This window comes from Euphorbia lathyris, chromosome 2 (assembly GCF_963576675.1).
Source record: "Euphorbia lathyris chromosome 2, ddEupLath1.1, whole genome shotgun sequence".
Taxonomy (NCBI): domain Eukaryota; kingdom Viridiplantae; phylum Streptophyta; class Magnoliopsida; order Malpighiales; family Euphorbiaceae; genus Euphorbia; species Euphorbia lathyris.
In genome coordinates this window covers 117,122,745-117,194,833 of record NC_088911.1, presented here as the reverse complement: position 1 = coordinate 117,194,833, position 72,089 = coordinate 117,122,745, and the positions used below count along the sequence as shown (strand labels likewise).

General features: G+C 35.3%; 5 protein-coding genes and 1 long non-coding RNA gene across 7 annotated transcripts in view; 3 read left to right on the top strand and 3 right to left on the bottom strand.

Annotated features, from left to right (window-relative positions):
- Positions 1 to 21,181: 21,181 nt before the first annotated feature.
- LOC136216551 (uncharacterized) lies at positions 21,182 to 22,707 on the bottom strand. Its single transcript, XR_010683335.1, has 2 exons — positions 21,888 to 22,707; positions 21,182 to 21,768 (listed from the first exon to the last, which is right to left on the bottom strand). It is a non-coding gene; the product is annotated as an uncharacterized lncRNA (long non-coding RNA).
- A 13,490-nt stretch (positions 22,708 to 36,197) lies between these two features.
- On the top strand, positions 36,198 to 37,737 carry LOC136219640 (CBL-interacting serine/threonine-protein kinase 7-like). Its single transcript, XM_066007117.1, has one exon. It carries the CDS (start codon positions 36,272 to 36,274, stop codon positions 37,565 to 37,567), a length of 1,296 nt encoding a protein of 431 aa, XP_065863189.1. The 5' UTR covers positions 36,198 to 36,271; the 3' UTR covers positions 37,568 to 37,737.
- A 568-nt stretch (positions 37,738 to 38,305) lies between these two features.
- Positions 38,306 to 41,913, bottom strand: LOC136219638 (pentatricopeptide repeat-containing protein At3g23020). The gene has a single exon (XM_066007114.1). It carries the CDS (start codon positions 41,375 to 41,377, stop codon positions 38,771 to 38,773), a length of 2,607 nt encoding a protein of 868 aa, XP_065863186.1. The 5' UTR covers positions 41,378 to 41,913; the 3' UTR covers positions 38,306 to 38,770.
- Positions 41,914 to 43,430: 1,517 nt separating this feature from the next.
- LOC136219639 (acylamino-acid-releasing enzyme) lies at positions 43,431 to 53,054 on the bottom strand. 2 transcript variants are annotated; one of them, XM_066007115.1, is made up of 18 exons: positions 52,893 to 53,054; positions 52,610 to 52,785; positions 52,216 to 52,525; positions 51,866 to 52,090; positions 51,567 to 51,773; positions 51,358 to 51,432; positions 47,965 to 48,103; positions 47,058 to 47,209; positions 46,882 to 46,964; positions 46,674 to 46,792; positions 46,506 to 46,584; positions 45,799 to 45,973; positions 44,907 to 44,967; positions 44,552 to 44,674; positions 44,248 to 44,445; positions 43,969 to 44,037; positions 43,796 to 43,872; positions 43,431 to 43,718 (listed from the first exon to the last, which is right to left on the bottom strand). In XM_066007115.1, exons 1-18 carry the CDS (start codon positions 53,045 to 53,047, stop codon positions 43,655 to 43,657), a joined length of 2,487 nt encoding a protein of 828 aa, XP_065863187.1. In that variant the 5' UTR covers positions 53,048 to 53,054; the 3' UTR covers positions 43,431 to 43,654. The 2 variants fall into 2 exon arrangements, with proteins under 2 accessions (XP_065863187.1, XP_065863188.1); XM_066007116.1 differs by having other exon boundaries at positions 52,610 to 52,762; positions 52,893 to 53,023.
- Positions 53,055 to 63,746: 10,692 nt separating this feature from the next.
- On the top strand, positions 63,747 to 65,896 carry LOC136219637 (photosynthetic NDH subunit of subcomplex B 5, chloroplastic). The gene is made up of 5 exons (XM_066007113.1): positions 63,747 to 64,020; positions 64,094 to 64,160; positions 65,098 to 65,160; positions 65,246 to 65,304; positions 65,393 to 65,896. The coding sequence occupies exons 1-5, from the start codon at positions 63,790 to 63,792 to the stop codon at positions 65,621 to 65,623; spliced, it is 651 nt and encodes a 216-aa protein (XP_065863185.1). The 5' UTR covers positions 63,747 to 63,789; the 3' UTR covers positions 65,624 to 65,896.
- A 3,741-nt stretch (positions 65,897 to 69,637) lies between these two features.
- LOC136219636 (serine/threonine receptor-like kinase NFP) overlaps positions 69,638 to 72,089 on the top strand; it is a 3,339-nt gene continuing 887 nt past the window's right edge. The window contains exon 1 of the mRNA XM_066007112.1: positions 69,638 to 71,225. Within this exon, the coding sequence (XP_065863184.1) occupies positions 70,104 to 71,225 (1,122 nt within the window). The 5' untranslated portion in view covers positions 69,638 to 70,103. The remainder of the gene's footprint in view (positions 71,226 to 72,089) is intronic.

The following is a 72,089-nucleotide window of genomic DNA, read 5'->3' as shown; positions in this document are numbered from 1 at the left end:
TGCTATACCAAGTCATGACGCTTGGTTGAGCCCATATACCGCCTTTTCAGCCCATATTCCTTTCCTTATTCTCCTTTCTTTATAAACTCCCCTCAAGTTGCTCAATATACACCTCCTCTTTTAGTTCTCCATGAAAGAATGTGCTTTTTACATCAAGTTGGAAGACATCCCAACTAGATTATGCAGTTATTGCAATAATTACATGGCCGGTATCGAGTCTTGACACTGGATCAAATACTTCAATGTAATCTACCCCATAGTATTGCGCATACCCTTTTGCTATCAACATCACTTTAAACTTCTCCACATCACCGTCTTCATTAAGCTTTGTTTCAAACACCCACTTGACTCTAATAGGTTTGGTTTCTTTGGGAGCCACATTAAGTTCCCAAATCTGGTTCCTCTCAATAGAATCAAATAACATTGCTTCCCTCAATTTTTTTTGCTTATTATTGCTTCTTCAAAGGACATTTCGAATTATTTCCAACCTGCATATACTTCCTTTTGCTACTACTGACATTCTCAAATTATTTCCAAGCTTCACTGTTCGATTGAAATTTTCTTCCAAATATGAGAACCATTCCTTGTTTCCTATCATGTGATTACTGCAATATGAATCAAGGAACCATATCTCTTCTCACTTTGCTTGATGAAAAACAATGTGGGACATCACCAGTAACTCATTTTCTTCTGCTTCTTCTTTTAATTCAACATAGTTATGTTTCATTTCCAATTTAGGAAATTTGTATTAAAAAATGTCCCAAGTTGTGACATTTGAAACATTTAATGAGTGCTTTGTTTATGGGCTTCCTCCCTCTAAACATGCCTCAACCCCTTCATCTTCTTAATCGGTCATCATAAGCCACTTTTAACACATGTTCCTCCTCTTGGTATCCTTGCATCCTTTGCTCACGAACTAGCAAACTTCCATGTAATTCATCAATGCTTAGAGTGTTGGTCCCGTGTAATGTGAGAATTAGTTCCAAGGGGGGGGGTTAGGATCTATTTAAAATTTTTCTCTTTAAACTGACTTTCTTTTTCGATCTAAGGTTTTCACTTAGTCGTTTAGCACAGTGGTACTGAGTAAGATTAGAGGAGCTTTAGTTAATTGGTAACTAAGGCTGCTTTTAACATTGAGTCAGGAAATAGCACTGAAGTCTATTCCTGAACTCAGTACTCAAGTCACACAACTCAGTATATATATATTTTAGCGTTTTACTAGGCACGGTTCAAAGCAAGCAGATAAGGAGTTAAGAGTTAGAAAATGTTACTCAGTAGATTTATCCTGGTTCGGCCTCCTGTCTACGTCAAGTCTCCGGAATCCTTCCGAGCTTTAATCCACTACTGAGCTCTTTCAGGTAGAGCAAACCTCTTACAATAGTCCGTGAGTATATAGAGTACCTTCCTCTATATCCTATACCCAATACTATTTCTACCACTGAGTGCTATAACCGAGCAACTCAGTATCTCCTTCTAATCTCTAGAAATGATAAAGATTTGTTCTAAATATAAAGAACACTTTAGATGATTTTACAATATAGACTTTTACACAAAATGAGAGTGAGTGTAAGATTTCTTTGCTTTGCTTTGGTACAGAACTTCAAGTAGCAATTTGTTCAGCGTTTCGACTTGGTGAAGATCTGCATCGAATGAAGCAAATGAGAGGCATATTTATAGTGACATCTGAAGCTCCAGTTATTTCAAATTTCAAAATAACCGTTGGAGGGAAACAACTTACTGTCGCTTTCATTCGTCAGTACTCAGTGTCTTCGGCTAATGAGAACGTTGTCGTTTCTGCCTGATTCAGGTATGAGGTACTTCTGGTTGGTAAGCGTCAGATTATCTCTCTACTTATGGTAAAGTCTTCTAGATAGCTTTCTGCGACATCTGAATATTTTCCAAAGTGGAATAGCTTTGTCTCGAAGGGTCATTGGGGATTCCTAGAGTTTTAGGATGTTAAGATGATCAAAGGATGGAGGTTTGGGTTTTATGATGTTCACATGATGGAAGGGTTGTTGGGGATTCTTATAATTTTGCGATTTAAAGATGCTCGGAGAAGGGGGGGATTTTTCTTAATAAGCTATTAATTCATGACATGGCAACCATATAAACTGAAATTATATAGAGTTAAAGAGAATTATTAGTTATGTCTAAAATTGGACCATGTTATTAATCTTAAGTCTTTAATTGTACTATTTTTAACGTTAAAGATAATATTGCTTCTGACTTTCAATGTTCGGGACATTTTCACACTTTATCTCGAAAAAAAATACATGTGAACTACAAAATTCGTGATCCAATCAGCTGCACGATTTCTTTCATGATAGGTATGGATAAATTGAGTCATCAAACATGTGTTATATTTATCTTCACAAGATATTGAATTGGTTGAATTCTTATCAACAAGTTTGTTATTGATCTTTGTCTAAAAAAAAAAAAAAAAGTTAGTTATTGATAATGGGTTTTATTACGACCAATGATAAATATCTAGTATAGTAAGTAGTGTTTGTGACACATAAAAATACAAGGGAAAGTTCAAATATATGATATTGACAAATTGATTTGGACCCCAATATCATATCTCAGCCTATTTTAGTGGCTAGAAATACAAAAAAGTGGGCCTATGTACAAGAATGTGTGTCGTAAAGAAGAGTCAATGAACCTTTCACTATTAAATGACTATACAACAATAAAATATACCAAATTAAGTAATATACCCACCATTTATAGATATGCTTTGTTTTTTATCCGCATGTTTTTTTAATTTACATTTCTCTCTCTTTTTTCCTTCAACAATTTGGATTTTTGTATTACAATTAATTTTAGTTATTTAATTGGTAATTGAACAGGAGTGTAATTAATTATTTAAAACATTCAATTTAATAATGGGGTCTGTTTTTTGGGTTTAGAGATGGCTTGGAAGAAAGTATTCAAGCAGATGCTGGTTCAATTCCAGTCTAGTAGTTCGGTTGGTTTCAGATCCGAGGCGAAAGCATCGTAGGCATTTCTAACTTATTGAAGGGTGCAAGCCTTCTTTACAAAAGGATTGCATCGTCAGTTTTGTCTATATGTTTCGCAATGGCAGCTGATTGGAGGATAAATTACACATGAACTTTTCTACTGGGACATCACGAGTGTGGTGGGTCGCCCGCAGGCCTCTTTGATCTTCTTCTTTCTGATATGGGTGGAGCGTCTTCCCATAGAGTTCGTTTGTAGGTTCTTTTATCTGTTTTTGTTTCCCTAAGGCTACTGACTTTCCTCTGTCAATTTTTTTTTCAATAAATCTTTTAAAATTTTAAAATTTATGTTGTTAATAATTATCTTGTTATTGATGTGTCAAATCACATGGAAATAATTAGATGAGTTAAACAATGGTGAAAATTATGGGTTCAAGTGTTAATCCATAAATAAATAAGTAAATTAAGATATTTAATAAATAATCTTTTTTTATAGAATGATAATCTTTTATTAGAAAAAGAAGTTTAAAGTTTAATACAAGATGAAAGAAAAGAAAAAAATGATTTGAAGAAATTTGAGGCCAAGATTCTACTTGGCTAACTCATTTTGATCAATGAACAAAAAATAATACTGATTTTTTTGGGGTAATACATAAATCCATCCTTATACTTGTCGTTTTTTATACATTTACACCCTAAACTTTTTAAGTGACCTTTCACAAACCTTAAGTTGTCCTTTATAGTACTCCCCAACTCCTAATTTCTGTTTTGGCTTTTCACTATTAGAGAGTCCAACACACATGACATTTGACAAGATTTTTTACATATCATTATTAATTAAAAAAAGATAATAAAAAAGATTTTTTTGTGATCTCAAAATAATAATAATAGTAATAAAAAAAAACTAACAATCCAATCAAGTGTTTGAATTGCAGTATAATGGATAAATTATTTACAAAATAAAGTGTTTCTGAAACAATTTAGCATTTATATATTAATGTACTTTTTTAATTTTAAAGTGTTGAAAAAGTAGTTATATATATATATAGCATGCATATATTCTTAAATTCAATTTTAGATTTTCAGCACTATGTCTGACCTTAAATTTGAAAGATGAGCATGTAATTTGTTCACAAAAGACATCAAAATCATCAATTCAACCATTTTCATGTATCCATTTAACCAATCAAAAAATTCCATATCCTAACCCAACCCATCACATACATAGAGGATGAACAATTTTATAACCAGAAGAGTTGAGGAAAATATGACTTATTTGGTAGATACTTGATTGATTGAAATTGGGAAAGATGAAACTGAATTATTAAATTGAAAAAATTGTTGTAGTTTTGGCCAATGGCCAAAGTAATTGAGGTTTTGGCCAAACGGTCGATCGACGTTGTTTTGGATCAGGTTAACAACAAGATTGACATATTGAATGAAAGCAAGAAGGATTATGTGGACTCAAGTTCCACCATTTCATCATCGAAGGGGATAGGAGGTTAATGAAAAACAATTTTGGAGAAAAGTATCCGCTTCCTCCATTAGGAGAGGAAAACGAAACAAAGAGTCCCATCAATTAGAGTTACTGTAACATCCGGAATTTTATAGACTGTATTTAAAATAAAATTTTAGTTATATAATTATATTATACATATATATAAGTTATTAAAATTTTTATTAATCACCCATCCATTATTTTAGATTATTATTATTATTATTATTATTAATATACATGATAATTGTTATTCTTTTGATTAATGTTAACAGTACTTATTCAATTTTTATATTATTAGTTTTAATAAGTTGTTAGTAGTTATTAAAGATGAGTATTATTATTATTATTAGTTTTGGAATCTTAAAGTGCCCCTAAAGTTAAGAACCTTCTTTGGCGGGTTCTGGCTAACTGTTTCCCTTCTAAAGTCGCGCTGAAAGTCCGAAGGGTTCCTATCTCTGATTTATGCGAGCTCTGTCATGGGGCGGTGGAAGATTCTTATCATATTTTTCTCAGATGTACTATGGCTCGAGCTATTTGGACTATTTCACCTATTGGGGATGTGGGAACCCAATTTCAAAACATTTTTTATTATTGGGGTTGGATCTTCTCTAAACCGGTGGAGCTTGTTGAGCTTGTAGCGGTTTTATGGTGGATTATTTGGGATTATAGAAATGACATTGTGTAGAATCGGAAGGATTCACAAGCTTCGATCCTGTACCATTCGGCCAGCTCATTTCTACAGGCCTGGAAAAAAGCGCAGACGTCGGTTTCTCCTTCAGGCAGTCCAGCTGTGCCAAGCCTGACGGTGTGGCAGCGTCCTCCAATTGGCTTCCTAAAATTGAATGTGGATGGTGCGTCTTTTGCAGACAAGAATGTGGTTGGTTTTGGATGTATTGTTCGGGATGAGTTGGGCCGTTTTGTTGCGGCTAAAAATGGATCCCTGCAGAATTATCAAGATGCATCATTCATTGAAGCGCTATCGGTCTGTGAAACTCTTAGTTGGATCAAAGACCGCGGATGGAAGGATGTAATCATTGAATCAGATTCTTTGATAGTGGTACAGTCTATGGCCCGCCCGTTAGAGGTTTCATCTCCTTTTAACGCCTTAGCCAATGATTGTCATTTTTCTTTGAACGAGTCTTCTAATTGCTCTATTTGTTTTGTCTGTCGTTTTGCAAACTCTGTTGCTCATTTGTTAGCTAGAAGTAGTATTTTACCTTTACATCGGGGTGAGTGGTTTTCTGTACCCCCTGATTTTATTTGTAATATGCTTCTTCTTGATTCTTAATATATGCTTATTTGGTTGTCAACAAAAAAGATGGGTATTATTATTATTATTATTATTATTATTATTATAATAGGATTAGCTTTTTTTTTTTTTTGAAAGAATAAATGGAATTATATTAAATCATCAGAAAGAATATTTGTTAGAAAAGGTGGAGGACATGCCCACTCACCTTGATCAGACTTAGAACTAACCGCTTTCGCTAAGCAATGAGCCGCTAGATTCGCTGACCGACTAATATATGAGATTGAAACTAAATCTAAATCTCTCAACAAAACACAACACTCTTGAACAACATCTGATAAATAGGACCGGTTTACTCTTTGATGTTGTATAGCATTTACTACCTCTAGGCAGTCGGATTGTACTTCCACTTGTGTAATATTGAGGCGCTTGATCCAGCTAAGCACTTCCCTTATTGCTATTGCTTCAGCTATCGCGGGATTGAGAAGTAGAGGAAGGCCCGCCATCCGTGCATTTAAGCAGACCCCAGCATGATCCCGGATTAGAAAACCGTATGAGCTGAACCCCGCTTCACTGTTCATTCCTGCATCAACATTACAAACCAATCTGTCCTGACCAGGCCTCCGCCAGCGCTTCGACTTTATCCTTGGCTCTGTCTGTAGGCTCTGCGTTCCTTTTTGGGCTGCCGACCAGTTCTGGTACTCGAAGTTTGCTGCTGACAAGACCGAACCTGGTAAGCTAAATTTATTGTCCCAGGCAGTCCGATTACGATTCTTCCATATATGCCATAAGATAACTGCTATAATTTCCAGCGACGGAAGGCGCAGCTCAAGCAGTTGTTTGAACCAGCTGACAAAATCATGGACTGCTTCCATTCGATTATCTGCAAAGAAAAGGCCCCATACCTGACGTGCAAGAGGACATGACAGGAATATGTGGCTCTCGTCTTCCCCTGATTCGCTGCATATTGGACATCTGTTAGGAAGCCCGCTGTGCCTCTGATTCAGATTAGCCATAGATGGTAAGCAATGTGCTAGTGTCCTCCACAAGAAGTTCTTGATCTTAGGCGCTACATTCAGGTTCCATAGAACTTTCCAGTTTACTGAATTTGTCTGCTGATGTATCCTTTCCCCTGCTTTAACTCCTATCAGGTACCCACTCTTCACTGAATACTCTCCATTATTAGTTTGTTGCCAAATCCATGAGTCATTTTTCCCCGGCCAGCCTCTCGGGATAGACAGTATCAGTCCCTCATCTCTGGCGTTGAACACCTCCTGAATCTTCTCTCTTCTCCAGTTGCCATGACAGTCTAATAAATCACTAACTCGTTCCACTATGACATTGCTCTCTCTTATGCTTGAGGGGAAAGGGTTAGCGTTGTCAGGAAGCCATGGGCTTTCCCAAACCTTGGTCGTGCTTCCGTCTCCAACTTTGCGTCTAAGCCCTCTGCTTAACAAATCTCTGCTTGCAAGGATACTTCTCCATGTGAAGGACGGGTTATGACCCAGTTGTGCCTGCAAGAATTCCCCTTGGGGAAAGTACCTCGCCTTCAGCGTTCTAGCTGCTAATGATGTCGGATTCTGTAGTAATCTCCACGCCTGCTTGGCTAACAAAGCCAGATTGAAATGGTGAATATCACGGAAGCCCATACCACCATCCGATTTCGGAATACTTAATTTCTCCTAACTCTTCCAATGGATGCCAGAGGGCGTCAAGCCATTTGATCTCCACCAGAAGCGGTTAAGTAATTTGTTCAATTCACTACACAAGTCTTTGGGCAAAAGGAATAAACTCATTACATATGTTGGAATGGCCTGTAGAACGGATTTGATCAGGATCTCCTTGCCTGCCCGGGATAAAAACTTTTCCTTCCAGTTGTTCAATCTAGCCCATATTCGATCTTTTAGGAATTGAAAGGCTTGTCCCTTGCTCCGTCCGACATCAATCGGGGCTCCTAAATAGCTATCAAGAGCCGAAACCTCCCTGACTCGTAATTCATTGAGGACATCTGCCTTATCTGATTGTTTGGAATTGGGGCTGAAGAATATGGATGATTTTTGGAAGTTGATGCACTGGCTCGAAGCTTTTGCATAGTGGTTCAGGCATTCTTGTATACTTTAGGCTTCGCTTCTGTTAGCTCTAAAGAATAGCAGACTGTCGTCTGCAAAGAATAGATGTGAGATCTGAGGAGCCTGTCTTGTAACTCTAGAACCATGAATTTTCCCCGCTCTTTCTCTACTTGATAAAATTGCCGAGAGGCCTTCTGCACAGATTAGAAATAAGAAGGGGGACAGCGGATCACCCTGCCTAAGACCTCGCTGAGGGATGATAGGCCCTACTTCCCTGCCATCATGAGCAATAGTATAGGATACAGAGGTTACACACATCATAATCCAACGGATCCAATTGAGAGGATATCCCAGCTTTACTAGCATATGCTCAAGAAAGCTCCATTCAACCCGATCGTATGCCTTGCTCATATCCAATTTCAAAGCTGCCGTACCCTTCTGACCATGTCTCAGCCCTTTAGCTTATGGACTACTTCGTATGCCACTAGAATGTTATCCGAGATCAATCTACCTGTCAAAAAAGCGCTTTGGTTAGCTGAAATAATTTTCGGGAGGGTCTGTTTAAAGCGGTTTGCCAACATTTTGGTGAGAATCTTGAGTAGCACGTTGCATAGGGCAGTAGGGCGGAGATCAGACACAGTTCTCGCTTCTTGTTTTTTTGGGATGAGGATAATCAGAGTTTCGTTCAGCTGCGAAGGAACTTGGTTTGTACTTAGATAAGCCAGACAAGCCGAACTGACCGCGGGGCCCACAATATTCCAAAACTTCTGGTAAAATGCTGGATTAAGCCCGTCAGGACCTGGGCTCTTGTCCGGTTGCATTGCAAAACATGCGTTTTTCACATCCTCTTCAGTGAACGGGAGGTTCAGGGCACTTCTGCTTTCATCTGATAGTTTGGACTTCACACAATCAAGGATCTGTGCATCTTCAACCCCTTGACTACTGAATATGTCTTTGAAATACCTTTCCAGCAGCTCCTCTAAACCGCCACCCCATGTACAACTTTCTCCTGCTTCATTTCTTAGCTCACTAATACTGTTTTGTCGTCTCCTCTCAGTTGCATATGCGTGAAAGTACTTGGTATTGGAGTCTCCGTCTCTAAGCCAGAAGAGTTTGGCCCGCTGCCTCTAAAATTCTTCTTGCTGTTTTAGAATTTTTTAGAACTCCGACGACGCATTTCTGTACTGTTCTGATCCGTATTCATCCCTTCTTCCCCTACAACTGTCCATTATTTTGCGCAGGCCGTCCAACCTCTTCCGGAAATTGGAATCAAGTCGACAGCTCCAAGCCTGAAGCGCCTTGCTGCAGTTCTGGATTTTAACATGTATTGGTTGTTCGGCCTCATTCTGCCAAGCACTGTTTACAACTGATCCGCATTGTTCTTCTTACAACCAACTATTTTCGAACCGGAACCTCCTTACTGCTGTTCTGCGTACCCACACTTTTAGTTCTAATAACAGCGCCGAATGATCTGACGCAACCGTTACTAGGTTCCGGAGTTTAGAATCAGCAAAAGCTTCTTTCCACGTGATGTTAACCATTGCCCTGTCAAGTTTCTCTTCCAACCATCTATTCGTGTACCTCCATGTTTCCCATATGAATTGGTGGCCTTCCATTGTAACCTCATGCAATTCGCTGTCTTCAACAGCCTTCTTAAACCCTTCTAATAGCCAATTCGGTTGTTGTCGGCCACCCCGCTTCTCACTTCCATGGAGAATGTCATTGAAATCTCCTATACAGCACCAGGCCATACCATCCTGTTCCTTGAGGGATTGCAGCAATTCCCAGGAGGCACGCCTTCTACTACGCTCGGGGTAACCATAGAATCCAGTAATACGAAACGGGGTAATATTTGGTAAAGTAATGGTTGCATTAATAAAGTTGAGTGAGGAGGACAGAATATCCACCTGAATGTTTTCTTTCCAGAAGAGAGCCAGTCCACCCCCATGCCCTGCACTGCTTACTGCAAAATTCCTCTTGAACCCAATCTTTCTACCCACTTCCTGCACTCTCTCCTCTTGAATCATAGTTTCCATTATAAAGCTCACCATAGGCTTATGAACCCGAATAAGGTCCGATAACACTTGAACTGTACGTGAGTTGCCCAGCCCACGACAGTTCCAACTGAGAAGACTCATTGCAAGTGGCGGTCCTGGTTCCCAGGACTCGCCAAATCGTCGTTTTTTGGAGAGGTTGATTCGTCGACATCCATCTCCCTTTCATCTGTTCTCGGTCTCTTCGGATCGTGAATTATACCTTGAGCAGGAAACTTACTTGTAGTCGGTTTGGTTAATCTTGTGACATGTGAGCCAAAGGTCCTGATTATGGAATCTATTTTTCCAGAATTGAGTACCGAGTTCCCAGCCTCAGGATCCTTTTGCTGTACTGCGCTATTATTCCCAGCTCTATTCACATCCTCCTCCTCCACCCCAGATTCTCGCAGCCATTCTTTTCCGGCTATGATTTCGTTCCGACGAACCGCCGCCCTGAGAAAGCTCCCATATTGCCGCTCTATCGGTGCTGCCGGATTATCGAAGAACTGCACACAAAACTTATCGGAGTGGCCGATAATCCCGCAATAAAAACAAAAACTGGGCAGCCTTTCATATCGGAAGTTAATCCAGAACCACTCTCCACCGCTGCGTTTCATCTTCTGACCCAGTTTTAGCGGAACCCTAACGTCGATAGCAACCTTGACTCTCAAGTAATTGCGTCTGAGCCCCGTGAAATTCTTCTCATCTGCTTCAATAAATACGCCAATGCTGTTTCCAAGGAGCGTACAGATCGCCTCAGTCTGGAAACCAACTGGCAAGTCCGCAAGCTGGACCCATATTATCAAGTTACTTAACTCCACCTGCACAGCCTGCTCCATAGTATTCAACCTTTTAATAATCAGAACATTCTGATTGAATGTCCATGGGCCGTCATTCAAAACACGCAGCACATCCAGTTCGTGATAGAACTGAAATAGGTATCGTCCCTCTCGGTCAGTTTCCGTGATCGTCACTCCTTTCACTGGTCTCCATATAGAAGCCAGTGTGCACTGCATGCTTTCAAGGTGAATTGGTTTCGCCGTTAGAAACTGCCCTACGATGAATAATGATTCATGCGCTACAATTGCAGGGATTTCTTCGCTCGGAACCACCAGGCCCTCATCATTCTCATCATCCAGGCGAAGCCTGGCATATTTTGAGGAGGAGGGGGTTATAGCAGGGACGTTTTTTTTTCTTTTCTTCCGGCTCCATCTCTGCTTCTTTTTCTATTTCCTTTCATTCTATTTTAATTCATAACTCCTTATTCCGATCACCGTTTGAAACAAAAATTATACCATTAAATTCCTTATTTTATAAGGAAGATTTTAAGATCACTATTGATATTTTTCTGAGCAAAAGATATAGTGACCGGAGTGAGGTATTTCTCACCAAAAAAGTGTTAGATCTCGACCTTTTAGACGATTTTAGTTATGTAAGGGGTGTACCTTCGGACTCCCCTGATCGTTGGCTATCTCGTGATAGTCTAGGTTCGTGATTCCGACATCTCCGGCGAACTTCCGGTGGCCGACCACCGCACTCCGGCGACACTCCGGGGAGCAAGCAATGAGTCCATTAAAACTCGAATAATTTGATTAGCTCTTTGAGATGAGAGGTAAACTTAATTGCTTATGTTTATATATATTTATCTATTTATGTGATTGTCTATTGATATGTTATCATAGAATAATAAAAATAAATGTTGAGTATTTAGTTATCATTTGATTTGTGTTTATTTATACATATAGTAATTTAAGGAGTGAAGTTTTAAATGTTCTCTGTATAGTTGAATTTATTAATATAAGGTTTTGTTTCTCTTAAATCGGGTTGCTCATGTATTTATCTATCAAAATAATTAGTTATGAAATTATACCATTGTAGAAAGGGGAACATATATGAGTTTAGATGAATTATGAAATTGTGTTGGATTATATGTGAGTTAGAAGAAAACACAAATAGCTAGCTTAAGTGGATAGGTACAATGGTCTGAAGGTTTGTTGATACTGTGATCGTATACACCTGTCTTGAAAGAGGAGACGATAGGGTGTTATTAAATTTTGGAGGTACTGTGTCTTGCAAGATTAGACGATAGCAGTACCGCTATAAAAGTACTTATATTATGAAGTCTCAAGGATGTGTGTCTTGCAAGAGTAGACGATAACGCATACCTATTTTGATGTTGAACACCATAATATCATTAGACATATTTCACTTAGGTCTAGTTGGACCCTTAAAATATAGAGATAATAAATTAAAATTTTGTTGTTTGAAGTAAATCGAGTCACATACGAGATGATGTTTTTATATCTTATTCTTGATTGATTGATGGTTGATTGTTTGAATTATCAAATGTTACGATGTATGGAATTAAATATATATATGTATTTATGTATATAAACATAGGTAATTATGTTTATTGAGTAGACAGCTCACCCCTTGCCACGTTGAAATTTTCAGGCTAGGTTCAGAGGTTCTCTTATTTGCTAGATTTTCAGATTTATCCTGCATTCAGACTGGTTAGTACAAGCGTCTCATTCTCGTTAGAAATTTTATGGACATTTATTAGGATTTAATGATTATTGAACTGAATTACTTTGTTTAGATTAAGTGAACTTTTATTGATCGATTGCATTGTTTTATTGGTTGCTGAATCGTTTGAATATGTATTTTTGATAGGCAATACTGAATAAGGACACTTTATTTAATTATATTGCTCTTTGTATGCAATTATGACAATTGATTGGATTTGTGTGTATTTTTAATGTGACCTGTGATGGGGGTTACAGTTACATTCCAATTCCACAGTGAAGCATGCCTAATCCTACTATTGCCCGTAATGTTCATTTGTAGGGTCATACCAATATGAAAGCTTACCCTAACCACTATGTGAGAGGGGAGATGGATCCATGGGGCATGGTGAGGAACAAGGGAAATTGAGGAATTCCTACAATTCTAATATGAGGTTTTCAAGTATAGACACACCATCTTCATCTGTGAACTACCCAATGAATATTTGATGATGTGAGAGACATTGTTCAAAAATTAAATGGCCCACAACCTAGGTAAGTGGGCGAGTTGAGTTTCATAAATGATATCCAGATGTTTCTTGACAGAAGGAAAACCTTATTTCCAAATGGGATACCTCATTTTAGATTTTAGTTTGTTCTTCATTGAAGATGTGCAGTCTACCTTGAAACGTGTGTCTAGGTTCACAATTAAGTGTTAGTTTGTTTCCATTTTCCAGAACTGCTTTTTGCCTTTAAATACTAAACAGAAAATAGAAATTGTTTGCTAAAATTTTAAAACAACTACTTTTTACGAAAAAAACAACAATTAATATCTATTGTCTAACAACAACAACAAACAGAAACATTTGAAACAAACGGACACTAAGTACATAAAATTGGATACTTTTACAAACTTCAACGACTACAAGCTTAAGCTATTTCCCAACTAACTATGTAATTCAATATTTACATGATAAGGTATTCCGAACTTGATTTTTTCGAGCTGGTGAGTACATTACTCACGTCATATATATGAGGAGAAACACGTAAAGTATCTCTATCAGAGCAAAAATTCGTGAGAATGGCACAACGCGGGCCGAACGAGAAATAAATGCCCTTGAAATAATAGAGAAGGATGAGTGCAATATATTTTGATTGTAAAGAATGAAATTGAAAATAGGAGTTCACGTTATATGGCATGAAGATACTTTGTATAAGTCAAAATGGCGGAGGCCCCGGGGCATATACCTTGCCTCTATTTCTTTCTTCTTGCCCCCTTTCTGAGCAGAATTACAATAAGGCCCCCCTCATTCTTCTTATATACATTTTTAACCTTTTTCACCTTTATTTTATATCTTTGCTCTTTTTTCTCAAATTTTCCGTCGTTGCCGACATCGTCCCCATCACTTTCTCGGTTCTTGCTTTCTATTAAGGTCCCTTTAGAGGAGGAAGAATAAAGTTTGTTCTCTCATTTATCCTTTAGTCTTTGTTTTTTTTAGCTTCAGATTTACATTTTCTTGTTAGTTTGAAGTCTATATACTTTCTCGAATTTCTTTTCCGTCAGATCTACACTTGTTAGCTATACTTTTATCTTTTATTCTTTTTTCGGTCTTATTAAAAGTGGAAAAGATTTACCTTGTCCGCAGATCTATAGATCTGCGTGAAGGACCCAGATCCGAATGTCCCGAAGAGGCTAAATGATGAATAATGTATTACAACTGTTTTTCAATGGGATTCGACTTACGATGAGTATATAATTTCTCTTTTTGTTGTATATGTACCTTTTATAATTTTTATTGTTCTCTCTAGTCATTTTATTACTCTTTGTAGTCTATTTTCTTCCTTTTGTGGATTTTATACTGGTTGTAACCCGTATGAGTGGAAGATTTTATCGTACTATATTTGTACTTTGTGATTTAATGAAATGATATATAACATTTTTATATAAAAAAAAACTTTGACCTATTAAATTTCAAATGAAATTCTTCAAAGCTAAATTAGAATTCTTCATCCAAAATTGGAATTGTCCATCCTAAATTGAGATAACGATATGTTTACTCCTTTATTCAAATATAGATGTTTTATATAATTGTAGATAAGAGTATGAGTATGAATGTGTGGTTGTCTATTAAAATCATAAAGCTATTAGACAATTAAATAAAATGGTTTTCACATGTTTTATTTTGGTGACTGCAGCCAACCGTGGACTAGTTCATGAATCAGCACGCACAATTTCAAAATTATCAACCAATTTCACTCCACCGATATTTTAATTCTTCTCCCTTATCATCCTTCCTACTTGATAACAATTCCTTTAATTAATTATAAATGGATATTTCCATTCACATGCATGAAATAGAAAGTCCTTTTCTCTGAATTTCAAAATTTAATATTATGCTTCTTAAATTTTTCATTTTACTAATATAATAATCCTTTTAACATTGATGAATACGATCAATCCAATAACAGATAACCTTCTATAATAGAATGATATTCTGAGCAACTTTAATTTTTAAATTTTTTAATTTTAAAATCATTTAAATACTGATATTTTAGAAGAGAGACAAGTGGTTGTTTATAATTAAATATTCTAAATTTATGGTTTGAAAATTAAAAAATAGTGATTCTATTAGAAATATCGTTCTAAACCATTTAAATTCTTGGGCTATATGGCTGAATTAAGAGCTGCAATTTTCGCAATTGAATTAGTTTGGGAGAATAATTGGCATCACCTTTGGATTGAGTCTGACTCGATGTATGTGGTTAATCTAATTAAACATCGTTCCTTGGAGGTCCCCTGGGCTATTCGTCAAGATTGGTTGCATTGTCTCAACATTTGTTCAAGGATGACCATTTTCTCTTCACACATTTTGAGGGAAGGAAACAGAATTGCAGACACTCTTGCAAAGTTTGGGGTTTCCTCTTCGGCAATTATTTGGTGGCCTTCACCTCTTACTTTTTGCCACTTGATGATTGATGATGGCATTTGTAATATTAATCATCTAAGATTCTCCTAACTCTCTCTTTTTTTTTTGTCCTCCTTCCCCTCTTCTTGTTTAACTCAAACCTTTCTCTTTTTTTTTAATATATTGGGGTTTTTCAGTTCTTGGGCGCGGACGCTCGCCTTGCCCAAGCTCTGTCTCGTCCCAATTTCTATCAAAAAAAATTTCTTGGATTTATTTTGAGATTATTATTGGATTTTTTTTATTTTGATATTATTATTGGTCATCCTTGGATTAAAAATAACTATTTAATTAATTCTTTTATAAAATTTTATATAAATGACAATTTTATTCTTATATCATTAATTAAAAAATTTCTATTTATATAGTCAAAGCTAATAAAAACTCTTGATTTAAAAAAAAATAAAGAGAAAGTATACCAAAACTTTTAAGCACAAGCTTACAAAAAAAAATGGAAATTTATTTGGATTCTATATTGTTAACATTATTTAGGTTAAGCTTTTCCATTAATTAAAGGTTTAAGCAAATTAATTAAGTAAAAGAAAACTATAAAATAGGATACTTGAGCGGCATGCTCTCTTTGGCTTTGGCACTTTGCTTAATTAAAACATTAAGTGGACAGATTAGATACTGTATAATTTAAGAACCGTATAAGCTACTATATATTTCTTTTATTTCTTTATATTAATATTAATTAATTTAATAATAAATATTTAATTATCATTATATAGTAGTTAGATGCAATGAATTTTTAAAGGGGAGGTTACGTTGTCAGAACTGAATCAAACATCAACTCGTATTTATAGTTGGATCATGAATCAACTAATAACTCAGATTGATCGGACCGAGTAACGTAATAAATAATATATATAGTTAATTTAAAACTATAAATCGACTGTACATCACATGGAAATTAGAATTATTATGGATTTATCACCATGTTTCAATCTAATTACAACAATTTCTCCATCAAACTATTAGTATTTTAAAAGTAATCTCTCTTTTTATTTCTAGTTGAACATAATTATCTCCTTGCTTAAACCATTTCATATCATGAGCGAGACCAAAGAATAAAGTCCATTCATGTCGGGTTTTTATTATTTAGGTATAAAGAAAAAAGTCAGTAAATTATGAAAGCAATAAAATTTAAGATCTAAAGTTTTTTTAATAGGAATGGTTTTTATTTTGCTTTTTACCTTTCTTTTTTAGTTTTAATTATTTTTTCTCATAAAAACAATAGAAAAACCCGAAGATCCTGGATTGACCATAGTTCTTATCGGATCATTGAAGATTAACAAATCTAGGATGGAGAATTAGAAACTTACTTTCAGTGTAAATTATAGTAGTGTTGGGATGTAATTTAATTTTTACATTTTTTAGCATAGGATATAATTTTATTCTATGGTTAAATATATTTAATTAATTTCATATTTCAATAAAATAAAAATAAAAGTGAAAGTGAAAAAGAATATCAAAAAAAATATAAAAACCGTGTTTCAAAACAAAATATAAAAACTGAAAAAAGAGAAAGAAATAGTCAAAACACATATGAAAATGTGGACAGTTTTTTTAGCAAATACGATCAGTGACTTCAACTGCAAAATCACACATCAATTCAAATATAGTTTGATTCAATTCCAATGTCGTTTGAAAGTTCATGATCTTAGCTTTCAAACGACATTTATGGGCATCAAACAGACTCATATTGAAACCAGGAGACTATGTAAAATATTGCTGCTACCTGGAATTTTGAGAAAATTCCAACAAACTCACCATGTGCGAATTTCATGTCTTCAACCTCTTTTCTTTGGCTTCAAGCACACACATGATCTATCCTTAACTGATGGAAGGTAGTGGACGTAGTGGAGGAGAAAAACAATGGTGGTTGCATGTAGTTGGTTGCCCAAAAAACTATAAATAGAGTTCACTTTCTTCGTTCAAGATTCCTGAGAAAATCAATCAACAAATCAATCTTATTTTGGGTCACATCATCGATCCTTAGTCTTTCAAATTCGTTCTTTTAATTTTAATTTAGTCAATCTTGACCTACTTTTCCAAATCAAATTCTCACATTTTCCAATAAAGCTATCAAATTTCAGAAATTTTAAGTCTTAAATTCTCTTAGTTTATTCAACCAAATCTCGATCACATTTCAGCTACCTCTTAATTTAATCATTTATCATTGTCATCTTCCAAAAAAGCTTTCAAGTAATGTTGTGAAACCACGATCCTTGAAACAACATTTTCAAGTCATTCATAGTTTACAAACTCACTCTAAATCAAATTTAGTGATTTTTTATTGATTTTAAAAATCAATTAAAAAAGACCTTGAAAAAAGTTTTGAATTTACCATTCTTGAAAATTCATCAAACAACTTTTAGAGGTCACTTTTTTAAAAATTATTCTCGATTCCTCACTCCATCATTTCGTCCTAAATTAATTTTAATATCTTTAGTTATACCAAATCTCAAAATCTCAGTTTTTATTTCGTGAAAATCGGTATTCTTTAGCCTTTAAAATCATCTTTGAAGTAGCATCCACAAAACAGAATCAAGCTTATGGTTTCCAACCATCAAATAATTATTCATTTAGAGCCATTTTTAAAAAAGTATTCTGAGCTCGTTACTCAACCTTTTTCCAAGATTCCACTTCCAACCCCTTCCATTACACACGAACTTTAAATCGTAGTTTGTGTTTCACTCAAATCGGGGTTCTACGGCTTTCGAAATTGAGCTCCAAAGTCCCACAAAAAAAACCAACTATTTTTTTCCAAACCCAGAAATTACTGTTCATATTCAATTAAATGGTAAAGTGCTGATATAGTTCATGAACTTTTTAAATCATTTCAAATTCATCCAGAATTACCCGAAAGACGCGACGATTTCCAATCTGAGTTCCACGATGTTCCGAGCTTCGCCGACAGCCATTCTAATGACATCAACGAGTTTGTTTTATTTTTGTTTAATCTCGTACATATTTTTAATTTAAGTTTTATAGCTTGCATTGTTGTTTCCAAGTGCTAGCTTCAAGTGATATTGTTAGTTGTAATTTTCATGTTTTATTTCCTACAAGTGTAATACAAAAATGTAGTGTTCATGTTATATTTGTTGAAAATTTATAGTTTTTGTAAATTTAGGGATTTGTTGAGTTTTATTGGCGGAGTTATGAGATCTATATTTTGGATTACGATTGGCGTGGGGTAAGGGATTTCGACGAATCATTGTGGAGATGGACTCAGAATCAGTCATATCATTTATGCAGAATCATATTATAGTTCATCATCCGTTTGTTTGGCTTATACGTGAGTGCAAACGACTAAATGATAGAGATTGGAAGGTACAATTTACTCATGTGTACCGAGAAGGTAATCAAGCTGCTGACTGGATGGTAAATTTCACAGGCTCATATACCCTGGGACATCATGAGTGTGGTGCTCCTCCTACAAGCCTCCAGAACATTCTCCTTGAAAACTGGCAAAACCAGACTTCGGTTCGAATGGTTGTACATTAAAATAACTACTCTTTTTCTTCTTTTTTGTCTTTTTTCTGGCTCCTGGGTTTAAACGCCTTCCTCATCCCCCCCCCCCCCCCCCCCCCCCCCCCCCCCCAAAAAAAATAAAATAATAATTCGATAGTATATATATAGGAAATTTGTAAACGTAAAAAATGTAATTTCGAATACAGTTAAAACGAGTAACAGTTTTTAGCTAAAATAAATATGGGTAAATTACATACGTTATGTACAACCTTTGTCTCATTTCACACTTTGGTGTACAACCTTCAATTTTGCACACAAAAGTGTACAACCTTTTGGTGACATCTCACTAGAGTGTACAACCGGTAATTGTGACCGGTCAATGCAAAGTCAACACGACACATCAGCACATTGACCCCCATAAAAGTAAAAAATTGACCGATCAACATAAAGTTAACACACCACGTCAGCAATTTTGACTTTTATATAGGTCAAATTGCTAACATGGCATGTAGACTTCAAGTTGACCGGTCACAATTACCTGATGTACACTTTAGTGAGAAGTCACCAAATGGTTGTACATTTTTATGTACAAAATTAAAGGTTATACACCAAAGTGTGAAATATGACAAAGATTGTACACCACTATATAATTTATCCAAATAAATATACATAACTAATTAATTTAACAAACAAATAGCTGGTGAGACCAAAATAAATTATCAAAGGTTTAATATATTAAAATAAAAAATTAGAATTTCAAGGAGTTTGAATTTTTTTACAGTAAAATATTGGCATAAATTACATTGATGGTCATTAAAATTTGGTAAAATTTTCATAAAAACCACTAAACTTTATTTTGTATAATATTAAACTTTTTTTTTATTTTAATAAAGTCATTTTGATCATTGTAAACGGAATCCTAATTAGTAATGCGATAGCCACTTTGTAAATGACCGACTTTTAAATAAATTATTTATATTACGTAGATTTATCAACGTCGTATAGAGTCTCTGTGAGGCGTTGTTGTGTTCGGTCGGGGGCACTCCGATGCCTAAATCAGTAATGTTCTTGAGAATAAACTGTAATCACAAGTAGGGTTTAGATAGTGTGTGTACCTTTTGACACCTTATTACTGGAGTATTTATATAGGTTTGAGTGATAACCGTAATAACCCACTTTTAATGCCTTTTTAATGCACTTTAACTCTGCCTCTAACCTCTGAGTTGTTATTGTTTTTAAGGTATCATTAATGGTCATTTAATGATGGTGATCCCGCCTTATACCAGCTTAGTGTCTTATCTTGGCAGATCGGCTTATGTGACGGATCTTAGGATGACCGAAGGCGCGCCACCATATCTCCAGCTATAGGCCATATATACTAAGGCGGCGGATCTCATCATGTCTTTTCTCCTTTTCGGTCCTCCTTTCGGAGAATATTCCCAATCTGATCCTGGTAATATTATGGCGGATGTTATCAATCATATTGGGATAATGTACTAAAATAGGTCTATGGTTTGTAGGGAAGTATCAATTTAGGCTCCACGTACAAAATAGCACAAATATAAGTTTAACGTTTAAAAAATGTACAAATTTAGGCCTCGATAACGAAATGTGACACGTTATTTATATTACTCAATTAAGTTCTATCAATTGTACGTGGAGAGAGAAATCAGAACTTAACGAAGTAATATGAATGACGTGTCACGTTCCGTTATGGGGGACTAATTTGGTACTCTTTTTTAAACATTAGACTTATATTGGCATTATTTTGTACGTGAAGCCTAAATTTATACTTCCCCAAAAATCATACATTTTGATACCTTATCCCAATTATATTTGTTATTTATTTAATTCAATTGCTTACATATGTTACGAGATCTCTAAAAATGTTTTTTTTTGTTACGTGATATATATATGATAACCACGTGTTTGTTATGTTATATTGTAAAAGTAATTACCGGTTACTATTCAAAAGATTTTAGGCTTAATACATTAGTTGTAACCTGAACTTATCCAAAAAGTTTAATTGGCCTCATGAACTTACATAGTGTCTCGTTAGCCTTCTAAACTTGCTTTACGTGTCATGATTAAGTCCCTTAATCTATAAAAAACGCTATAAAGATGTAAAAAACAAAAAGTTAATTTGTTTTAAAGACTTAGAATAACGAATTATGTCTTATTTTTAAGTTTTGATTTTTTTACGTATTTGGACAAATTACAATGTATATCGCTTTAACCAAGTGCAAGGGGCAAATGGAACTGTAAGCAAGTTCGGGGGGCAATAGTTCACTTTAAATAAATTCAAGTAGCCAATAAATTATTAGGTAAATTCCAAAAACAACCACTGTGGTTTCATGTAATTCAAAAAAAAACCCATGTGGTTTGTTTTTACCAAAAAAAAGGACCGTGTTATACGCCGTTACCCGAAAAATGGAAAATGGCTTAACAGTGTTAAAATGGATGATGTGGCAAGGGGTAAAACTGTCCGAATTAAAATAAAAAAATAAAAATAACAAAATAATAAAATTAAAATTAAAGTAGATAAAAAATTCACCTTTTTCTTCCACCATCTTCTTCTTCTCCTTCTTCTTCCACCATTTTCTTCTTCTTCTTCTTCTCTTTTTCTTCTTTTTCTTCTTCTTCTTCCACCATTTTCTTCTTCTTCTTCTTCTTCTTCCACCATTTTCTTCTTCTTCTATCTTTTTCTTCTTCATGGACGGAATCTGGAAATTTCCAGATTTCTGGAAATTCCCAGATTCCGTCCATCCATGCCGATTCCCTTCTTCGTCGCCACCATTTCCTTCTTCGTCGCCACCAATCTCTTAGTTTAGATGAATAGGCGAAACTCACTGGTAAAATGTTTTGCCGTTTTCTTCCGCTTAATACGTCGTCGGTTTGGTTTCCATGGATGATGGTTGAGAGTTCTCGAACTGATGAAGCTGCCGTATGAATTGAAGCTCGAGCTCTTGCTGGTCCCTGTTCTAGCTCATCTTCTCTGCTGGGTTTCACGATTTTCTTCTGTCAAAAATTAATACACATCACATTTCAAAATCAAAGGATTATAAAGATTGCTCTAAATGAAATAATGAGAGATGGAATTCAAATTCAATATCATAAAAATTCAAACGGTTTCCAACTTTTTGAAAACTAATAAACGATTTCTTTTTAATCCAAACGGTTCTAGATCGAGAGAAAACTGTCCAGAAATCGGGAAATCTCCGGAATCTGTTTCATCAGAATTAAAAAAAAATAGAAGAAGAGAGAGAGCAGAAAGAAGAAGAAGAAAAGAAAGGAGGAAGAGGAAGAAGAAGAAGAAGAAGAATGGAAGAAGAAGGAGAGAAGGAAGAAGAAGGAGAAGAACATCCATGGAAGAAGAAGGAGAGAGAAGGGAGAGAGAGAAAGAAAAAAAATTTGATTTTCCAATTTTACCCTTTGCCACGTCATCCATTTTAACGGTGTTAAGCCATTTTCCGTTTTTCGGGTAACGGCGTATAACACAGTCCTTTTTTTTGATAAAAATAAACCACATGAGTTTTTTTTGAATTACATGAAACCACAGGGGTTGTTTTTAAAATTTACCCTAAATTATTTTAAGTAAATTGATGTGACTAATAAAACATCGTGTAAATTCAGAAGAACAATCAATCTTTTGTACAAGTTTTAGGAGCTTTGGATGTATTAAGAGAAGATTTTATTTATCTAAGTTGGTTAAAATATATTTATTTAAATAGAATTAAAAGTTTAATAAATTTATGGCGAAATGTTCGATTACCCACTCCGCTAAAATTTAACCCTCATTAATAGATGATCTGTAAATTCTACTATAAACTTTCATCGAAATCTCTGGTTCGTTCTGATATTAGAAGTAGGTACCCTTAGCTAAACTTTTTGTTACCAAAAAAATAAATTTATGGGGAAAAAAATCAAGTTAATAATTTCTGAAACTTAACAGAAAAATAAATTGAATGACCACATGGTACGTAATTTACCAAAGAAATAGAGCGCTCAATTATTTTCAACTGTGTACTGTTGAAATTTGGAAGACTTAAATATATGGCATGCGTGCTCTGTCGTTTTTAAACTTTTACTAAGTTAAGTGGGACCTACGGGAGCCATACGAAGTGGATTCAGAAGTAAAAATGGGCCACCCATAGTTTGACGTGGCGAAAGAAAAGCCGTCCAAGTCAGAAAGGTGGGACCAAGGAATGCGACCTCGGAGCTCACGCCACCCAAATGAATTTCTCGGAACGCGTCTGTCCACCGGCTCGGGAGCTATTCAGCCGTCATACAAATTTTCCACTTTCCGGAATTACCAAAATACCCTCCATTCAATACGTGTCGTCCTCTTCAGTCAAAATTCAAAAATGGGTAAATGCAAGCTGTGTGTGGAACTGGAAGATCGTCACACTTCACTGGCATATTATAAGATTTTCAACATGGCTATTAATTCAAAAAGGCAAATGTAATTTTTAATGTTTCCATTATATTTTAATTTTTTAGTGTTCGGCTGGGTTTATTTAAATGAAATTCGGGCACGAATAATTTAAAGTTATTTTTGTAATTTCCTTTTTTTATCATTCATTTTGGATGTATTTCTATAATTTTCTTTTGTCATAACTTTATGTTAAATGTTTTTGGTAAATAATGATAAAGGTTTTATATTTTTACATAACAAAGTAATAAATCTATTATATTATTATAAAGTTTTTAAATTTTTTTTTATTAAAGATTGGTTAGCGAGGAAGGGTAAACGGCAGACATCCCAGCTATGTTGGCACCCCCATCACAGATCCAAAAAAGTCCCGAATCAAATTTATTAAAATAGTAAATAAATGTCATAATACAAAAAGAATAAAGAGTAAAATGAACCCAAAGAATTAGGAAAACCGATAAATGCAACGTCCTACACGATCATGAAAAAAGACCGATCCACAAAAATCTGGGACAACATCCCATCAAGTCGAAGCTGTTGCCGTCCGTCCATAATTTGCAAGCGAATCCGCAACATCATTTCCTTCACGAAAAATATGAGACACCACAAAAGTCATAGAATCGATCTGATTTAAACAATTGAACCATTTTTTTCTAAGCAACCAAGGAACCGAACAAGATTTAGATTTGAACATCTGCACAACATACATTGAGTCGCTTTCAAGCCAAATTTTTCGCCAACCTTTGCTGATAGCCATGTCAATGACGTAAATAGCAGCAGATAGTTCAGCAAGATAAGCAAAGGAACTTTCAATCGGAAAGACAAACGCACCAAGGCACATGCCAGTATGCGAGCGATAAATACCTCCGCAACCTACAGGACCAGGAGCACCCGTAACAGACGCATCAGTATTGATCTTAATCTAATCTCTCGGAGGTGGTTGCCAAAAAATCGGAGTAATGTGCGGAGCCTTAGCAAGACGCTTTTCAATCCCGAGCTCACCTAAGATTTGAAGTTCAACTAGCGAATTCAAAACGGAGCCTCGTCCAGTGTGAGCAGATTCACGAACAGCTCCCCAAATTCGTCTCAGCGTGACGGAAGTATCAACCATTGACTCAAACATACATGGGAATAATAGGCACTTCGTTTGATCTTCCTATATCCAATTAATCTTCATATTCTTCCGACACATTCGTTTTTCACGGATAAGTTCAAACGATGTGATGTCCGGTAGAACATGCTATGGAACCGTGTTTGTCAGCATGCTTACTTATCTCCTCTGCCTCTTTCGCTTCCTTGAGCTATGCTTGCATAGTCTTTATTTTCATTGTATGCTCTGCTTTCAATATGTTCATAGATTTCTGGATGGAGCCCATGTTGTATATGAGCTGCTTTGTAATTTCGTCCATAAACCTACACTGCTCTAGAGATCCTAAGCAGACTTCAATCTTCTGATCCAACAATGGAGTAATAAGCAATGACTCCAACATGTTTTTACTAAAATCGACGAGACCATGATTTCTGGTGTGAGTAGTCGAAGTGCTTGGAATATCTGAAACTGGCTGGATGATAATTTGAAGTACAAAACTAATTATCTAAGACATTTTATGTAGTAAACTCGACGCTCACCGCACCAATTGATTTCCTCCAATCTACAAAGTAGACTTGATAGGCTGAGGTGGAGTTATATGAGGAGGATTTAACAAACTGTTAGAGAGGGGCCAGTGAACGACATTCATTCTCTGATACTTAAGTTAGTAAAATTACTAAGAATGAAGTAAGAAATGACTTAAAAAGCAGAATGAAGTCAAGTGATAACGTACCTTGCACCTTTTTGAGAATGACTATTTATAGATGTGAACGAAAGGTACCTACTAATGAGTAGATTTTCACATATCAATGTCTGATTGACTCATATTCCATACATCTTGTATCTATCTCATTTTACAGTAAATCACGATGTTTCTAGTTATTTTGAGGTTGTTTGTATTAATATGATGAATAGTCATTTTAAGATCGTTTATTTTCATATATAAGTGATTTTTATATTGAAAATTGAAGTTGAATGGTGATAATATAAGTAAGATAGTGTATAGAAGTGGACCTCAACCATAATGAAAATCTTTTTATGATGGCCACTTGGATTTAAACATTTGGTAAGTAGACAAAAATGGAAGTATCGTGGTAGTTTTCCAACAAAAATCTGCAACTCCTTTTCCATCAAAATAAAATTGTGCAAAATTGTTAGTGATAAACAGTCAGATTTGTTGATGATTCGAATTGAATTTTATTTTTCTTTGATTAGAATCATTGAATTGAATATTTATTTATAATTAGCCAAAACACAATTGGCCAACTAAATTAATAGTAGTAGTAGTATTCAATTCAAAAGTGCAATCAAATTTTGACAAAGTGAACGTACGGTGCTTAGACATCCTCCAATTTTTTTTTTTGGGATATTTTTGATGCAGTACTAGTGGGAATTAAGTTATTTATAATAATTATTTAAAAAAGATAACATATATTATGAAGTTGTCGCCACATTCATTATGGACCATGGATTCGAAAGTGGATGTACCTTTCATTTGAAAATGTTAATCTCATCAGGTTATTATGACAAAAAATAAAAGGTTGAATTGACAATAAAAATAGATTAATTATATTCCTTATCACTTTGATTTCATTGGTTATTGCCTTCGTATCAAGCATTGGTTAGCATATCAATAATAATAAATATCTATCTTTGTTTTGTCTTTCATTTAATTATTCTTTATATACTGTTATTTGGTTTCCCATTTCGATTTCGATTATGCTTGGTTTCTTAAGTGTAAAAGATAAACTTTATCCTTTTAATTATGTGATGTGTACCACGTCTTGATACCTATAAAACAGAACATTTGGGGTACCGGTGATTGACGAACCTTTTTCGAAGTTTAAATCAATATGTGAATATGAGACTTAAGGAATGGACTATCAATTATAATGTGTAAAAGTAATGTACTTTTCTTCCTGGACCAAGCTTCTATTTATAGTATTTTGGACTTCAACTCATGCACACGTGTCAGCCTCATATTAGTCCGGAATTAATTCCTTCTTCAATGAGCTTAGCGTGTTCCTGAGGTCCGAAATCTTATTTTACAAATGGACCCTTTTGAGGATCCAAGATGAGCCGGCCCAAAGGGTAAGTTATGGGCTTTACGGAGGCCCATCTGATACTATTTACTATATCGGGTTAAGGTACAAAAATACCCCTAACGTTTTATGCCAGGAGCAATTTTACCCCTAACGTTGGAAGCCAAGAGCAATTTTACCCCTAACGTTAATAGATTGTGTCAATTTGAGAAATAATTCACCAAATTGTCTTCTCGGTCATGAATCTTGTTATCTACACTTCATATGTGTGTCATTTTATCAGTAACAAATCACAAACATTCGTTGAGATGTGAAAAAAATAAAAAAATATACTGTCTTTTTGTACGGATTAGACACAAAAAATTCAAAAAATCCACCGAATTTATAAATATTAATCTCAGATTCTATTATTAAATTATAAAAAACATGAAATCTTTTTTTTAGAACGAATTATTATGCAATTTGTGTAGAATAATGAACAAAAATATTTGTGTTTTATAATAGTATCTGAAATTGACCCAATTTATCAATGTTAGGGGTAAAATTGCTCTTGGCTTCGAACGTTAGGGGTAAAATTGCACCATTTTAGACATTAAGGGTAAAATTGCTCCTGGCCCAAAACGTTAGGGGTATTTTTGCACCTTAACCCTACTATATCACTATGTTTTGTTTTGATGAAAAAGTCTAACAATTGCTTAAATTACATTTATGGTCTATTGACTATAGGTTTTTTTTTCATGTATCAAAACTTTAAGATCGGATGTAAAAGTTTCTCCAATTTATCATTTACTAATATAAAAATTCACAAATTTTACTCTTTACTAACATAAAATTCTCTTAACATTTGACCACTCCAATAACATATTACTCTACATTATGACTTTTTAGATTAAAAAATACATTTTAAAACCAGCTCAACCATAAAAAAAAACACACAAAATATAAATTAAAATTAAGAGATTATCAAAACCGAAATCACACTACTCAGGGATGGAGCCGGCGGCTGAAAATGCCGGAATCCCTGTCTGAACTAGACCGGCCACTATCCCGTTGTATGAGGTAAAGATTATTAGGTTTTCACACATGAACTGTAAAAAAGAGTGTTTGGCTATAACAAGTTAAGAGATAAATCGTTTTAAGTCGCTTTTAAGCGATTTGAAGGGTGAAAAAGTCCAATTTTAAGCTAACTTTTAGGTTGAGAAAGTCCAATAACACCAACTTTATAATTATGATAATGTTCATCTTCATCATACAACACTGTACTTTATCAGTATTTAAAGTGGAAGCTTAGTTGATTTTTTAGCATACACTATTATTGGCTGAGATAATAATATTTTTTATGATGAGATAATTAATAATCTTATTGGTTGAGTTGAGATAATAATAATAATAATAATAATAGTGTTTACGATGAGACCTTTTGATTTATAAATGTTATCCCATGTTGGTGAAATACAGATATCATCCCTATATAATCCAAATTTCTCATATATTTATCTATTTATTTATTTGTAATGTTAGAATTAATAGCATTAAACTTCATGATCGATCATCTTTTTTAATTTAATTTGATCTATTAAAAATTGGAGATGATATTACATTTCGATTTGTAAATCTTATCTCTAATTTTATAACGATTGCAGATAACATTTATATATAAATCTCATATTATATGATTATTTATAATGTTGGAAAGTTGAGAATTTGTTTGTTGTTACAAGATGGACTAATAATAATAAAATTAATAAAATTAACACAAGAAACAAGCTAAACACAAATAATTCTATGGAGAAAAAAATGTCTCCACTATGCTAGATAAGATATATACGATGGATACTCAAAGGACAGGAAACATATCACACATGTGAATTTATTAATTATATGTACAATTTTGAGAACTCAATGCAATAATATAAACGAATTTTGTGATTTAATAGAATAAAATTGAAATATTTAAAGGCTTAGAATTGTAAAGTAATAATATTGGCTATATAAACTCTTTTTTCCATGTTATGCTAGTTTTAATTATGTGTATATGGAGTTTTTTTGGATTCTATTTGGCGGAATATAGAAGTTTTGCTTTGGATTTGATAAAATTGAAAGGTTATGTGTTACACGATTGAAACATTGGTGTTGAATTGAGCGGGGTTTTATTTAATAACAAGGTTTAATATCTTTTCAGCCCCATCAAGTTGTCTCAATACTACAATTGACCCCCGAATTTAGACTTGTGACAACTAACCCCCTCAACTTGTTTCTTTGTAACAAATAACCTCTCAAATTGCTCAATTGGAACAAATAACTCCTCAAGTTGCTTATTTAGAACAAATAACCCTTAAACCAAAAAAAAAACATTTAACATAATATTACATCAGAAATAAAAGATTTCAAATTATCGGTCGCTTCATCTAACTAATCTAGTGATACATTAAGTAATAGGCAAAAAAAAAACTCCCGAAATAACCTATTTGATGGGTTATTTGTTCGAAATAAGCAAGTTGATGGGGTTAGTTGTCACAAATCTAAGTTCGGAGGGTCAGTTGCAGTATTAGGACAACTTTGGGGGGCTAGGAAGGCATTAAGCCTAATAACAAATTGTACCTAAGTGCCCATATTTATAACCGTTTACATAGGGATCAGTACGGTTCGGTAATTTGGGATTTGAAAATCTCTATAGCTGTGTCTACTAAAGTCAATGATACAATTCGGTTCGGTTCTAAAGAAAAAGTCAATAGTTCAATCCAATTATGAATATTTTTATTTGGGTATTCGGTCCGGTTCAAGAATATTCAAGATTCACGCTCTGCCGTAGTTTACACTATAACAATAACTTTCTATTTCGGGTGAGAATAAAGTAAAATACCTAATCTATCCTTATATTCATAATAACAGTATTAACTCTAATACCGCTTTAAACTGGATGGTGACAATTGAGAAGGTCCAACTGTTCAACCATACTTGAAAAGACTTTAAGAGACAATGGTTTGGTGAGAATGTTAGCCAATTGTTGCCATGTTTTGATGTTCATCTATCACACAAGACCAGTTTGAATCTTTTCACGTGAAAAGTGACGATGGATCTCTATATTTTTTGACCGCTCATTAAAAATTGAATTGTGGTGCCAAATAAAGTGTACATTTACCTGTTTGTTTTACCTACTGTTTGATGTTTGCTGTTACGGTTTGCTATTTGTTGTTGTTGTTTGCTGTTGCTATTTGTTGTTTGCTGTTACGGTTTGCTGTTGGAAAAAACAGCTTTTCCAAAAAGCAGAGATTCTCTGCTTTTGTAAAAGGCTGCTTTTCAGGTGTGAAAGGAAAACAGGATGTCACTAACCAAACACCTAATATTGCTTTTCATATGTAAAAGGCAAACAGTAGGTCACTAAAAGGCAAACACTTAAAACTCTCCTTTTTGAAGTGAAAAGGCAAACATGAGCATGAAAATGAGCAAATAAACACCCACTTATTATCACAGTATAAAACAACTGTATAGTTGAAGAAGAAAACCCAACAAAGTTAAGAAGATAGGTAAGCCATTGAATTTCACAAGAGGTAAAGGCTAATGCACGATACTCTGCTTTAACTGAGCTTTGAAAGACAACATACTACCTTTTTATTTTCCACAAGATTAATGGATCTCAGAGAAATACTGCATATCCAAACACTAATTGCTTTGCATATGGACTTCCTTCCCAATAAAAATCAGAAACCCGCTTAGGACCATTTGATAACATGCAGATAGAAAAGACCTTGAGTAGGAGAAGCTTTGATATACTTTAGGACCTTTGTGGTAGCTTATAAATGCACATCATTAGGTGAATCAAGAAATTGGCTTAATTGATTCATTGCATATGTGATATTTGGTCTGGTTGTTGTGAGATAAATCAACCTTCCAATTAGCTTTTTATAAGTTGTTTTTATCTTCAAGCAAAGTGTTTGCCATCTTGGATTAACGAATACTACTATCCATACGAACGGATAAAGGTTTGTAGGGTAATAATCCAACATCAGTTAATAACTCAAGAACATATTTTATTTGGTTTAAGAAAGTACCCTTTGAACCATAATAAACTTCTATATTTAAGAAAAACTATAAAGTTCCTAAATCTTTTATTTTGAATAGGTTATCCAAAAAAAATTGACACTTTCTATCTTAGTGATATATTTTGTTGTCAATATAACATCATCAATATAAACTGACAAACATGTAATCTTACCATTTTGCCATTTGAGTAAAAATGAATGTTCATAAGAATACTGTTTATATATAAAAAAAAGCACTAGGATGTAGTTAAACTTTATATTCCATTGATCACTAGCTTATTTTAAGCCATATAATGACTTAACAAGTTTATTGACCTTTTAAGGTCCTTAAGATTGAAACCCTTAAGGCAATACCATGTAGACTTTCTCTTGCAATTCTCTAATGTATTATTCACATCTAATATAGACTGTAGTTTTGAGTAGCAGTTATTGGCAAAAGTAACCTAATTGTAGTCATCTTTACTACAAGAGAAAAAGTATCCATATAGTCAATTTCTTCATTTTATGTATAGCTTTTGACAATAAGCTTGGCTTTATATCGTTCTTATGTTTCATCAGACTTTAGTTTTACCTTGAATATCCATTAGCAACTAATGGAAACTTTACCAGGCAGTGAGTCTACTAATTGCCAAGTGTTATTAAGTTCTAAAACTCTTTGTCTCATTGTCCATTGCCTTTTTCCATCAAGAATATTTAATATTTTGCTTGTAAGTTTTTGGCCCAAGAGCTATTGAGATATTAAAAAAATAATTTTTCTATTTATCAGAAAACTTTTCATAACTAAGAATATTAGCTAATGAATACTTAGAGCATCTCCACGATATTCTTAGTTCACTCTCTAAAAATGATATAAACAATTGACTCTTAGTGATTTAAGGAGTGACTAATGCATATGATCTCCAACAATACTAATCATATTTAGTCATTATTTATTATTTTATTATTAAAATTCTTAAGTGTGTTATATTTACTAATAGTGAGAGGATAAAGTCCTCAGTAATAATTATTAATAAAAAATGAAATAAGGAGGAGACTAAAGAGTGGAGAGAGGCTCCTCAATAATAGAGAGGATGTGAAGACTCTTAGTTATTTGAGGGGTCACTAAGAGGTTGTTGGAGTTGTTTTTCACTCTCTATCTCCTCGAATTTTAACTTAAGAGCCCAATTAAGAGGCTGTTGGATATGCTCTAAGTGCCTAAAGTAGGAACATCAGAATTGGTGTTGGTAGTAATTTGATTACAATGGAACTCTTTTAAATCAGAAGGTGCAGAACATTTTCTATCTGATCTCCTAACAGCCTGACTAACAGATTTGCTAAGAATAGGTTGAGATTAGTTAGATAAAAGGGGAGACATACTAGCATAAGAAATCCCATCACTTTGCATTTCTTGAATAATTCCACTCTTATCTAAATACCTATTAGCAACAATATCTACTTTCCTAGCATGTTGACTTCGTGTAACTGCAAACTATATCATTACTACTATTATGAATATGTAAAATATCATGTAAACTATCATGAATAGACAGACATATATTATGAACAATATCACCTTGATAATGAGCATAAGGAAAAATATGCTCATGAAAATTACATCTTTAGAAACAACATATTTTCTATGTTTTAAATCAAATGACATGTAACCTTTAGTGTTTCCTTGAAAACCAACAAAAAATACAGGGCACAACCCTAGAATCAAACTTTCTCTTATATCCTGCAACAATAGTAGCATAAGGTATGGAACCAAAAACTTGTAAAGAATTTTAATAAGGTATTATACCATACAAGATAATATATGGAGATTTATCATTCAAAATAGGAGTTGGTAACATATTAACCAAATGGACAACATGCAACACACAATTTGACCAAAAAGAAATTTGTAAATCCTGCTTGAAATCTTAGTGCCATGAAAGCATTCAGCAAATATTGATGCTTGCACTCAACTATGTTGCTTTGCTGCGGAACGTATGAACAAGAAATTTGATGAACCACTCCTATAGAAGCATCAAATTGTTAGAACGTATGATTTTGGTTTTAACTTAAAATTGAGTAAAACAAAATGATAAAACTTTTTAATAGCTTTAGAAGATAAAAAAAATATACCCATGTATATCTTCTATGATCATCAATAATACTGAGAAAGTATCTATATCCCAAAATAGAAGGTAATTGCAAAGGACCCCAAACATCCAAGTTAATTAAATCAAAATTAGCTTCAGAAGCAGAATTACTAATAGGAAACTGCAAACGTTTATGTTTTGCTAAAGGATGGATAGCACAATCAAATTCATCACAAGTTTTATTTATTATAAGGTAAATCTTTACACATTATTTTCAATCTTGAGTCAAAAATATGCCATAACATATAATGCCATAAAGGAAAAGAGTTCTTATTAAAATGATGTAAACAGTGGCGGAGCCAGAGCTCAAGGTCCGGAGGGGCTCAATTGCATGAAGATTTTTTTTTTAATAACGACTTAAGGCTTTGATTCATAGTAGTCGAATCGAAATTTTCAAATTTTTGATAATATAAGGGTAAATTTGATCATAATTGGAAAAATTAAGGTACAAAACAACTAAGATTCAATATGAAGTAAGGATAAGGTGCAAAAATACTCTAATGTTTACACCTAAGAATAATTTTACCTCTAACGTATAAAATGGTGCAATTTTACCCTTAATATTGGCAGTCAAGAGCAATTTTATCCCTAACGTTGACAAGTTTGGTCAATCGGAGAAATTATTCATCAAATTGTTTTCTCGGTCATGAATTTTGTAACTAAAAAATATAATTAAAAATAATAAAGGAGAATGAGGTTAATAATGATTAAAAATGATATTTAATATTGATATTTTTAAAGGAGAATGAGATTTAAGGGAAAAAATTAAAATGTGATAAAAAGTGAAGAAAGAGAGATTTGAACGCAAGACCACTTGGATGTAGAGATGCCTTTACCCATCACTACAACCAACTATGCAAACTTAGTTTTATGTTATATAATTACATTCTACATTATAAGTATTAATTTTAACTATTTTGGGGGGGCTTCTCGGGACTGAACCACTATTCGTCAAGGGTGTTCCGGAGGGTCGGAGGGTCGGGAGACCCTCCCCTACCCCCCTAGATCCGCCCCTGGATGTAAATGACTAGAAGATTGCAAGAAACAATGTATTAGTGATATTTGTGTTGTGCTTTATTAGAATGACATAAACCCTAATGTAAACTAGTTGGACCAATCATCGTCTTGTAGATTGCATCCTAGAAAATACCTATGTTAGTCTCAAAACAACAAAACAACTATTATCTTGTAACAATTTACTAACTGAAAGTAAATTAAAAATGAACATAAGGATATATATCACATCCCTCAATATTAGACCAGTATTCAGGCATATTAATCCTTTTTGTGTAGCTTCCAAAGTTGGATTTTTACGTAAGTACTACTTTAGCAAGTATATTAGTAAGAACAATGAAACAACTTTTCATGTTAAAAACATGATTTATTGCTCCAAAATCAACAGTTAAATCAAAATAAACACAAGCTAATAAAAAATTAATGCCAGACTTGCCTGAATCAAAATTTGACTGAAGCAAATTGATGGATTGTTGTGGAGAAACAAAACTAGACATAATTAAGTGAAGTGGTGACTTTAGGTTGATCAAATTGTTGTAAAATATCAAATAACTTTGCATATTTCTCAAAAGTAACTTCTACTGTACTTTGAGAGTTTTGAGGAACAAATGAACCATCCTCTTACTCTTACATTAGCACCAGATCGCTTCTTGCCTTTAAAATTAGAGGATATCCATATTTTTTAAAACATTGATCAACAACATGTCCTTGCCATAATTCTTTTTCCCATGATATTGGTAAACATTTGAATTTTGAACCTTAGTACAGTTGATGTTAGATTGAGCAGGAAATTGATGAACTTGATTTCCTTCCAACTGTCTCTCATGTTGATATGATATTGGTAACCATTTGACTTTTGAACCTTAGTATAGTTGATGTTAGATTCAGCAGAAAATTGATAAACTCGATTTCCTTCCAACTGTCTCTCATGTTAATAACAAAATTAAAAACACGATCCCATAGTGAATACAATGGATTCCTCGAGTTATTAGTGGGCATCTTCGAAGGCAGAATCTTAGTCGAATCAATATGATGGCAAAGCCATTGCTTTTAAGTAAAGACATCATTGTCACTTTCCATAAAGCATAATCGTGAGAAGCCAATTTCATTGTTAGTTGACTGAGGATATTATAAAAGGACGGTGTAGAATGAAATTGGTTGAATAGTCGATAGAGGATTCATTATGCTCAAGACATTAAAGTTCCTTAAAATGTCATTTTCATGAGCTCTAAAATATAGGGTTACCAGCTATATTAGAGTAGTTATTTTGTTGAATAGTAATATGAGCCATTATATTAGTGAAGTGTAAAGTTAAAGAGCCATGATGTCCGATTTTATAGTTTATAGACCATAATAAAAGTAAGATCAAAGTCAGAGGCCATTATTGTAATTTACCCCAAGAATAATACATGACTCTCTGTCACCAATCATAGTTATGCTAACTTAAAAGGAGATTTGTTATGTTTGGAGATGACACTTCTTTTATGGAAGTTAAAAAAAGGAAGCTAACTTGGAGATTCTACAATAAATCTTCAAGTTTAGCTAAACAACTATTTTCCGCGTCAAGATGCATGGATGAAGTTTTTCACTATCATATTAATAATAAAAATAATATTAATAAATGTGAACAAATAAATGATAATAATATTAATAAATGTTAACAAATAATATCATATTTATAAAATTGTTAAAATAAATGAAATAAAGTGGAAAATATTTTTTTCTACTAGAAAGTAGAGTAGTAGGTTGAAAAAAATAGAAATAGCAAATGGAAAAATGAAAAATAGATATAAAGAGAAACTATTTAGGTTGGAGATGTCCTTATAGCCACTTTAAAAAAAAATGTTAGTTAACTTTACCAATAACAACAACAAACATCTAAAAAGTAAACAAATAATAAAATTGAACAATTGAATCAAACATCACCTTATTATAATTGAGAGTTAGTTTGATTTGCCAAATGAAAAAAGAAAAGGAAAGGAAAAGGAAAGGAAATATTCAAAAGTTTCATGATTTTTTTTTTTTGCATTTAATAATAATAATAGAATTATTATTAAAAATATATGTCTTTTTATTGAATCATGAAGAATGCATGTCAAAATATTCAATATCTAACTTGTCAATTATATTTCTTTATGGTTTCCAAAAAAAAATTATATTTCTTTATGAATGAAAATTTTTGAACTTTATTACTATAAAAATTTAACTACATATAATTGTAATGAGTTATACAGGATAAGAATAAAATTCAGTTTTATTTGGTAACACACACAGTGAGAAATATTCAGATAACTAACAAATCATATGAAATTATATTCCTTACTATATATTATGCAATTTATTTATAGTATATATGTATGTATAGATAGTGAACTAATAAATATAATATTTATCCAAATAAATTCTGACTGTAATCCTACTATATAAAAAAAAAATATTCATAATTTTTTTGAAATAAAATAATTATTCATAGTTTAAATCCATTTTATTTTTTTTTTTAAAACCCCATTTTTATGTAACTGTGACAACAAAACAGCTGTTAAAAATAGTTATTTGGTATACAGTAATGCGGTAATTTAAAAAGATTTATTCTAACAAGAAGGGCAATTTAGGAAGAAGAGATTAAAAAATCGACGTCAGCTCAGTTGTAAATGAGCCCTACCGACTAATTCAACCTTATAAAAACCAGTTTGCCTACTTCTCTATTCTCTGCCCCGTGAAGTTATATTTGCAGCTGTTTCTATATACCTTCCGTTCTCCGCCACCACACTCCGGCAATGGAACCACAGGTCCAGCCGCCACCTCAACCACCTCTATCCAGAACCACCTCCTCCACCCTTCCTTCTAACCTCCTCAACAGATATGAATTGGGCCGGATGCTTGGTCGGGGCAGCTTTGCTAAGGTATATGCTGCTCGGACTCTCGCCGATAACAAGCTCGTCGCTATCAAAATTATCGATAAATTACGGATGGATTCTATAATGGAGCCAAGAATCATCTGTGAGATCTCCGCTATGCGCCGCCTTCAACATCACCCGAATGTCTTGAAAATCTATGAAGTTATGGCGACGAAAACCAAAATCTATCTCGTCATGGAGCTTGCCCTAGGCGGAGAGCTTTTCTCTAAAGTTCTTCAACGCGGTAAGCTTCCTGAATCTAAGGCTCGCCGTTATTTTCAACAGCTTTGCTCCGCTTTACAATTCTGCCACCAGAACGGCGTCGCTCACCGTGACGTCAAGCCGCAGAATCTCCTCCTCGACGCCGATGGCAACCTAAAAGTGTCCGATTTTGGGCTTTCGGCTTTGGCCGAGGCGCATAACTGGAGCGTCCTTCAAACGGCGTGTGGTACGCCTGCTTTTACGGCTCCAGAGGTTATGGCACGGCGGGGATACGACGGAGGAAGAGCAGACGCGTGGTCTTGTGGGGTAATTCTTTTCTTCCTCTTGTCGGCGAAATTGCCGTTCGATGATAGCAATATGACGTTGATGTATAAGAAGATTCAACGGCGAGAATATCAGATGCCGTCTCCGATTACAAAATCAGCTAAATCGATGATAAATCAGCTTTTAGATCCGAATCCGAATACAAGAATGAGCATAGAACAACTAATGAATCATTCATGGTTCTTGAAGAATTACCAGTCACCAACCCCAAGTAGCTTATTTGATTTAGACCGCATGAAATCATTCAAATTCGATCTATCAAGTATTAACGCTTTTGACATAATTTCTCTGTCGTCTGGATTAGATCTATCCGGACTTTTTGAAATTACACGGAGAAAAGACAAGAGATTCACTTCAAAGGAGACAATGGAGACGACGACGGAGAGAGTAAGAGAAATTGGGGGAAAATTAGGGTATAGAGTTGAAGAAGGCAAAGGAGGGGCAATCGGGTTAGGAAAAGGAAGGTTGATTTTGATGTTTGAGCTATTAGAAATAGCAGAGAAGCTGTTGGTGGTGGAAGTGAAGGTGGTTGAAGGCGGTGGTTTAGAATTTGAGGAGGTTCAGTGGGTGGAATTGAAAGATAGACTTGAAGATATTGTGCTTCAATGGCATACTGAAACTTCTGTGTGAAAAACGGAGAATATGAACACAGGTGAGTCGGATTTGATCTAACGGAAACATGAATTGAAGACACAGGCTGATGTTTGTACATGTTAGATTTGTAGATCTTTCTGCTTTTTCATGTTTGTATATGTAGTCTCTTGAATTTAGTTGAATTGAGATTTGATTCTTGCTTATTATCTTCTTTGTTTGGCTTCAAGTTCTTTGTTTTATTATCTGAAGTTCCATCTTCATCTCCCATATCCAAGGAAACTGATTACATCTAGATTCAAAATAATCATTAATTTGACACTAAAATGATGATGTACATATGAATTATTGAACCAAATAGGCTCTAAAATCTAAATAAATCAAGCCTAGCTTAGACTATTAGGAGCTATTTCCAGTCGAACCAGCTTTAATTAGTGCTGAAAGTATATTCTTTCAGCATAGAACAGTCTGGGTTGTAGGCACTAAAATCAACTTGCTCAGGAGGGGTCCAAAGTGACAACTTGCTCAACAGAAAAAAATATCATTAATATGATCTTTATCATCACTGGGTAAATTACACCTATGGTCTCCCAATTTTGGCTCACTTTCTTTATGATTCCTAACCCTATGATAGGATATAGAAGTTTTTAAAGTTTGTAGTTTTACAAACATAGAAGTCTTTTTTACCAATTAACTCCACTTCAATTTTTGAAGTTTTTAATTTTAAACATTTAGGTTTCATTAGAAGAAAGAAAATAATTGTTTGGTAAGAGAAAGCTAGGAAAATAGTTAATTTGAAAAATTGAAAGAATCCTTAGTAAAAGATGAATTTTAGTAACTTTCATGTCCGGATTTGAATTTCAAGAGCTAAAAGAGTGAGGTCAACGTTGACAGACCATGTTTGTAATTTACCTTATTATCACAGCAATGCAGCAGTTTGATTAAGGCAATAATAGTTCAAAATTATACAGCCCATTTGCACTTTGATACATCACTACATCTATTACAAGGACAAGAACAGAGTATATAATCTACAAGACTACAACCTAAACTTTCGTTTTCTTCCCAAAAGTGGAGTTGTGATGAACTGGAGGACAGATGTTGGGGAGAGTGCTTAAGCATCCACTAATCGCTCGAAAACTCCATTGATCTTGTGTATGGAGCTCTAATTTTTTTTTGAACAAAGACACTTTAAGCACTCATAGACATTGGAGCACCCTCAGTCAGTGAATCCCAAGACCGTCACTGATCATAACTGTCATCATCCTCTACCTCAACTACAGTAGAGAGAGCTGTTAGCCATGCTTGTAAGCCATTGCAAGGATCCTTCTTTCTTGTTGCTTCCAGCTTGCCAATAGCTTGCTTTGATATTCCACATTTAACTAAAACAATTGCAAGAGATTTAAAAGTAGAATCATCTGGTTGTATAGCAGCTCCTATCATTTCCTTGAAAGTTCCTAGAGCATCTTTGAATCTTCCATCCAATGCATACAGCCCAACCACATTATTACAGCTCAACAAATCAGTCAAAAGTCCCAATTCTCTCATCTGTTTTGCAATTTGAATGGCTTCTTCAAACCTCCCAAGTCTTCTGTACATGCACAGCATCATTGCATAAGTAAACTCATTTGCATTTCCTTTTCTCTTCATGCTCTCAAATATCTCTTCTGCTTGTTTGACCATAGACTGCTCACTGTAGAGATCAATCATACAATTCGAAGAATACGCATCAGGACCCGTGTCTGATGATTGAAGTAGCTTGTATGTTTCTAATGCTTCTCTCAAGTAGCGTACTTTAGTGTAGAGCTTGATCAAGGAGTTGTATATGACTGCATTTCCTGGCAACCCAGCTCTTTTCATCGCATCAACGTAACTCGTAGCTTCTTTAACACTTCCGGTGTCAGCAAAAGCATTTATCAACACCCCGTACACTATAACATCCGGCTTCACATCAAAGCTAATCATCATCTTATAAAGATCCTCTGCCATTTCTAGTTTACCTAACTTCACAAAGCTTGAGATCACAGCACAGAATAGGATGCAATCACTAACCAGTCCAGCCTCTTGCATGTTCCTCAGATAGTGATTCGCCTTTTCTGGTAAATCGGCGCTTGCTAATATTTGTATGAGAGAACTATAGCTACATTTATCGGGAACTACCCCGTGCCTTTCCATGCTATCAAACAAGTCACAAGCTTTATCATAATTCTTTGCCAAACCATATGCTTTAATCATCACATTGAACTCAAGAACAGTAAGCCTATTCTGCTCCAGGCAGCAAGTGAAAACTTTAGCGGCTTCCGTGATATGTCCACGCTCCCCATATGCATCGATGGTAGCAGAATAACAATCCGAGCTCATACTTCCTGCAAGATGAAACCTTTCGAACCATAACCATGACCTTTCAAGCATCCCAGCTTCTATGTACATTCTAGTCAAAGCAGATTGTGTATACTCATCAATCTCCAAGCCCTTCTCATCCATCTCCAACACTAGAGCTTCCGCATCATCAACCATATGCCTTATCGATAAGGCATACAACAGGGTGCGGTAACTCACAAGGTCCGGTTGCAATTCATGTCCTTTCATTGTTTTAAAGTACCGAACGGCCATGTTTATATCATCATGTTTAGCATGAAGCGAAATAAGAATGTTATACGTCCGTGTATCAGGTGGGCACCGGAGCTCTTCCATCTTACGCATTAGTCCTACTACATCTTTAAGCTCGCCATGATTACCAGAAATGTGAATCATAGTATTGAAAGTAACCGTTGTAGGCACAATCCCTTTACTAATCATCTCCGAAAACGTCTCCGACGCCTCTTTAAGTTTCCCACCTTTCCCATATGTGTCTATCAATGTATTATAAGTGTATGAACTCAAAGGAACATTCCCTTTGGTGTCATTCACTTTTCTATCACTTCCTTTACGTTTCAAGGATTCGCTTATCGACCATTTCTTGAAATAGCCCTCGGCTTTTTTGAACTCCCCTGCCTTCTTGTACATTTGCATAACAATCCCCATTGTTACTTCATCAGGTTCCATTCCTTGATCAGTCATTTTCTCGAGCCAATGAAGCGCCTCTTCTTTAAGACCACCCTTGCTATAAACATCAATCAAGGTACCATATGTTGAATTGATAAGAGAAATCTGTTTCAGATACATTTCATTGCACAAGCATTCAAGATGGTTCCATTGCTTTGCTTTTCCAAGAATTCGGATCATAATGTTATAATGAATCACATTCAATTCATAACAACCTTTTCTCTTGAGCCACTCAAAAATCTCCATAGCTCGTTTCCAATTAGACTGCTCCTTCAAAATTATGCTCCTTTCTTTGTTACTAAGTGTATCTTCCCATGGTTTCATTGCCTCATCCAAGTCTTCAATTGTATCCAGAGCATTCAAAATTGATGGGATACAACCACCGTAGTTAGCGTATTTCGTCGAACACTTGGTGTGCACTTTCTCAGCAGAACCATTGCCAGTGATCCCTCTCAATTTAGGTCCGAAATTCTTCTTATTCGCAGTTTTAGCATCATCCCAGGTGTATTCTTTCTGTTCCCTATCTGAGTTCTTCTCCAAATCCGATTTTCCAGACCCAGGTTTATTTTCAAAGGCACTTACTTTATCGCAAACCTGTTTGTGAATTATATTGAACTTCTTAACGGCTCCATTGGATGTTTCGAGGAGCCTTTGTTGCTTGATTTTCTTAATGGGTTCGACATTTTCAAGAGGAGAAACAGAGAGTCCTCCATTTGAGGAAACTGAAACTCCAAAATTTGGTGAAGTCCTGGTGGAGTTGCATATGAGGAAGCAATTGGTATCTAACTGAAGTTTCACAAACATTCTTCTTCTTTAATTTCAGGAATTGTATGTAGAAAATTGTATACCGAGGTTTTTGATACTTATGAGGAAAAGGGTGAAGGGTTTCATGGAATGGTGCTTGGGGTTTCAAACTAGAAACTGCAGTTGTATGCGATGGACTGGCGGAGCATCAAGACTGCCTTGTTCTGATGTCTGCTGTTTTGGCCTATTTCTCTTGCCGGGCTAATTATTTGGGCAGGGTACTCTAGAGTTGAAAAGTACGTAGAGTTGGTGCACCATTTCATATATTTTAAATTAAATAATTAAAAAATAAAAAAAAGGCATAATATTCATTTGGATTCCCAAACTAAAGTTTAAAAGTCAATTATGATATTAAACTATCAAAATTATCAATCAGGTCTTTAAACTAAGTAAAAATCATCAATTGAGTCTTCATCCTAAACAAAAATCATCAATTGAGTCCTCATCGAAAATCATTCAGTTAAACAGTTTGAGACTATCTTCCCCAAATCCATTTTGAGTTAACAAAAAGATCATTATAGTCAATAGCATATAGTCACGATTTCTAATTTTAAGATAACATAAGGATTCAATTGATAATTTTTGTTTAGTTCAGAGACTTAATTGATGCTTTTGATAATTTAAGTCTTAATTGACTTTGAAGTTTTAGTTCAGAGGTTAAAATGAGAGTTAAACTAAAACTTCAAAGTGGGTTAAATCAGTTAGTTTTGATTTTGATAACACTCATTTTAGCCTCTAAACTAAAACTTTAAAGTCAATTAGGACTTTAAACTATCAAAATCATCAATTAAGTCTCAGAACTAAGCAAAAATCATCAATTGAATCCTTATGCTATCCTAAAATCAGAAACTGTGACTATATGATATTGACTGTAGTAATCTCTTTGTTGACTCAAAATGGATTTGGAGAAGATAGTTTGAAATTGTTCAACCGAATGACTTTTCGATGAGGACTCAATTGATAATTTTTTATTAGGATGAGGACTGAATTGATGATTTTTACTTAGTTCAGGAACCTGATTAATAATTTTGATAGTTTAAGGTTTTAATTGACTTTGAAATTTTAGTTTGGGACCTAAATGAGTATTATCCCTTTTAAGATCAAAGACTTAAAATTAAAATTGGGAATTGAAGTTTGTAGGAATAAAACCGGTATTCTTATTAACCAAAGGAAGTATGCATTACAATTGCTTTCTGATGCAGGGTTATTAGCATCAAAGTCATCAAGTGTTCTCATGGATTGTTGAATGAGATTATAAAAACAAATGGTGTTCTGTTACATGATAGATCTGCTCATATAAATCATTTGATCAGTTGCTTGAATCTCCTACTAACATACATTACCAAGCCGCTATAAAAGTTCTTAAGTACATTAAAAGGAGTCATGCTCAAGGATTATTTTTCCTTCTGATTCAACAATGCAGCTTCGATGATTTAGTGACTCGGATTGGCTGGGATGTCCTAATATGAGAAGATTTGTTACATGGAAAAGTAAAAAAAAAAAAAAAAAACTAGTGGTTTCTCGTTGTGCAATTCAATATAGGCTAAATATAGAGCATTAGTAGTTAGAAATTGTGAAATACAATGGCTAGTGTATCTATTAACTTCTATTAGGTTTCCACCTTCAACATCCACCGTTTTGTATTGTGATAACAAGACTGCTATTGCTTCATAATTCTGTATTCTTTAAAGTTCTAAGCACATCGAAATTTACTGTGTTTGCATGAGAAGGTTCAAGCTGATCTTGTTCTGATAGTTAAAACTCATCGATATTCTTACCAAGCTCTTTCAACGAAACCTTTTACAAAAATGATAAGCAAGATTGATTTATCCCCCAAAGAAGCAACTCACCAACTTCTTCACCACGCCCATATTTGGGGGAGCCATCACCAGGCTAGGGTTCTCGCTAGAATGCATGTAGTACCGATTAGTGAGATTCAGAGAAAAATCAACAAAATGATCATCTTTCTTTAGCAATTTCTAAGGCGGCGGTGTTGGACGAGAAGAACGAGTATCGAAACTTGAACTTTGACTCATGATTGATCAAGATTCAGAGACGCAAAAAACTATCGATCCATATAAGGAAAAACAAAATTATTTTCAAAGAAAAGAAGAAAATTCCAAAATGAGATTGACGAAGAAGAAGAGATCAAGCAGAGCGTGCTCTGGTACCATAACAAGAAGTAATGGAATTGATACTTTATACATGTATTTTATTTTCCCATTTAACATAAGAATCACAGTTGAGTTGTGCTCATCTCAGGCAGAGATATGTCCTTCATTTGCAGTATTTCTTGAACCATACCCCAATATTAAGGAAGCTTTCAAAGTCAGATTGCGGCCTGCAGAAACAAACATGCACCATGACATAACTTCAAAGCTCTATAAGATTGACAAGTATGCAAAGGATAATATTTACCTATCAATTCCATGAACATCATCAGGAAAAATCAGAATTTTAACCTCTACTCCTTTCTCTTTCAATGCCCGTGCATACTACACAGTTATAACACAATTAAGCATTTTTTGTCATCATAAAAGTAAAATAATTTGTTAATCATGGATTTTAATTGAGAGGGTTACGAATCTTACTTGCACGCCATTAGGCATCGGCACACGAAGATCCTTAGCCCCAATAAGAAATATTGTTGGTGTCTTCACCTGCAGTCATTGTTAAATATCTTTCTTGTTCAGTTGCCTGAAAATGACCATGCTTGCATAGTTCATTTTACAGTCTACACAGTTAGAAATGCAAATCATGCTCTTCATTTTAATTTGAATTGGACCATGAATGATAGAGAATATAATAATCGTAATTTGGGAATTAGGGGACGCGTGGTTTGGGCCCTAGTGAAAGCTACTCTGGAGTACCTTTGCAATGTGTGAAATGGGAGACTTGCTATGCAAGATGGCCAAGTCCTCTACTGAAGGTGCCTCTGTATATTTCTTTTTCCCCTCAATCCCGTAAGTTTCGAAATAGCACCAATCAGGAATATCTGTTGTACCAACCATTGATGCAAGGTTGCAAACAGGATTTCTCGCAGCTGCTGCAACAAACCTTTCGGGTGCCTGCAGATTATAAAAATATATAACTTAAGACATGTGTGTGATAGTAATACCTGGAACTTGCTATCAATAGGACACATTGGAATGATTCTGCTAATAAATACTTTACCTGTCCAATTAAGTGTGTCGTAAGAAAGCCACCATGGGAACCACCAAGCACAGCTATGCTTGAGGGGGTAGCAAGACCCGTGTCAATGATATGATCTATAGCTGTAAGTACATCGGTGACATCCTGTGGATAATAAGCTAAAGATTAATCACCATATGACAACCTGAGCTATAAATTTAGTTAGTATCATTTAAAAATATCAAATAAGGATTCCAGTTTACAGAAAAATGAAAGACGGGGCAGTAGGGAATGAGTTTATATCTATTGATACAACCTAACCCTAGAAGATTAATAGAGAGTGATAAAGAAAAAAAATTAGAAGAAAAGAGGAAGAGAAAGAGGAGAAAGATACGACCTGGGACCCAACTTTCCCTGGAAGAGATTGCAATGCTTCTTCACCAAATCCTAATGAACCTCTGAGACAAATCACAGAGTCAGAAAATTCTGGCAGCATGTAGAGACATGATTTGGTATACAAAAAACATAAGTTTTCTAGCTTCAGAAAGTGAACCCAAAATGAACTTTATAGTATATGCTCATCATGAAAAGTGAAAGCAAATAGGTAATCACTTGTGCCTTAAACAACAAATTATTTGAGCTAAATGGTTCAGAGTGGGCATTTTTCGAGAAGACAATAACAACATAGACATCATTTTCTTTGAACATAACAGCAGGAAACCAAGAAGGAAAAAGGAACTATTCAGGCTATGTGCCACAGCTTATACACCTGTAATTCCTCAGGTCCGCTGTCAACACCCAAAACTTGTCCACTGTTAGCACATTCTCTATCGCAAACAAAACACAGATATAGCAAATATCAACAAGAACACAGCAAGATAGAAGGAAACAAGCTTTTATTATATCCAATTAAATAGGAAAATTGGATTCAAATGATCTCAATCTTCTAAGGATAGAAACTCCTCCTCTATCGGAATAGAGACCTGCAGTGGTATGCACTTAACAGATTCCTAACCATATGTATGAAACAGCCCCTATGTACTGTCCAGATCACCCCCCTTAGGTTGCAACTAACTCTTTCCCTCAATATACCTCTATATGTAACTAACTTGCAAACTAGCTAATTCTGCTGTTGCTTCTTACGCACATACACCCTTAGCTCTTTAGGCTGAACTAAACTACAAAATCTCTCCTTCTTTAGCCCCCCTTCTCTATCAAAATGTGGTTCAGAAGAATCAGTGTAAAATTAAATAAACTTAAAAAGCTAGACGTTTAAAGCTTTTACTGACCTGTAATTTACAATCAACAAGCTGTAACCTATTGAAGAGAGAAATGCCAAAGACTTTGAGAAGCTCGACACTGAAACAGAATGCGGGCCTCCATGCAGCATGACTATTAATGGATCACAAGCACCTTTCGTGGAGTTAGAAGACACAAATATAGCTTCAAAAGGTTTGCTAGCACCTGCGGACAGATATTATACACAGGCCTCCAATCAATTTTTATCAATGCTGTAGATTAATGTTAGCATCTTAAAAGCAGATGTTCTAAGATCTTTAGAAATTATTCAAATGGAGAAGGAAAATATCCATTTATCATTAGTATAAATGAATACAACTGCAAAAAAATAAATAAATAAAATCCTTTCATAGTTCATAATTTGGCAAAACCTCACTTAATTAGTCATGGAAAAACTGAACTTATAGTGAAAAACTGAAAGTAACATAACATCTATGGTATTATCTTGCCGGCTTTTCAACAAAAGAAATCCCTGAAATTCCCACTTCACATGCAACAAAATCAAAATCAAAACAATACAAACAACTTTTCTAAAAACTGTACTAATTACCAGAAAGCACGTGCATACCAGATTGTTATCAACATTATATGGACGCACAGGCTGTATGAATTACAGAATTAGTCGGTTACTAGGAGTATCATATCTATCTTATGTCAATTAGTTCAGTTGATATGTAACACGTAAAGCATATAATACCTTTTGTCAGGCAACTGGAAACATCCTTGACTGGAATCTTCAATATATCAAACTGACGAGAGGAGAGAAGGGATTTAACCTGCATCAAGGAGTTCTATCACTAAAAGAATAATAATAAAACAAAATTCTAAGTGTATAGTATATCATGTGGAAGCCAGTAGTACATACCTTCTCAGAGCATCTGAACACCGGGCTTATGTCGAACCAGCTCCATGTGGCCTTTTTAGTTTCTTTCTCATCCAGATAACCATACCTGATCTCAGGCGGGTCTATCGGACTGCTAGACACTGGCATAAAAATGAAAATGGAATTTATTTATCTCAGTTCTGTTCACTTTAGTAGAACAGATCACAAGTAAAATCAGCATCTGGTTTACCAGCAATAATGTTGTCCCCATCGAGCCCAAGAAAATTCCATGAAAATTTTGAGTCAATAGGACTAATGCGTTTTACTTCCCCACTGTAATTTTATGATAGTATCAGGTTGTATAGTACAGCAGAAGATTATAGAAGACCATCGACATGTGAAAAGACAATGACTCTTGGAATTTACCTTAGAATGTTCACAGAAAGTAAAACTAGACTGCTGCCCCACACTGAAGATATAATCACAGTGCATCCATCAGAGAGCCATGGACTTCTAAGAAACCCTGAAAAATAAAGTCCAGGGAAACAACCATCCTCTGCGCACTGCACAACAGGAATCTGCAAGGATTATAGGAAAAAAACTCTTAGTATCTTTTCTCAATATCTAACTGTGAATGGCACTGCACCAATGCACATCTATAAGAAAACCCCTGGAAAAATATCTTGCCTGACCATAAGTAAACATATTGTTCAAGTATGAATGAGATCTTTTCTTTCTACATTACAAGTAGGCAAATACTCCCTGATGGTTCGATGATGAAAGTAATGGAGAAGAGTTGGAGATGTGGTTACTCCCACTTCCCTTTATTTATTTGAGAGTGCTACAACATAGTGAGTTCCATACTAAGAAAAACTAGGAAATATCTATTCCTTTAAGATATATGGAAACCAATGAGTTTCAAAATGGCGGCAAACTAGGAATTATCTTTTGCTTTAAACTGCACATTGCCACTTTCAATGGAAAGAAGGTAATGTGACCACTGATCAGCAAACATATCAATTTTCATCATAAGCAAATTGTGGCAACAGCTAGTTAATTCACCCAATAACAAAAACCCATTTTCCAACAAAATCAGCAAAAGAAAAGAAGTACAGACCAAATAGAATTTTCTTTTTCCATTATTTTATCATTTAAGCTCACAAAAAGTGCCCATCCTACAAATGCAATTGCTTACAGATGCTCCAAAGGAAATTAACCTTCATAAATTGCTCACAGATGCATAGGGAAAGCAAGCAGTTACATTCAAATAAGTCTATACCTTCCAAGAGAGTTCACCAAATTTACTTAAGAAGCTAATAAATAAAGAACTCACCACATCTACAATTTGTATAGGTGAATTGAATTGTCCATCAACAGGCCAATCAATTTTATAAAGCGAATCTGTTGCTGAATGAGCTCCAGAATCTACAGAACTCTTTGCAGACGCAAATACAAGAAACTTTCCATCTGGACTGATTATGATAAATATAAAATCAGCTGGAAGGATGTTTTACATTTTATATTAAATAAAATAATCCATAGCTCAATGATCATTTATGCAGACTATACATAAAAGGAACCTTAAGTATGTGTTTATCATGGAAAATACACATGCACAAAAAAAATGCAATGAACTAACTGGCTGCTGTTTAAACTGCATGCATATGAACTTCCCAGTTAACAGCATGGTTGTTAGATGGTGATGAAGGTTATTGCTCAACCATCATTAATTAACTGTCAAACCTAAAATTGCAGATTTAGGTTAGTAAGTAATATGTGGAAAATATTGGGTTGTCATTTTATGCTTTATGAATTGTATTTTGATTACTTTTATTATTTGGTAAAGCTGTTATTTGGGATAGACACGTGTTAGGGTAATTTTCTAGGTCTAACAGCTATGAAAGGGTTGTAAATTGTTCTCAAATGGTTATGAATGAAAATATGCAGCTTCTATCTTCTTCCTCCTAGTTTTCTCTTCTTCTTCTCCCTTGGTTCTAGTTTTGAAATTTACCTTGCATCATTTGGTATCAGAGCAACCTTCCTCTCACCTATGGTTCAATTCCCGCCATATCCAAATCTTATCAAATGCCAGACAACGCGAGATCAATAGATTGGGAAAAAATTGAAGAAAATCTTAAATCAATGGTAAAAGGCATGTTTGTTGAGTACAGAAAAAAACAGGAGCAAATGGTGGAAGAGATAATGCTTAAACATCATAACTCCATTACCGAAGAACTCAAGGTTCTGATGTCGAATCTAAACTCCACAAATTCCATTCCTCACCCAAATGAAAGCGTTAATTCCAAAGGTTCTTCTAATCCAAATCCAACTCCTACAGTAAACCTAAATCTAGAAACTCAGCTATACCAGTTCTCTACTTGATCCACCAAGTTAGAATTCCCAAAGTTTTATGAATATTTGGAAGGTTTGAAGGCTGAAGACATGGTGCATCAAGGAAAGAAAACCACTCTTAACATTGATTCAAGTTCATCCACTGCTTATCGGACAGAGAACAACTAACTGCTAAAAATGGAAGGAATCGGCAACCAGAGGTACCGTTCTTTCTTTCTTCTGAATCTCAGAAACTGAAATTGCATTTTGAAGGAAATGTTCAAGGGAAGTGGAAAGAAATAATACAGAATTGGGATAATATACCTGTTTTTGATACGGGTCAAAGTAATCTACACAAAGGGGAGAAACAGAGCAGCAATTCCAATTATGCATTTTGCCCATTACTTGAAGAAAATAAGGAAAGTAGTGGCGTTAGAGATGAAAAGCCTAATTTGATAGGTATTCAATTTCAATCTGTTACTTCATTGATTTATATGAATGATAGATACAGAGACATTGATAATGAAACGCATGTGTTCAATAGTATGGAAGAATTAGATTTAGAGCCAAATAACAATATGGTTTGTGGCTATGCTTTACATGTTTTTTCTAAGGAAGGCAAAAACATGGATTGTGGTTCCTTTTGTGGATTGGCGTGGCCACAAGTGTTGCCCAATTGCGCAATTGGGCAACTGATGCTGCTATTAAAGGAGTTGACAAATTAAAATTGGTGTTTGTACTTGAAGGACGGGACGAGAAGCCAGAGTTAGGAAGTTCTAACTTAACAGGCGCTGGGGGAGTGGTTTTAGCCGTGTATAACATTGATGAATCTATTCAAGCATTTGCTGAACTTGTGTACCACGGTGAAGGTTTTATGACACCTTGGGAATGCCCTTATAGTAATTTGGAAAGGTATGCCCTTGTGCGGGAGTCCAAGAACTTGACTGCACTGAGCACTGCAATAAGAGAAGGTATGCCCTTACAGTTGATGAGAGAAGGTGCCTTGTTGACTGTATTAAGCATTCTTCTAATAGCATTGGCTTTCCCAAGATCATTATTGACTGCAACTGATGTTATAAACAGCCAATGGGAAGTTGCATTTGACAGAGCTGACAAAGCTGAGAAATTGCTTGCTGAGGTCCTTCAGAAGGGATTGCAAGGGAGCAGGCCTGTAACACTCATAGGATTCTCAATACGGGTTAGACTAATTTTCAAGTGTCTTCAATGTTTAGCTGAAAATGACGGAGTTAATGTTGGAATTGTAGGAAGAGTTGTTTTTCTTGGAGCAGCATTTTCAATAAAAGATGGAAATTGGGAAGTAGTTAGAAAGATGGTGTCTGATAGATTTATCAATGCTTATTACACAACTGATTTCAAGAATGTAGAGATCCGAACTATCAAGATTAACTTGCGAAGTCTTGAAGTTATGTTTGATGTATTAAAAGAGAGAGGGAATGGGAAGCCACTAAAGGCCTGAAAAAATGGCTAGTTAAACTACTGAAGAATGCACTTAAAGTTTGCATTGATATCAGGAGGAGGTTCCTAGATATGAACCTTGAGGACAAAGTTTTTAAGGGAGATGGATTGATATGTGGAAAATATTGGGTTGTCATTTTATGCTTTATGAATTGTATTTTGATTACTTTTATTATTTGGTAAAGCTGTTAATTGGGATAGACACGTGTTAGGGTAATTTTCTAGGTCTAACAGCTATTAAAGAGTTGTAAATTGTTCTCAAATGGTTATGAATGAAAATATGCAGCTTCTATCTTCTTCCTCCTAGTTTTCTCTTCTTCTTATTCTTTTCTTCTTCTTCTCCCTTGGTTCTAGTTTTGAAATTTACCTTGCATCAGTAAGAGTCAACAAAAATTTCAAGCAATTGCCACTTCTTAAGAAACAATAACCGAAACACACTGTTACAAACATACCTGAAGAAATTAATTCAAAATTGAGTCTCAGAGTTATGCATATGCTTCTCAGTTACAAGAGAATCTATAAGATTAAGATGAAAACTATAAAACAGGACAGTGCTCATTCAAATTCATTTGCTTAATACAGCAAAATAGAGGAAGAGGGGTGCAAGAGAGAGATTAACATGTTTAGTATGCCAATTACATTTTCAGAGTAAAATAAACTGGATGGCAGCAACTAAACATCTAAATCAAAATCCAGATTTCTTTATTATACTAAAATATCATGTCATATCCCAAAGTGAAAAGGGGGCATGGAATCCTAGTAACTGAAGGATCATGTCATATCCCTAAGAAAGCAACTCGATATTCAAGAAAACAAATTCCAACATTTGAAAAAACTGTGCTTCACAAGCCTGACACATTGATTGAGTTCAAATGTACGGAACATGGTAACACCCCAATCACATAGTTGTGTTACATACCTGAACAATGGAAAGAAGGCACTACTTATGCTTTGAGTTAGGTTGATGACAGGTGAATCTTGATTACCGCTAATTCTGGAAGATAATTTGAAATCCAAAATTATATTAATACCATAATTAGAGTACTCGACCTTCAAATGAAATGGTTGCAAGAAAATAAGCTGACAAGCAAAAAAAAAAAAAAAAAAAAAAAAAGCTGAGTAACCCACTTGATTTCAAATTCATTGGTCTCTGATTTAAAAACTGGTGCCCGAACCGCATACAGTGCACATGGCCTATTGTAGCAGTATTTGATACCAAGCTTTCTAGGGTCTGATGACCAGCCCACAAAAATTAAAAACTGATTTGATGGAGCCCACACAACTTGGCCAGTGCTCAAGGACTTTGCAACTCCTTTAACAGGTTGTACCTCTCCACTTTCATAATATAAGACAAGCAAGTTAATGATTGGACATCCAGGGAAAACTAGCAGCTACCTTGTCACTGTACTAGAGTAGAAATACAACACCTATTAGTGCTGATGACAAAGAGTGCAGGTTGCCTTTTTCCTGCATAGGTCTCTCCCCAATCCTCCTCCCATTGCCCTTGACCTTTCCAGCTACTACAGTCCTTGTCTGTGGAAGCAGTGTCTTTTTTATAGCCTAAACTATTGAACCTAGGTTTAGAGGGAGATGGTTCCTCAGCAACATAAGCTATGAAAGTTTCATCAGAGTTCCAAGATATTCCTTCAAACCTGTAAACAACAAAGCATTGAACATTTCCAAATCTGCTATGCAAAGACGTATATATGAACATATCAACCCAAAAAAAAAAAAAAACTACCACTACTATAAGATGTTGGATTTCAGAAGTACTGACCATCCATCAACGTAGACTGGACCATGAACAGATTGAGGGATTTGGAATTCTTTTTCAACCTGACCCTGGCTCCAGATTTCAAAAGTAGTGGGAGATTCATTTTCAGGATTCCTAATTACAAGAAGTTTTGAGCCAGACGGTGACGGAACCATTGTAGACACGCCTGTCATCTCAACGGGAAATGGACTCCACTGGAAGTTCACAGAAGTGCTACTTTCTTTGGAAATGGTAGCAGACAGAATGTATTTCCTTCTTTTGTTAGCCAAAAGATTTGCCTGGCTAACTGAGAACATAGCCAGGGAGCCAATTCCTGCATCAAAAAACAAGTAATCATTGAGAGAAACGGTGGAACTTGGTGAGAAAAACGCAAATTGAGAAAATCGCAAAGTCCTACCGTTGTTGGACTTAAAAGTCCACGCCTTATCGATGCTGGAGATACTAGTAAACTCTTGAAGCAATTTGGATTGAGAAGCATACTCTTCCTCAGTATCAGCATCTAACCCCAACGGCAATTCCATCGAGGTGGTATCTGTTGAAGCATCCATGACTGGAATGGCAAAAAATCTTTTACTGGAGGAAAACAAAATACGGAAATGAAGCACAGAATACAAATCAAACAGCTTAGTAACTAATGAGTTTGAAGGGAATGCAACGAGAGGGAGAAATGGATAGGTTACCTTGAGAGGGAAGAAATGGAACGACGGAGTTTGAAAGGGAGAGTGAGAGTGGGATTAGGAGAGTGATGGAATAAAAACGGAGGGAATAAAGGAAGAAGATAATTTGCGCAGAAAGGCAAATTATGGGACTGGGTCAGCAGGGGAAGTCTTCCCATTTCTAGATTCCCCTTGCCAAATAAGATATTGCTTTAGTTGGGGCATCCTTTGAAATCAAAAAGCGATTGGTCCTTTCGGAAATTGCCATGTGTTAACTTATAAAATAATACAATTTTACTCTAAACTTTTCAAACAATATTAATATTACCCCTGCTTAAGGGTCCATTTGGTTCAGCTATTAGCTAGTAGCAGGGTGTTTATTAGAAGAAACATAGGTGGTGGAATAGGGATAGGGATAAAAAATACGAGATAAGTTATCACGTATTTATTTGGGAGATAGAAGAGTGAGACAAATAAGAGATAAACCTCTTATCTCTCAAATCCTATACCCAAGACGGAGGTGATATAAGGAGGTGAGATAAGCTCATGCGATTTTAATAGAATGGAAAAGTCCATCTTATCCTTCAAACTAACTTTATGTAGTTTAAATAACGTTAAAATAGTAAAATGTATTATTTTATCTCTATCATGTCTCACATACCAAACGTTGAATAATAATTCTCGACTATCATGTTTTTATCATTGTCCCAACCATTTATCCTTATCCTTATCCCAACCTTTATCCTTATCCTTATCCCAATAGAATATCAAACGTCCCGTAGCTGTTATGGTTGTTGTTAGCTGTTTGCAGTTGCAGTAAGCTGTTAGCTGTTTAATTACTAGTGTTTGGTAAAATTATATTGAACTGCTACTGTTCGGATTTAAAATGTCTAAAATTGACATGTTTTAAATTAATCAACGATGAAATTATACAAGGAAAAATGTGGTACCTATAATGTTTACAACTAGGAATAATTTTACTGTTAACCTCTAAAATGGTGCAATTTTACCCATAACGCTAGCCGCTAAGAGCAATTTTACCCCTAACATTGACAAGTTTGATCAATTTCAAATATTATTAGAAAACATAGATATTTTATTTCTTATTCTACACCAATTGCACATATCAATAGTTTTAAAAAATAGATTTCATATTTTTTGTGATTTAATAATAAAATTAATATTTATAAATTCGGCAAAATATTTGAATTTTTTTTGTCTAACTCGTACAAAAGTCAATATTTTTTTATTTTCTTAAAAAAATCATGTCTAATCATATGTTTGTGATCTGTTACTAACGATGATAAAATGATATGTAAAGTGTAGATGATAATATTCATGACCAAGAATGCAGTTTGATAAATTATTTCTCAAATTGACCCAACTTGTGAATGTCAGGGGTAAAATTGATTTTGGATGCCAACAATAGGAGTATAATTGCACCATTTTAGACGTTAAAGGGAAAATTGCTCTTAGCTATAAATGTTAGGGGTATTTTTGCACCTTATCCTATTATAAAATAAAAAATGTGTTACACAAATTAATAAAAATAATCTATATAAAAAATAAAAAATTTATTGAACACAACAAAACATTGTTTTTTCGGTAATTATTTTGTAGAAATATAAATAATATTAAAAAATAAACATATTTTATGGAAATAAAAAGGATAATTTTGTCAATAACAAATACAAACAGTTGTTTATATAAACTTAACCAAACGTTATTTTTCCTGCGGTTTGGAATGAAATGCTAAACGCTCATTCGAAAAGCTAAAACAAACACCCTCTAAATCAAATTGGTTTACTATTATTTTTTTAGTCTATTTTTAATTAAATATTATATATAAATTTTTTTTGAAGAAAAAATTATATTGAACCTTTTAAATATCACTTATATTTAAATTATATATTATATTCCTAACAAAGAAAAAAAAACTTGCCAAATATTAACATTTAAATCTAAGTTAATTATGAAAAAAGTACTCAAAATATTTATTATGTTATTAAATATTTATTAGGTTATTAAATCAGCTTTTTAAAAATATGATAAGGATAACTTTTTTTCGAAGGATATTTGTAATGATCTGATTTGAAATCACGCTGGATAAATAGTTTGAGCAATGAGTGGACCTAAAGGACGGTAATAAAATAAAAATAAACTGAATGTTAATTTGCATAAATTGGATTGCAGCTTAATCAATTTGGGTCTAATCCCTAATTTTTAAATTCACCCAAATCACTCCAACGGTAACATTACAATGGTCATTTGGCTTCAATAGAGACATGAAACGCAACGTTTCATTTATTCATCAACTTTTGTGCATCGCCTTCTTCAGTTTCTCTCTTTTCCCTTTTAACAGAATTGTACCTTTGATTTGATTTGCTAGCTGTAATCGTCCTTTCTCATACTTGTCGTTTTCAATCCATCTCTTTATGTTCTTGTAATCATCAGTAGATGAAATCAATGAGAAAAGTTATAAGAATTTTTTTATTTTTACCTCATTTTTTATACTGAATATCATTGAAAATGGAAAAAGAGTGGTTGAAGATTATTAATAAAGAAAATTTCTAATACATGTAAACGTATTTTAAAACTGTGAGATCCAAAGGGTTGAATTTAGGCAAAAATACATAATATCTAGATTGTGTTGGATCAAGCTTTACAATTAGTATTAGAGTCGGCTCTCTACGTATGATATGTTGCTTCAGGATGAACCAAGCAAAAGTTGATGGGTTTGTAACAATCCAGTTTGAAGTGGATGGCAATGGGATAAAAGACCTGAACAATGAGCGATCCTAAAGATAAAAATGACGATAAAGTTGAAAATGGAATCTCACAGTACCCACCCAATTTTTTATTTTATTTTATTATATTTTCTTTAGTTTAATTCAATATATACAATTTTACATATTTTTATTAAGGTAAATAACGACCTATTTTTCATTTTTGGTTTATTAAATAATTTTTTGGTTGAGTGACAAAAATGAGCTATCGATAAATTCATTACATAAGAATTACAAGTTTATCTTGAAAATTAAAAAATTATATTTAATCAAGGGTGTTGTTAAACCCAGCCCCTAATTCCCACCCCTAGCCCCTTGAAAGGACGAAATTGCCCTTTCATGGGTTTTGGGAGGGGAATTTCTGTTTTTTTTTGCCAATCCGACACACGGACGTGTGGCCATCACGCCTCACCGCGTGGTCGGGCGTATAGATATCACGCCTCACCATGTGGTTGGGCGTGATAGCCCAACGCCTCACCGCAAGGTCGGACAGGTGGCTGTCACGTCCGACCACGCGGTGAGGCGTGTGTATATCACATCCGACCACGCGGTGAGCGTGATAGCCACACGCCCGCGTGTCGGATTGGCAAAAAAAATAGCTTTTTAAATCCGTAAATAGTCCGTTAAACCCGTAAATAGGCCGTTAAACCCGTAACTACAAAATTGTACTTAAAACCTAAAAATAACATACAATTGAGTCCTAAAATCAGTAAAAACAATATAAGTTAATTAATAAATATTATTAATCACAACATATAAAACTAATATAATCTAGTCCAAGCCTCTCTCCTTTCAGCATATAGTTTCTCCAAGTGACGAACACTCGGATGACAAAATAAACGCCATTGGGTGGCAATGGGAGGCACTGGAAACGTAGGATGTAAATAAAGACGTATGTAGTGACGATAACTCCCCAAATGACAAATCACAATCTCTCACTCTGGTGGTCTTCCATCGTCCGAACGCATCGGCAGTATAGTACAACATCCTAACTGTTGTGTAGTAAAGAGGAAAATTACTGCGTTCAATACAGATGCAGCAGCATATAAGTCATCCGGACTCACCATCCAGTGGGACTCACCACAACCCGCTCCTACCCATTTAATACGTGTGAGGGCAGCATCAAATTTGTTCCCGTACACTGGCGCATACAGATCACAGTTTGCCCGCATCTCATTCTCTATGAGCACTCTCATCAGCTTCCACTCCTCTTGGTTATAAATGATGGCATCGGCTAAAACACGAAATCCACAGTTACCATCTGCTACAACATCATGGAATCCAGTAATAAATGGTACGATGAGACCTTGAACCCGATGTAAATGGTGGTAACTGGCGATATCCTCATCAAATCTGACTGAAAATATTAATATATGAAATTTATGAATAAAAATATATTTACTTTAACTTCAACATATATATAAATGAAATAAAATATACCCAGCATCTGGCTGTTATGCACAGATGAGGATGAGGAACGGCCTCGACTACGATTACTCCTCGAACCTGAGGACCGTGCTCGACCGCGTGGTGCCTGACTGTACTCCCATGCACTCGGATTTCGTTTTGTTGATGAATTTCCCTTTGGTCTACCCCTAACAGTGTCTTTGACCTCAGGTTCTTTGAAGCCACTTTGTTCCGGGTTTATCTGATCATGAATCATCATCGATATACTACGCACCATTGAAGGATCTAATTTTTCAACCTTTTCCACAAGAGATTGAAAAAATCGGTGATCCTCAGACCCGTCAGCATATACTGGAGCAGTAACTGGTATGTCACTCAACCCTTCAAACGCAAGAGATCTCCAAAAAGGATGGATGCGGTCAACACGGACCGATTCATCTGTGTCAATATATGTTTTAAGCTCACATGCGCACGGAATGCCATGAGTCATGGGTAACACGCATCCGCATTCACTTACCACATCCATACGCAATCCGTGCATACGCTTGAGCTCATCATTTAGTACAGCCAAGCAGTAATGTGAAACGTGTAAGTCGAGATACGCGAAATGTGCTCCACAGTGATTCACCGCAGATCTTCTTCTCAAGTCCTCGAGTGAGTATCTGATTATATACAGTGAAGGATTACAAAACTAATGTATTAAATTTTAAAAGATTAAAGCAAATAACAGAATAAATGTCTTACTTGATCGCCTCGATCTGAGCCTCAATGTCCTTGTGCACCTTCGCCACACTGTATCGAGTGCACCATTAGATGAATTCAACCACTGTTTCAACTGTGCATGTGAACTCTCCACTCGACAGGTTGTGGTGTTTCCTAAGTGCAACACCTTGTTCGTCCATGCTCGATAAAACTTCTCTTTATGCACTAGCCATGTGGTCTCCACGTAATCTATCACATGAGGTCAGTTGCCAGTAGTATTCTTCATGGCTACCACTGCTGCCTCATATTCGGCTACTGTCGGGGCTTCAATTATACGTTTCCATTTGGAATTCTTAAAAATTTCACCAAACCTCTTCATTCCACTCAACTTGCCTACTCTATCCTCCACATCTTTATTAATATGCCATGTGCACAATAAATGATGACTATGAGGAAATACCTCACGAACCGGCCGCATCAGTCCTAACTCCCGCTCTGTAGCAATGGCTGTCGGATGCACATCAGGTTGGAGCAAAAGCTTCAATTTTTGTAACACCCACATATAACTACCCTCAGTTTCATCCTTCATGATTGCATAGGCGATCAAGAAGTTTTTGTTTGAAGGCGCCATTCCAATGATTTCAAAGAATGACATCTTATACTTGTTTGTTTTATATGTTGAATCCATACCAACAAACAAGTAATAAGATCGGAACAGTGTGATCGATGTTGGATGTGCCATAAATAAGCGAGTCACGACATTGCTGCCCGGTACCACTTGCGTCCAATGTATGTAGTCCTTATCTATAGCAAGCCGATAAAACTGACCGATTACATCCCGACCCTCAAAGCTCGCAGTCCTGATTTTCTCCCTGTAATTATAGATGTGTCTTTGTGTCGGGCAATCCTCCGGATGTTTTTCTTTGATTGCAGCAAATATAGCACAAGGCTTAGCTTGAGCTGAACTCATTTCACGAACAAGTTTTTTGGAAGCCGGGCTTAGTCCGCTCATCTGTCTGTAGCCCTGACGATATACAGCCAACTGATGACAGTGATGTCCTCTATCTCCAGGAATCCCATTCACCACCCAACCGCCCAATTCAGCGATTTCCATAACCTTTATCTGGAATTTGCAACCACAGTACTTTGTTTTTGTATTCTTCCGTAGTATAACATCCATATCCATATCCTTTTTCCTTTTATAATTCTTAACACCACGAGCACATTTAACCAATATCCACTTTGACTTGCGCCCCGTCTTGTGCGACGCTGTGGTTAACTCGAACCCGATCTCAATTGCCGTCTGTTTTACCCAGTTTAACAGCTTCATGATATGTTTGAAACGTTTGTTTGGGAAAAAACTGCGAACTGTAATCTATGCCGTTTCCGTCAAATTCTTCCCACGAAACCTCCTGTAAATGATAAATAATGAACATTACATTCCAAAACGTGACATTTCTACAGCGTTTCGGTGTGTAAACCCGAAAAACAGCCACAAATATGCTCAGGCGTGTGAGCATCACGCCTCACCATGTGGTGGGGCGTATGAGTATCACGCCCGACCATACGGTGGGGCGTATGAGCATCACGCCTCACCATGCGGTGGGGTGTATGAACATCACGTCTCACCTCATGGTGGGGCGTGTGGCTATCACGCCCCACCACATGGTGAGGCATGATGCTCACACGCCCGAGTGCCGAACCAGATTTTTTTTTAATTCAAATTACAGAAATGCAAGGAAGTTCAATCGGAAAAATACCTCGAATTCAGACACAGCATCACTTCCGTCTCCTCTCGGTGATAACGGATTGCCTTCCATCAAACGTGTTGTCTTTGATTCGGATGAAAATGTATTTGGGAGACTTTCAGAGAGTTTGGGAGGGATTCAAATTTTCAATTTTTGGTTAAAGGGCGGTTACGTCTTTTTCTAGGGCTAGGGCTGGAAGTGTGAAAATGGGGCTGGGTTTAGTAACCCACTTAATCAATCAATCAACTTGAGAATTCAGCATTGTGATTTTATATTTAGCATAGACTTCAAACATCTTTAAGACGACTTACTTAATAGCCATAGAGAAATTTTATCATGTGCCAGGCACACCATATCAGATTCTGATGTGGTGTGCCATACCCAATCAAAATGCAACATCTGTAAAACTAAACTTAATAATTAATAAGGAAATACAAATTAAACTTAATAATGCAACATCTGTTTTTCCTGTTCTCTTCCGACCACCACACACCTCCGGTCGTTCTCTTCCGACAACCACCATCTCCGTTGGATTCCTTATTCCTTTTTAATGATCTTTTGATGAATGGAATTGAAAAAAGAGATCTCTTGTTTTATTTAATCTAATTATTTTGGTCCATCCTAATCATGTAAATCAAAACTCAGATACGATAGCTTGAATTTGCAGAAAATGAATCAAAATTCAAGCATTTGGGTTCAAACCCATATACAAACTTTAGTTAATTCTGTTAAACATATTTCATGTCTAATTGAGTTAAACGGAATTGATTTTCCAGACCCATATCCCATTGTGGCAAGATTAGATTTCAAGGTTTTAGATTTGAAAATCCAATGAAGGTTTATTTTAGAAATGCAATGAAGGTTTCAGATTAGATTTTGGATTGTGGCTGCACCAAGATTTTGAAATCTAATTAATTGCATCATATAATCATATACGAGGAGAACGAATAGATGGTGGTTGCCGGAGAAGAACAAACAGAGTAGGTGGTGGACGGGAAGAGAACGAACGGAGTAGATGGCGGTCGTCGGAGAAGGAAAACAAGGGACAGTTTGGAAGTCGAAGGAACAATAGAATAAATATTAATTATTTTCTTGGCTTAATACATCATTTGCCCCCTGAACTTGTCCAAAAAGTTTGATTAGCCCTCTAAACTTTCAAAGTGTTCCGATAGCCCACTGAACTTGTAAAAAATGTCCAGTTAGCCCCCTGAACTTGCGTAAAATATAATCAATTGATCACTCGGTCGTAAAAAAGTAAGTTAAATGCGGAAGATGTATTCCACGAGTATTATAAAAAGTAAAACGACCAAAATCGGAATATACGATTCTAATATTAGAGAAGACAAGTTGTATAGTTGAGCAAGCAATAACTTCCTTTTTAATCTATTTTTTAATTATGCAATAATATTCTAAGATACGTGGAATACATCTTCCGCATTTAACTTACTTTTTTACGACCGAGTGATCAATTGATTACGTTTTATGCAAGTTCAGGGGGCTAACTGAATATTTTTTGCAAGTTCAGAGGGCTTTCGGAATACTTTGAAAGTTCAGGGGGCCAATCAAGCTTTTTGGACAAGTTCAGAGGACAAATAATGTATTAAGCCTATTTTCTTTATTAATTGTTAAGTGTAGTTACACACGTCCAATTCTTATTTGTTATGGCATACCACATCAGACTACTGATGTGGCATAGCAGGCGTATAATATAATTTCTCCTCTAAATTTAGTTAGAAAACTTCTACGGTGTAAGGAAAGAGAGTGCACAATTGTCGTGTCTCTATTGGCAAGGTCCAATGGACCGAGACCATAATAGAATTTCTCATTGGGAAAATTACAAAACTAGGTCAAATGGAGGCTCATTTACATATTTAACCATTTACTCAACCTACTACATATCTATACTGATTTTGTATGACTTTCTCATAATACCCCTAACCTTCCCACTTCCCATAACGCGAACGGCCGCTCCCCCTCATCTCCTTGGTTATGCAAAAAGTTGGCTCCTCCATTAATGATTTCAAGACTTTTGATCTTCCTATCTTCCTTTAAATTGCGCGAAATCTGTACCATTTCGCCAAATCACAATAAATTTCTCTTTTTCCTCTCTTCATCTCTTGATTCTGCAACTTCCTAATCCTAGAAAATGAAGTCATGGTTCTTCATCTTCCTGTTCCTGCTCGTTACTTGGTTTCTTTCTTTTTGTTACCATCAAAAAATGGTTATTCTACGTTTTTCCCAATTTATCATATTGTTTATTGTCGCTTTTAAGGGTGAAAGGCGTGAAAAATGTAAGTAGCTGTTGTTTTTTCTGCGTTTTTTAATGAATACACTTCGCGTAGTCGATGATGTTGCGAAGATTTGCGAAGAGAAAGAGCCTGAAACGTGACGATCTACTTCGTGAATCGATGATTTCGCGAAGATGTGCGAAGAGAAAGACCTTGAAACGTGTGGATCTACTTCGTGAATCGATTAGTTCGCAAAGTCTGCGAGTAGAAAAGTTCATCATTTGACTCGCATACTTCGCGAAAGCATCGATATGCGACGTAGATCGTCACGTTTCAGACCTCGCATACCGCGAAAACATCGATTAGCGAAGTAAAATCACCTCTTTCCCTGCACATTTACATTCGCATGCTTCGCTAATCCTCATTTTGCGAAGCCAAAATCGTCTTTTTCCCTGCCTAACATGATTAATTTTTTCTGAAGGTGGTTGATTACATAACATCCCTTTCTAGAAGGCGGCATCCTCGGATGCAGGGGAGATAACTTTTCTTCCTGTACAGGGAGAAATTTCCCTCAAGATTGGCACATTCACTCCTAAAATGGTTGGATAGTAGAGATTGTGCCAATAATCCGGTACCAATTTTGAATCGGATGAGTAATCTTGGTGTGCACCGTGAGACACATCCATCCCAAAAGGTCTGGACTTCCATTTCTCATCCCAAAAAGTCTGGAAATCTTGTTGTAAATTTTGATGTTGTTGTGATTTTAATGTTGTTATTGTGGCAATTTTGTTGTAAATTTTGACAATGTTATGATTTTAATGTTAAAATCCGTTGTTGTTTGCTATTTTTTGTTATATACCACTTCGCGAATTAGCTTCAAAACACATCTAGGCTTCGCATATGCGAACTAAATTCATCAAGTAAACCAAACATTAGCTTCGCAGGCTTCGCATATGCTAAATTCATCAAGTAAACTCAGACATTAGTTTCGCATGCTTCGCATAATATGGAATCTGCGAAGTCAGACGGGAGGGAGCGAGATGCGCGTAAATATTGAGGGTATTATGGGAAAGTCACACAAAATCAGTCTAGATATGTAGTAGGTTGAGTAAGGGGGTGTTTGGTAGCTGCTTTTCAACCTCCTATTTGCCTTTTCAATTTGAAAATGAGAGTTTAATGTGTTTGGTTAGACACCTCCTGTTTGCCTTTTGTAGCCGAGAAGTAGCTTTTTATAAAAGCAGGGAATTCCTGTTTTTTGGAACAGCAGCCTTTTCAAACAGCAAACAGCAAACCGTAACAGGAAACAGCAAACAGCAACAGCAAACAACAGGTAAAACAAACGGAACCTAAATGGGTTAAATATGTAAATGGACCTCCCATTTGACCTAGTTTTGTAATTTTCCCTTTCTCATTTAGTTTAGGGTAAATTTCAAATAAAACTCTGTGGTTTCACTAATTTTCAGATAAAGGACTGTGGTTTACTTTTTGTCAAAACATGGATTGAGGTTTTCAACTTTAGCAAAATAAGGACTTTTTCGATTGATACTATTAAAATCACTCTTGACGACTTCAAAATTGACATATTTTAAGAACTACTAATATTCTAAGCAACTTTAATTCTTCAACTTTTTTATTTTGAGATTATTTAGATGAAGTTTGGGAAAAGGGAGAGAAAGTTAATGTTTAGAGAGAGAAAGTTCCAAAAAAATATGATTTTCGAAAATCGAAAAAATAGTTCAATGGAAAATATGACATTGAACAACTTTAATTCTTAAAATTTTTCATTTTCAGGTCATTAAAAATGGTTTTAATAGTATTAATCCAAGTGTGAAACCTCAATGCTTGTTTTGACAAAATTAAACCACAATCATTTATTTGAAAATTAATCAAACCATTCAAATTTATCCTGTTAACGTAATTTCATTGTTAATAAGCCAGCTCCAATAAGAGAACGACATATAAGCATTAATATAAAAATAGAAATTGCAAAATTCACGCCTGCCATTTAAATGCTCAACCAGTCTTTCCTAGAAGATAAGGCGCAAAAATAATGGCGGTCAGTTCCTCACTCTCAGTTCTACTCGCAAGTCCAGTACCCAAAATCACCTACTCCGAATTTAAAACCACCGATAGGATTTTGAACCGGAAAAGTGTAAACGTGTGCAACAGGTTGGGTTGCAGATATAGCTCAACAAGACTGAATGCAGCCGGATTCACTGAGATAGAACCTGATCTCAATGAAGATCCAATTGATCGTTGGAGAACTCCCGGTGTTGATGCTGTATGTTTCGTTTCATCTTCTACATTTGCTTATTGATTTGATGTGCTTGTATAATTAATATTGTTAAATTCAGGAAGATTTCGAGTATGGAAAGTGGGATGGGCATCATACCTACTTCGAAGGCGAAAGCGATGAAAAAGGTACGCTATCGATCTCTTTGTCAGATAATTAATTCCGAATCAATGAATTCCATCTAATGTGCCAGTGGAATTGCGGGAGGGATGACAAAATTACATACAGGCTTAATACACATGCTAAAATTACATATGACTTGTAAATTACATAACATAACAAAACACAACATACATTAATGGACTTTTAATTGGTATACTTAATTTGTTAATCCAAAAATAATATTGTTAAATATCTCAGTTACTTAACAATGAAGCTAAATGTTAGATTCCCCATGCTCAAAATGAATTAATCATGAAAATGAGTGTTAAATATAGTTCTCATATTTTTTTAATAAGAGAGCTAAATGACTCTTTATATATATGTGAGAGACAATGTCACTGTGTAAGGTATCTTTTTGGATGAGTTAGCTGTTTGTTTATAGATAAATATATATATTTAGGAATATTACTTTATACTTTTATATTTTTAAACGTTACTATTAATATAGATTGAGTGAGAGTTGACTCATTTATTACCACCTCTAAATTGCGGTAATGAAATTCGGTTCGTTTAATTGGTAGAATCTTATTAGTAGGATTGTCAGGTTGTACTGTCATAATCAAGTCAAGATAATATTGTGTCATTAGTGTTGGGCTTATGGAGACGGTTAGGGTTTCAGGAGTATAAATATAACCTCTTTCTCTGTAATCCGTATCTCATTCATTATAGTAAATATCCTGGCTTGGTAGTGCCCCCAGACGTAGTCATTCATATTGAGTGGCGAACTGGGTAAACAATTCGTGTGTGTTTGCTTATTTTTCGTTTATCGTAATTTCAATTATTCCTAACAATTAGTAAATCATGTTAGTAAAAAAATTGACAGTCCTACCTATTTGTAGATCTATTGGCAATGAATTTATTCCTATTAAGTAGCTGATTTTTTTTTTCCCGTTTATAATTCAGGAACACTTTGGGAAATATTTGTAAGAGAATATGAAGGAGTAGGTCCTCCAACAGGTTTTCAAGGTACAAGTGACTACCAAAAACCAGTTAATTTTGAATTTATACAGATACTGAGCATGTGTCATTGCTTTTGATTGTTGATTTGCAGGGTTAATTTCATGGCTCTTCCTTCCAGCAATTGCAGCTGCCATGTATTTCAATGCGCCGGTAATGTTTGAATCAGATTGGACTTCATTAATATAATACAAGATTCAATCTTTGAACTCACTTGTATCAGCCATGACATGCGTTTCAGGGGGAGTATATGTTCATAGGAGCAGGGTTGTTCGCTTTGGTATTTTGCATAATAGAGATGGATAAGCCAGACCAGCCTCACAACTTTGAGCCTCAGATATACACAATGGAGAGAGGAGCTCGTGACAAGTTAATTAATGACTACAATACTATGAGCATATGGGATTTCAATGAAAAATATGGTGACCTCTGGGACTTCACCATCAAGCAAGATGACATAACCAAGAGATGATTCTTATAGCTAAACTTTACAGGTTTCATGCTGAATATATATAGCTTATATTTTCCATATTTGTTTATATTTGTTTGCCTCAATTTCATCTTCTTCCCTTCCTTCCTCATCTTGTTTTGGTTACTTAACTGATTGGATGACATCAGAACTGATATGATGTCCATGTATGTAATATAATTGTAATTACAAATTAGAATCTTAGCAAATATCAATGGTGTGGATATTGTTTGAAATCATGTTAAAATAATTGAAATTGTATATTGTAGTGCTGCATATTCATAGACTTGTAATATGGATTTAGATATAGATTCGATATGGACTAAGATGGAGCATAGTATAAGGGAAGTAGCGAAGGAAGTTCTAGGGGAATCTAAAGGTAGCATGCCACCGGGTAAGGACACATCTTGGTGGACAGAAGAAGTACGACAAGAAGTAAAGAGTAAGCGAGAATCCTATAAAATATTGGGGAAATGTAGGAGTGACGAGAACTACGAAAAATACAAAAAGGCTAGAAAGGAAGTAAAGAAGGTCATACGAGACGCTAGAGCAAAGGTGAATCGGGATCTGTATACCAGATTGGATAGGAAAGAAGGGGAAAGAGACATATATAGAATTGCTCGGATGAGAGATAGGAAGACGCGAGATCTCGGAAAAGTTAAATGTGTGAAGGATGTGGACCAGAAAGTCCTAGTTGGAGATAAGGATATCAAGGAACGATGGAGGTCCTATTTTGATGACTTATTTAATGGAGATCGCAAACAAGATGTTGGAGATATAAGTATCCATCACGATATGATAAATCATGAATGCCTGCGGAGAATTCAAAAGGGTGAAGTCAAAATGGCATTAAGTAAGATGAAGTTGAAGAAAGCAGTAGGACCTGATGGCATCCCTATTGAGATTTGGAGATGTCTGGGAGAAAGAGGAATCGAATGGTTGACGACGTTCTTCAACAAAATTTGGAGAAACAATAAGATGCCATCAGAATGGAGGAAAAGTATCTTAATCCCTTTGTATAAGAACAAAGACGATGTCCAAGATTGTGCCAACTATCGGGGAATCAAATTAATGAGTCACACTATGAAACTTTGGGAGCGAGTGATCGAACAAAGGCTAAGGAGGACGGTGAAGATCTCGGAAAACCAGTTTGGCTTTATGCCGGGAAGATCAACTATGGAAGCCATCCATCTAATGAGACAATTAATGGAGCACTATCGAAATAAGAAGAAAGACTTGCATATGGTTTTCATTGACTTGGAGAAAGCATATGATAAGGTACCAAGGGAAGTACTTTGGTGGGCCTTGATAAGGAAAGACATTTCGCGGAAATATATTGACACCATAAAGGATATGTATGAGGGAGCATGCACGAGTGTACGTACTAGTGTTGGGAAGACTGAAGAGTTTCCTATTACGATTGGAGTGCATCAAGGTTCCGCACTAAGCCCATTTCTTTTTGCCATCGTTATGGATGAACTAACAAGTTCACTTCAAGATGGTATATCATGGTGCATGCTGTTTGCAGATGATATTGTGTTGGTTGATGAGACGAAAGGAGTGGAGAGGAAGTTGGAATTATGGAGACAAACTCTAGAATCTAGAGGCTTGAAGTTGAGCCGAAGTAAGACAGAATATTTGGAGTGTAAGTTTAGCGGCCATAGGAGTAGGGAGGTAGGGACAATCACCCTAGATGGGAGAGTTGTTCAGGCCTCGGATTGCTTTCGGTATTTAGGATCTATTATCCAAACGGATGGAGAAGTAGATGGAGATGTTGCTCATAGGATTAAAGCTGGTTGGTCGAACTGGAAGAGTGCTACGGGTTTCCTTTGTGACCCCGGCATGCCTAATAGATTGAAGGGGAAATTCTACCGGACGGCAATTAGACCAGCATTGTTATATGGTACGGAGTGTTGGGCAGTGAAACACTGCCACATCCATAAGATGTCGGCGGCGGAGATGCGTATGTTGAGATGGATGTGTGGTCATACGAGAAAGGATCGGGTGAATAATGAAATAATTAGGACAAAAGTAGGGGTCACATCTATTGAGAATAAAATGAGAGAAAACCGACTAAGGTGGTTTGGCCATGTGAGACGTAGAGCGCTTGATGCGCCGGTTAGGAGAACCGAAGAGTGGCAAAGAGATGTAGTGGTGAGGGGTAGGGGAAGACCTAAGCAAACTTGGAGGAGGGTGATCGAGAGTGATATGAGTTTACTGGGAATTGAGGAAAATATGGTAGTGGATAGGACGGAGTGGAGGGAGCGAATTTGTGTCTCTGACACGACTTGATTTCACGGTTTTATATGATGGTTCATGTTAGCCGACCCCGAATCATTTCGGGACTAAGGCTTTGTGGTTGTTGTAGTGCTGCATATTCATTGTGTGTCCTTTTGTGATCCTCATTGAAGCATCATCAATGTGAAAATGCCTGTAACAACCTAGTGGTAGCTATTTTCCGCTTTGGTTCAAATATTATTTCTTGAGCCTCGCCATTTTAATGCGTTTACATATATTGGGAATACCTTCTCCATTTTAAATATGAGATTCAATTCATTTCCGCCTCCATTGTAATATTGTGCATAAAGAGTAAGCTTTGACCGCCGGTTACGGATCCACCAACTTCCACTTGATTCATTTCCAGACAAACACATTGTACATGGAAAGTCGGCCTGATACCAACTGTAACCACCCGGTTCAATACATGTAGATATTTCATTTTGGCTCAAGAACCATTCTTTGAGCCACATGGTTTTAAAATGCGTCTAAACACACATCATTATAATATATATAGCACAATTACTCTCTCTTCATTTTCTATGTGGATTCAATTCATTCGTGCTCCCTTCTATCATTCTTTAAATTGTTCCTTGTTGAAAACTTCCACCTCGGCTGGTTACAATCTCATAGTGGGTAGAGGCACCTGTCTAAGCTGCTATGAACGTCAACACCACCAGTAACAAATCTATATTCTTTTATTCAGGCAGCTTGTTGCCAATTTCAAGAGCATACTTTCAGCAGTTCCACCAATCAATTGGAACAAAGAATGTTGGGAACTGGTCAGAAACTTACCTTTTGTATGGAACATTCTTCCCCTTAACATTTATTATAGTATGTAATGGTCTGAGATGGGTTTAGTGATGGTGTTTCTTAATATTTGTTCATTCTCCTTTAATTTATGGGTTAGTGTTTCTTTGTTGAAAACATTGGGTTAGTTCCTATATATATATATATATATTTTAATGAAAATGCTTATGTCATTCTTTTATCTAGATGAAAAAAGTACAGTAAGAAACTAAGGAAGAAGAATATAGTTTAAAATCCAGATCTAGAAAGGAAGAATAAGACTAAAAAAAAAGTTATTCCTATTTCTACTTGTTGCTTTTTGCACATACAAATAGAACCCTTTTCTGACTGAAGGGGTTTGAATTTGTCAAAGCTTTAGAAATATAAATAATAATTTATCCATTAATTCAATATCTTATTAAATTCCCATTACTAGTCCTTTACATATTTTTTAACTACTTGGTGTGTTCTGGATGAGTTTTAACTGTGCCAGAGACACTTTTAAGTCTCCTGTTACACTGCAAAGGCTCATAAAATATTTAAAAATTGTCGCTCTTATCGTGCTACCCTCTTAGGACTGAATCATTATAGACCCGTTACCTTTTGTTTAGTTTATCCTCGAACCAACAAACACATCATACGCAGAGAGTTGGTTCTAATACCAATAGTAACAAATTAATCCAATTCCATGCAAATATTACATGTTTTGGCATAAGTCTCATTCCTTGAGTTTCACGTCTTTAAAACGTGTCTACGTGTAATAGAAACACATTTTATTAATATAGCTCATCACCAATTTTTATTTTCAATATAGGATTCAGTTCATTATTGTCCCATCATCCTCTTTTAAAACCGCTCTTTGTTTAGGTTGTCCATCCCGACGAGCACCAACTCATTACAAGTCAAACCTTATAGCTAAGTGAGAGCTTTTTTACACACCATAGTTGAGCTAATTATAATTCAAACTCACTTGTCTCATAAGATCCTAATCTTTCAACATTTCACAACCCACTAGAGCATTTTGGTTCCCACCGCAGCACTGTTGGCAAATTGAAAATATCAACAGCTTGGCTGTGGTATTTATTATTACTTATCTCCTCCACTCTTCGAGAGTCTAGTTTCATGAATTGTGCTTTTTCAAATAGGCCATACTCTTCAATATTCAACATTCTACGCTGAGCTGAGCTGAGAGTCATCCTAAGAATTCAAGTCCATCATGCCAATTTCCGATCATGTCCACAGTTTCACTTTCAGGTTCAATTGCTCATATCATACTTCCTAGAATTTCTTATATGTATACGTAATATGATTTTTTTCAATAAAAAGATAAGCTTGAACGTGGGATCCACAACTCAATTGACCCACTTATATCAACAGATATCTTGTGAAAGAGTAGAGTGCTGAAACTGGTGAAAAAATGGGAACCAAAACCCAGATGATCTCTTCTTTCCTCTTCTTTCTTTCTTTCAGTCATTTTATCAAACACTTTCACGCCCAGCCAAGCACTGAAGGATTCGCCTGCTCGGTGAACCAGACCACTTATCCATGCCAAACCTACGCCTTCTACCGAGCCATGGCACCAAACTTTCTTGATCTGGCTTCCATTGGTGACCTTTTCTCAGTTAGCCGACTGATGATATCAAATCCAAGTAACATCTCTTCTCCATCTTCACCTCTTCTACCAGACCAATCTCTCCTTGTTCCCTTGTCATGTTCTTGTAAAACTGTTAATTCCACTACAGGTATCTCTTACTCTTATGCAAATCTCTCCTATACCATAAAAAAAGATGACACTTACTACCTGGTCTCTTCTAACCAATTTCAGAACCTCACAACTTATCAAGCTGTTCAGGTTGTTAACCCCACCTTGATTCCTACTTTACTTGATATAGGCCAAAATGTCATCTTCCCAATCTTTTGTAGGTGTCCTAATCAAACTCAGTTGCAAAACCAAGTCAATTACATGATCTCTTATGTTTTTCAACCTTCTGATAATTTATCACTAGTTGCTTCCCGTTTTGGAGTTGAAACACAGTCTATTGTAGATGCTAATGGGAACAATATGCAGCCTTTTGATACTGTGTTTATTCCAGTCAATCGATTACCACGATTTTCGCAGCCTGTTGTTGCTCCACCTGTGCCTTCTGTGAAGAGGGAAGAGAGGAAGGGTTTGATTACAGGATTAGGGGTTGGGCTTGGAATTGCTGGGGTTTTGTCGATCTTTATTAGTGGATTTTGGGTTTATAGAGAGGGTAAGTTAATGAAAAGAGAGGAGGCGAATGAGGAGAAGCAGAGGATACAATTCCATAAGAGAGATAAAAGTTTGAAGGACATGGAAGCGAATTTGATGGCAGATGTTTCAGATTGTTTGGACAAGTATAGGGTTTTTAAAATTGATGAGTTGAAAGAAGCTACTGATGGATTCAGTGAGAAGTTCTTAATCCAAGGTTCTGTTTTTAAAGGTTCCATTAATGGAGAGGACTTTGCCATCAAGAAGATGAATTGGAATGCCTATGAGGAGCTTAAGATCTTACAGAAGGTAAACTCCATCTCTTCTTCATACTATAGATTTTACTGTTAGTGAGGTGTAGCTGATAGCTAGTTTTTACAAATTGCATTTAGGATATTTAGGATCATAAACTCATCTGTTGTAGACGGTGACAAAACCCTGATTCTAATACCCAGTGGAGTATAACTAGAAATACAAAAGAATATTCGGATAAAGACTGAAACTTTCTAGTAGACAAGGACACAAGTATATGACTTCAATTAAAATATGCAATTATCTAATGTTTCCAACTTAAAAAATTATGGGGTTAGGTTTGAGTGACCTGTCTATTTAGTGTTTAGTGGGTTTTGAAGTTTTAATATGCACTATATAATGTATGATTATAATTTATATGGTAGGATACCTTTAAAGTAGTTATTAATATAGCTCAGGATTCAAATAATTGAAAGGAAACGGCCATATATATTATGTCATCATCAGCATTCAGCCAGGCCTGTTTCTTTGGAATGTAGTATTTTGGGTTGTTACTATTACCAATATAAAACAATAGTCAACTGGTCAGGTTATTCCCTTCCTTCTTAGAACAAAATGAGCAAAGCCTGTGTTTGAAACCAGTCACTATGGGCGGATCCAGGGAAAGCTCGGGGTGCTGGAGTTCCCGCTGGGCTCAGCCAATGGCTGGCTTGCTGTTCTTTTTTCTTCACATGGTGGAGCACCTTCGGAGTTTATCTGCCACATATATGCTCCGTGGTGTTTATGATTGGTCGTAAAACATTGTTCTGAAGCTATCTCTTGATTTTTATTTTTAAAAAAGGGTTATCTTGTCAATTTTTGAAGTATTGAATCATACCAGGGATAAATAAATGGCTCAAGTACAAGTGATATGAAATTTAA

What these genes read in the sequence shown, in the direction of transcription:
- LOC136219638 (XM_066007114.1), bottom strand. Translation starts at nt 41,377, where the DNA reads ATGTTTGTGAAACTTCAGTTAGATACCAATTGCTTCCTCATATGCAAC.
- LOC136219640 (XM_066007117.1), top strand. Translation starts at nt 36,272, where the DNA reads ATGGAACCACAGGTCCAGCCGCCACCTCAACCACCTCTATCCAGAACC.
- LOC136219639 (XM_066007115.1), bottom strand. Translation starts at nt 53,047, where the DNA reads ATGGGAAGACTTCCCCTGCTGACCCAGTCCCATAATTTGCCTTTCTGC. An exon ending in GACTTTTAAGTCCAACAACG is followed by an intron (nt 52,526 to 52,609) that starts GTAGGACTTTGC and finishes TTTTTGATGCAG; the next exon opens with GAATTGGCTCCCTGGCTATG. An exon ending in TGGGGACAACATTATTGCTG is followed by an intron (nt 46,793 to 46,881) that starts GTAAACCAGATG and finishes TTTTTATGCCAG; the next exon opens with TGTCTAGCAGTCCGATAGAC.
- LOC136219637 (XM_066007113.1), top strand. Translation starts at nt 63,790, where the DNA reads ATGGCGGTCAGTTCCTCACTCTCAGTTCTACTCGCAAGTCCAGTACCC. An exon ending in GAACTCCCGGTGTTGATGCT is followed by an intron (nt 64,021 to 64,093) that starts GTATGTTTCGTT and finishes TGTTAAATTCAG; the next exon opens with GAAGATTTCGAGTATGGAAA. An exon ending in TCCTCCAACAGGTTTTCAAG is followed by an intron (nt 65,161 to 65,245) that starts GTACAAGTGACT and finishes GTTGATTTGCAG; the next exon opens with GGTTAATTTCATGGCTCTTC.